This window comes from Triticum urartu, chromosome 4, assembly GCF_003073215.2.
Source record: "Triticum urartu cultivar G1812 chromosome 4, Tu2.1, whole genome shotgun sequence".
Lineage (NCBI taxonomy): Eukaryota > Viridiplantae > Streptophyta > Magnoliopsida > Poales > Poaceae > Triticum > Triticum urartu.
The window spans coordinates 180,805,681-180,877,769 of NC_053025.1; positions in this window are offsets into that span (position 1 = coordinate 180,805,681).

Sequence of the window (72,089 nt, forward strand, 5' to 3'; positions counted from 1 at the left end):
GAGGAATAAAAGATTGTAATACCACCCATTTGTGATGTGGGCCCGTAATCCATAGAACAATGTTAGTAAAAAACTTGTAATGATTAGACTCAACTTCGGCCAAGGAGTTGGAAAGGGGGCTACCTACAGGCAGTCGGCTCTGATACCAACTTGTGACGCCCCCGATTCAATCGTACACTAATCATACACGCAAATGTGTATGATCAAGATCAGGGACTCACGGGAAGATATCACAACACAACTCTAGAAATAAATTAAAAATAATACAAGCTTTATATTACAAGCCAGGGGCTTCGAGGGCTTGAATACATAAGCTCAAATACACAAGTTTCAGCGGAAGCAACAATATCTGAGTATAGACATAAGTTAGACAAGTCTTCATTAAGAAGGCTAGCACAAAAGCAACAATGATCGAAAAGGCAAGGCCTCCTACCTGGGAGCCTCCTAACTACTCCAGGTCGTCAGCGGCCATCACGTAGTAGTAGGCACCCTCGGGGTAGTAGTAGTCATCAGTGGTGTCGCCTGGCTCCTGGGATCCATCATCTGGTCGCATCAATCGGGTATGGGGGAAAAGAGGTAGCAAAGCAACCGTGAGTACTCATCCAAAGTACTCGTAAGACTTACATCAGAGCTAAACTAAATATGCATCTGTATCAAAGGAATAGGCTGTATCTGTGGACTATACTTCAAAATGCCAGAAGAGAAGGGGATAGCCTATCCTATCGAAGACTAGCATCTTCAAGCAGATCCAAGCATCATGCAGCATCAGAAGAGATAAGAGTGCCATATTATAATATTAGTAAGTATGTTGTAACATTGCCCAGAGATCACTTCCTCGACTCCCTGCGAGGAAACAAACCCGGAGCCATCATTTCCATTACATGCATCATCATCCAGTTCTAGTTGTATCGGTCGGGATACAACTCTGAGCTTCCATTACCGTGGAGATGGCTATTCGAATAGATAGAATACTTCCCTGCAGGGGTGCGCCAACTTACCCAACACGCTCGATCAACTCCGGCCGGACACACCATCAGGTCATGACCGCCCTCGGCTGATCAACACACCACAGTCCTACCTAGACTCGTCAGAGAGGCCAGCATGCCAGTCTACATCCAAAGCGCGCAGGGGTCTTGTGTGACGCCCCCGATTCAATCATACACTAATCATACACGCAAACATGTACGATCAAGATCAGAGACTCATGGGAAGATATCACAACACAACTCTAGACACAAATTAAAATAATACAAGCTTTATATTACAAGCCAGGGGCCTCGAGGGCTCGAATATAAAAGCTCGAAAACAAACGAGTCAGTGAAAGCAACAATATCTGAGTACAGACATAAGTTAAACAAGATTGCCTTAAGAAGGCTAGCACAAAAGTAGCAGTGATTGAAAAGGCAAGGCCTCCTGCCTGGGACCTCCTAACTACTCCTCGAAGTCGAACTCCACGTAGAATCATTCTCGGGATCCTCTGGCTCCTGGACTCCATCATATGATCGCAGTAACCAGAAAAGGGGGAAAAAGAAGTAGGAAAGCAACCGTGAGTACTCATCCAAAGTACTCGCAAGCAAGGATCTACACTACATATGCATTGGTATCAATGAAATGGATAGTATTTGTGGACCGAACTACAGAATGCCAGAGTAAGAGGGGGATAGCTAGTCCTATCAAAGACTACGCTTCTGGCAGCCTCCATATTGAAGCAGTAGAAAAAGAGTAGATGGTAAGTTAACCAAGTATCATCGCATAGCATAATCCTACCCGGCGATCCTCTCCTTGTCGCCCTGTTAGAGAGCGATCATCGGGTTGTATCTGGCACTTGAAAGGGTGTGTTTTATTAAGTATCTGGTTCTAGTTGTCATGTCACATCCCAAGTTCTGGTAATGCCTAGTGCTAACATATGGTGTTGCATCATGTCTACTTTACTCAGAAAATTTGAAATGGGGATGACAAGCCCTAGCACCAAATGAAATGCAATTAGGATCAAAATAAAAATATTTTCAATGAACCCAGAATGCCCTTTAGAAAAGTTCATTATTTTTTATAAAGGTGAAAACCTCTGCCAAAAATGATGCACATATTTTTAGGCCATCCTGGATTTTTGAATTAAATCATATGTTATTTGCAATTGGGCATTTAAATGCTATATAATATTTTAAATGCTCAATTAATTCTGAACTTAAGTGAGGGCTGTTGGGAATATTCCAACCAGAGGCCACAATTATTTTCAGGATTTTTGGAAACGTTCGGGTATTTTTAATAAAGCCCAGAAGTTACAGAGAAATAGAAAAACATTAACAAAGGAGAGAGAGAGGTTACCTGTGCAACTTACCTAGCAGCCCACTAGCGGCCCAGTAGACAGCCGGCCTGCTAGGCCCAGCCCAGCCCCTCGTGCGTCGTCTTCCTCACGCCTACTGGCGTTGTGCGTGGCGCGCGCACAGCCGTGCCGCGGCCACCTCCTGCTAGCCATGCAGCTGCTCCCCCTCGCCCTGGACGCTGCCACACGACCCCTCCCCCTCGATCCCCTCTGCCTCTCCCCTCACTCTCTGCTCTCCCCCTCGCCTCTAGCCCTTCCCCGAGCTCACCCGAGAGCAACCGCCGCCGCCGTTCGCTGCCACCATGCCCAGAGCCACCTCCTCGCCCTCCACCCGAGTCCAGAAGCTCTGCCTCGTCTACCTCGTCCTCTCCGTCGACTCACGCGACGCCGGACGCCTCGAAGCGCCGCCATCGATGCCTTCTTCAACCTCAGGACCGCCGGCCATCTCCGTCAAATTCGTCGGCTCCGGACCGTCCCTGACCTCGCCGAGCGTCCCCTCGTCATCGCTGTGAGCCACTGACCTTCTCCCCTAATTCAGCAAGCTCGCCCCCATGCCGTAGCGCCATTCCCCACGAGCACTGGAGCCGCCGTCCGCCATTGCTGCTGCACGCATAGCCTCCGTGCTCCCCTGGCCTCACCGTGCTGCTCTTAGTGCTCCCCGTGTCTAGCCGGTGCTGCCCAGCCTCTCCATTTGCTCACTGATGCACCGTAGCGACGAATCCGTCGAGCCCGTGCTCCGGCCGCCGCTGACCTTGACGCCGTCGTCGCCTCCGGCCATCCCACGGTCTCCTGCGTGTTCCATTGGATGCGCGAGAGCCTGGGCTTCGCACCGGTGGTCTCGGCCGCTAATTTGGTCGCCAGAGGGCAAACTCTGAGCCCCTCCGCCGTCTCGGCCTCGCCGGCGACTCAACGCCGGCAGGGTTTGACCCCTGTTTGACTGGGGTTTGACTCCCCTGAGTCAGTGACATGTGGGCCCAAGCCCCTAATTAGTTAACTCGAGATTAATTAGAGCTAACTAATTTAGTTAACTAAACTAGACACTGACATGCGGGCCCCGCCCTGCTAACAGCTTGGTTAGGGTTAGTTTAACACTAACTAACTCAGTTAGTGGACTGAGTCACTGACCAGTGGGTCCCACTGGTCAGGTTTGACCCGGACCAGCCCCTGTTGACCTGCTGACATCATTCTGACGTCAGGGTGACATAGTAATGCTTTCTGGATTTTAAATAAATTAGAAATGATTTATTTAATTCCAGAAAATGCCCAAAACTTCTAAAAATCATAGAAATTCAACCGTAACTCCAAATGAAATAAATTATATATGAAAAATTATCAGAAAAATTCAAGGAATCCATCTGTGCCATTTTCATGCATGTTAAAACAACTTAAGGCCACTGTTTAGGGCAAATCCAATAAAGGGCATTTAAATAATCATATATGGAGTTGGAATTTGAATCTTGTATTCAAACCAACTTCATTTAATTGTGTTGCTAGTTGCATTAGCTCAATCAACAACATATTTCCATGTCATTATCATGCATCATGTTGTGCATTGCATTGATTGTGTTCCTTCTCTATTGCCGGTGGTTGTCCCCTCTCGATAGACGTTGTACCGACGCTGTGATCGTTGACACTGATGAAGACCCAATGATATCTTCAGAAGTGTCGAGTAAGCACAACCCCCTTGTTCATTCCGATACAATCCCACTCTCTCGCTCCTGCTCTCTTTTACTGCATTAGGACGACAACGATTCATCTGTTACTTGTTGCGGTAGTTGAACCCCTTATCCTCTGCATGACCTGTCATTGCCACAGTAAATAGATGAAACCCACTAGCATGAGTAGGAGTTTTTTGAGCCCTGATGTGCCTACTCATTCATGCTTGTTTGTCATTCCTGCTACTGCTTAGAGTTGAGTCAGGTCTGATTCATCAGGGGTGAATTGGAACAGTGATGAACATGTCCTACTGTGTGTGAGCTAAGTGTGTGAACATGATTTGGTAAAGGTAGCGGTGAGAGGCCATGTAGGAGTACATGGTGGGTTGTCTCATTGCAGCCGTCCTCAAGAACTGAGTTCTGTGTCTGTGATCCATGAACAGCTACTACCACTCATTGGGATCCTTAATTGACCCTCTCGGCTTCTTAATCACCCTAGTACTCTGTCCAGGAGTTGCAACTAGTTTCTGGTGTTTGTAGGTTATGTGTTGGCGGCCGTGCGTAGCGCTGACCCTAGGGGTGGGCTATGTTGCGGTAGATACACCGTGGTACGGTGTACCGGGCGCCCGTTTGGTGTCTTGGGAACCCTGTTCACATCGTTCGGGTCCGTATGTGGAAACCTCGGCCGGACTCCCTGCGGATGGAACCTGGATAGGCGATAAACCTGGACTAGGGACTTAAGTGTTTAGGTAGGCCATGGCCGACACCCTCGCCAGGCTTCCGCTTGAAGGTTGCCGAGATACATGACGTGTATATGGTGGTAAGTGGTGGGAGCGTGTGTGAAGAAGTACACCCCTGCAGGGTTATCATTATCTATTCGAATAGCCGGATTCCTCGGATATGGAAACTTGGACCCCTTGCATAGTTCATAGACAAGTGAAAGTGGATACTCTAAAACTCGCAAGATAAGCGTGAGTGCTATGGATGGCGTTCTCGCAGGGAGACGGGAGCGGATCCATAGTGGTGTATTGGTATGGTGAATTTGTGGACTCGTGTGCGCCACCTCAAAAGAGTTACTTGCAGTCGTAGTTCAGGTTAGCCACTGAGTCAAAGCTGGCTTGCTGCAGTTAAACTCCACCACCCCTTTATTGATACCGATGCATATGTAGATAGTTCTGATGTAAGTCTTGATGGGTACATTTGTACTCACGTTTGCTTATTTTATGTTTTGTAGAGAGACGTCAGTCTCGCTAGTAGTTCCGTGTGGACTTCGACGTTTAGCTTGATACCTTAGCTACGATCTTGTGCCCTCAGCAGGATCTGGTAGATAGTCAGGCTTCTCAGCCTTTTCATTTGTAGATGTCTGTACTCAGACATGTTAAGCTTCCGCATGTGCTTTGACTTGTATGCTCTGAATGTTGGTTCATGAGACCCTTGTTTGTAATATCTCGCTCCTCGGAGCCTAATAAATACTTGAGTCGTAGAGTCTTGTTGTGATGCCATGTTGTATGTACTCATATCGGGCATATTGTGTGTATGATTGAAATGCTTGGTATGAGTGGGATCCGACAATCTAGTTGTTTATCCTTGGCAGCCTATCATATGGGGAAATGTGGTCTAGTGCTTTCTGAGCGATAATAGTCCGCTACAGCCCGGTTCACCGGAGTCCTGCTAGCCCAGCACTACTGCTCGGAACACTTGACTGGCCGGCATGTGTTTCACTTTGTTCCTGTGTCTGTCCCTTCGGGGAAATGTCACGCGGTGACTTCCGGAGTCCTGCCTAGCCTGCTACAGCCCGGGTTACCGGAGTCCTGTTAGCCCAGTGCTACAGCCCGGATTCACATGTTGATGACCGACATGCTCGATGTGATTCATGTATGCCTGTCCCCATAGGTTAGTGCCGCTTTGGGTTCACAACTAGCCATGTCGGCCCGGGTTCTCTGTCATATGGATGCTAGCGACACTATCATATACGTGAGCCAAAAGGCGCATACGGTCCCGGGCCATGGTAAGGCGACACCCATGGGAATACCGTGCGTGAGGCCGCAAAGTGATATGAGGTGTTACCAGCTAGATCGATGTGACTTGGAATCGGGGTCCTGACAGCGTTGGTATCAGAGCCTGACTGCCTGTAGGATTACCAAGCCAAACCGGTCGAAGTCGTGTCTAGAAATGCTTTAGTTATGTAAGGGAATTTATTGTGGAAGGGAACGTAAGGCTCTTTTTACTCCTTATATCTTATGCCCTTCTGATCTGAGTCATCCTCTTCTCTTCTACGGGGATTAAGAACTAGGCCTTCTCATCTATCTATCAGGATGACGTGTTCCTAATCCATAGACTTATAGAATTTATAGTTTTAAGCCTCAGTTCCGTTCCTACTACCTCCGTATGTTGTCAGTTGATCTCGGAACCTTGATATTGTTGTTGAGTGGTTATGCCACCATTTTTGCAGGTTGTCTCAAATCTTTTTGAGCATTTACAGCCGTTATGCTGTCCGAGTCATCCCAGGTTTCTAAGTAGTCTGATGCATTTTCAAACCCCTTCCTCCTGTTCCTGATGTCCTTTTGGGCCAGTTTAATCACACTAATCGGTGAGTTGAGGTACTCTGTTGCCTCGACATATATGTTGGAGCTATTACTATGACCCTAGGTGTTTTAGGGAGTCACCTAGTGATCTAGCCATGTTTTGTATTCCCAGTGTGTGATTCTGGCCATTATTCTCAAAAGCATCCCGTGATGCCATGTAGTGGTAGGTATTCTATTCATGGGTTCTTGAACCCGAGATTCACTCTACTTTACCTCTTGTTGATAGTGTTGCTAGTTCCTTTAGGATATTAGTAACCCTTGCGATAGTCCTCGAGGTCTGTGGTATATCGTTCTTCCAATACCATGAGCCAATATGGCAGTAGTTATTTGAACCAAAAGATCACAATCAGAGTACTCTTGAGGAGTTCTCCATTCATAATTGTGACTCTGCCAGTCCTACCTCTCTGCATGGGTTATCCGGAAGAAAAATGTCGAACTTGGTTCGACATACTAATCTATGCATCCACAACTCAGAAAGTTATATGTTCCTCGAGTTGTTCCTCTTCAGTTGTATCCCGACCATCTTCTATCAATTTATAGTCAAGAGTATGTGTGCATTTGTGCTCATCGATGCCTATTATTCTTGTGGTCCGTCAAGCCATTCTATTCCGGAATGACTAGGAGAAACAAACTCCAGTACCTCATCCATCTCTGGGATTGGGTCAAAGCAGTTGTATTCCGTAGATCAGAATGCCAATCCAGCTTCTGTTCTGTTCTACCTTGGAGTGTTGCCTCCTTATATCAGGAATGTCATGGGAATTGCACCACCTTTTATAAATTATTGACGCAGTAATATTTCTTGCCATCATTGTTCGTTCCTCAACTCCGTGTTATCATAACCGGAATGCCGACAAGTGAACCATGATGTGTGAAAGCAATATTCCTAGCAACTCCGTTGCTTGGTAGTTAATGGACAATACTCTCATTCTTAGCGTGCTGGTAATTAAATCATCATTCTAAGATTGACGTGCTACCTAGTCCATATTTCCAGGTGCACTCATCGACCAATGAGTTAGGACTATGATAATCCCTCGCTCCTTGATCATATCGTCTTGCCCTGAAAAGCAAGATTGTTCTCGAGCTTAATAACATATCGGTGGTTCGTGATTTTCCGAATATCTTCTCGGAGGTATCACCAGGCTGTCACCTGATCGCTATGTTGAGCTCGTGATCAAGTTGGTTTCTTGTAGCCACCCTCTTCTCCAGGAATCTATGTTGGATACCCTGAGCTAGTTGGTTAAGCTAGACAACAACTTGGAGAGTTGGAAGATGAAAACTTGTCCGACTTAGTTCATCACTAAGGGATATCCTTGTGTGTGTGTGTGTGTGTGTTGAAGAAAGATGATATCTTCATCGACTGATCCCCGTGATCAGCTGTTGAATCTATTATCTTGTCCAAACCTTGATTTGAGTGTGGGCTATCGTCAAATCAAATCAGAACCAACGATGTTCGTAATGTTGTCTTACTTGCGGTTGTCCCTCGAGCATACACCATTATATCTTTGGTCTGACCAATACTATCACATTGTTCACATAGTGGTGGAAGTCCGGTGATGTGGAGATTCCGATGAGTTGCTGTTAAGCCCATCAGCAGCATTTTGTCTCCCCCATGATTCACGTTGAACATTACACTAGTGTTGGAAACTTTATAAGCATTGCCCTCATGTCCCGATCATGAAGCATATGTTCGGTTGAAAGATGTGACTTCCTCTAATTCATGTGCATCTGATGTAAGTTGCCGCCGTGAATTCGAGAAAGTTTGTTTTTGCTTCCTCTGGAATCATCCCAAGTCAGTCATGCATGTGTGAAGTATTCTATGGTCTGATAGACTGATCATCTACATTCTATACGTATCCCTAGCACACCAAGCCACTGATTGATTTGTTCAAGGAGAAGAAGTTTCTTCTTAAGAGTTAGACCTACGCAAGGACTTCGATATCCTCGTTGATGGTTCCCCCTGAACTCGGTAGTGTTTCATTTTAAGACTACCAGGTGACCATGCTTGTCTAGGACAACGTGTTCACATGCTTGTAGCAGAACCGGATCATGTTTTGGAGCTTACTACCGTAGTTCATTCCCCCGAGAATCTCGCAACGTCGTCTCGTCGATTTGTGTTGCAAACCTTCATTTTTCTTTCTAGACTCGATGAGTCTGGAATATCCTGACAACAACCAGATCTGAATCTCAGGCAGATATGATGGTTGGAACCTACTCCAAGAACTATAATGTTGGTCTCTCTGTAACCGGTAATGTGGATGTCGTGGCCAACACACCTAGCCGGAAGGCCTATTATTGTAGTATCTTGATTGAGGAAGTTGGTCACCTCCCCATAAGGATTTCATACGATTTACTCCAGAAGTTGTTCCTTATGGATCTATTGTATTCCGAAGTCCGACCACTACTTGGTGGCTATGCCGATGCCTTAAAGCATGACCGTGGTAACCAGTACATCAAGGAGAACATTAGAAGCGGAGAGCTAAATGTCTCTAGGTCGATCATCCGGATTTCATTCCCTTGGCCTCGCCAAGGTGAAATCTGAGAAAGTGTTATCTTCCTTTGCACCCGCATTGTCCATCACTATTCATCATGGTAGTAAGATGTGTTGCCAGGATCCTCGGCACGGATGTTGGTAAGACCTTGATGAGTATGGAAATGCTCAAGTTCTTGAGAGCACGCTCAGGCACTAGGTTCTGATGTTGTCGTTAACTGGAATGTGCCTCCGTTCTCTCAGTTGTTCGATAGCCATCCAATTGGTGGAATCACCTTTGCCGGTGAACCTTCTCCCCAGTTACTAGAATCATTCCCAACATTTGCATTTTGTTCCCAGCTTACACCTCAGTAGTTGTTGTTCAGGATCATCTTGAAAAGTGGACTTACCATGGGTCTCATCCATTTCCGATGATAAGCAAAAAATCATCCATTGTGTTGTCTTCAACAAGATAGTCCACATCATCCATCCTAGTCGAAGTATGCCATTCTTTCGAACCCCTTCCAACGATCGATTGTGATTACCTCAGGCTGGTATAGAGAGTTTCAATGATCTTTGTATCAAAAGTAATTCTTTTTGCCACTTAAGGGAAATGCTCTATGAGTCACTTTTCCCTAATGTGTCCCGTTATGGAATCATGGCAATTACCTCCTCGCTACTTTGAAACCATGCACCATCCTACTCCAGCGGGGAATTGTTGCCTACCAATTTGAACCCTTGTCATCTATTACCTTCCATCTCTCTCGATGTGTGTTTTGTGTCTCAGCTTAAGAGATGTTCCAATGTCTCACTCCATGAGTTGATCCTAAGTTGCTCGATCTTTGAGAAGATCGTTTCCTGTAGAGTTTCCTTCCCTCTTCATCGTGTTGGATGAAGATCTCGAAGACAAAGACGTCAAGAGCAATGTGATGCAATATATCGGTATCTTCGAGAAGGGCAGTTCAATCGAGAAGACCGTGATAGTTTTGTGACCCCTCTGTCTTCTTACTCCACCTCCTGAATCTCAGGACGAGATTCTTGTTTTAGTGGGGGTGAGTTGTCACATCCCAAGTTCTGGTAATGCCTAGTGCTAACATATGGTGTTGCATCATGTCTACTTTACTCAGAAAATTTGAAATGGGGATGACAAGCCCTAGCACCAAATGAAATGCAATTAGGATCAAAATAAAAATATTTTCAATGAACCCAGAATGCCCTTTAGAAAAGTTCATTATTTTTGATAAAGGTGAAAACCTCTGCCAAAAATGATGCACATATTTTTAGGCCATCCTGGATTTTTGAATTAAATCATATGTTATTTGCAATTGGGCATTTAAATGCTATATAATATTTTAAATGCTCAATTAATTCTGAACTTAAGTGAGGGCTGTTGGGAATATTCCAACCAAGAGGCCACAATTATTTTCAGGATTTTTGGAAACGTTCTGGTATTTTTAATAAAGCCCAGAAGTTACAGAGAAATAGAAAAACATTAAAAAGGAGAGAGAGAGGTTACCTGTGCAACTTACCTAGCAGCCCACTAGCGGCCCAGTAGAAAGCCGGCCTGCTAGGCCCAGCCCAGCCCCTCGCGCGTCGTCTTCCTCACGCCTACTGGCGTTGTGCGTGGCGCGCACACAGCCGTGCCGCGGCCACCCCCTGCCACCCATGCAGCTGCTCCCCCTCGCCCTGGACGCTGCCACGCGACCCCCCCTCGATCCCCTCTGCCTCTCCCCTCACTCTCTGCTCTCCCCTGCCTCTAGCCCTTCCCCGAGCTCACCCGAGAGCAACCGCCGCCGCCGTTCGCTGCCACCATGCCCAGAGCCACCTCCTCGCCCTCCACCCGAGTCCAGAAGCTCTGCCTCGTCTACCTCGTCCTCTCCGTCGACTCACGCGACGCCGGACGCCTCGAAGCGCCGCCATCGATGCCTTCTTCAACCTCGGGACCGCCGGCCATCTCCGTCAAATTCGTCGGCTCCGGACCGTCCCTGACCTCGCCGAGCGTCCCCTCGTCATCGCTGTGAGCCACTGACCTTCTCCCCCTAATTCAGCAAGCTCGCCCCCATGCCGTAGCGCCTTTCCCCACGAGCACCGGAGCCGCCGTCCGCCATTGCTGCTGCACGCATAGCCTCCGTGCTCCCCTGGCCTCACCGTGCTGCTCTTAGTGCTCCCCGTGTCTAGCCGGTGCTGCCCAGCCTCTCCATTTGCTCACTGATGCACCGTAGCGACAAATCCGTCGAGCCCGTGCTCCGCCGCCGCTGACCTTGACGCCGTCGTCGCCTCCGGCCATCCCACGGTCTCCTGCGTGTTCCATTGGATGCGCGAGAGCCTGGGCTTCGCACCGGTGGTCTCGGCGCTAATTTGGTCGCGGAGGGCAAAATCCGAGCCCCTCCGCCGTCTCGGCCTCGCCGGCGACTCAACGCCGGCAGGGTTTGACTCCCTGAGTCAGTGACATGTGGGCCCAAGCCCCTAATTTAGTTAACTCGAGATTAATTAGAGCTAACTAATTTAGTTAACTAAACTAGACACTGACATGCGGGCCCCGCCCTGCTAACAGCCTGGTTAGGGTTAGTTTAACACTAACTAACTCAGTTAGTGGACTGAGTCACTGACCAGTGGGTCCCACTGGTCAGGTTTGACCCGGACCAGCCCCTGTTGACCTGCTGACATCATTCTGACGTCAGGCTGACGCAGTAATGCTTTCTGGATTTTAAATAAATTAGAAATGATTTATTTAATTCAGAAAATGTCCAAAACTTCAAAAATCATAGAAATTCAACCGTAACTCCAAATGAAATAAATTATATATGAAAAATTATCAGAAAAATTAAGGAATCCATCTGTGCCATTTTTCATCATGCATGTTAAAACAACTTAAGGCCACTGTTTATGGCACAAAAAATCACAAATAAAATGGGCATTTAAATAATCATATATGGAGTTGATTTGAATCTTGTATTCAACCAACTTCATTTAATTGTGTTGCTAGTTGCATTAGCTCAATCAACAACATATTGCCATGTCATTATCATGCATCATGTTGTGCATTGCATTGATTGTGTTCCTTCTCTATTGCCGGTGGTTGTCCCCTCTCGATAGACGTTGTACCGACGCTGTGATCGTTGACACTGATGAAGACCCAATGATATCTTCAGAAGTGCCAGGCAAGCAAAACCCCCTTGTTCATTCCGATACAATCCCACTCTCTCGCTCCTGCTCTCTTTTACTGCATTAGGACAACAACGATTCATCTGTTACTTGTTGCGGTAGTTGAACCCCTTATCCTCTGCATGACCTGTCATTGCCACAGTAAATAGATGAAACCCACTAGCATGAGTAGGAGTTGTTTGAGCCCTGATGTGCCTACTCGTTCATGCTTGTTTGTCATGCGTACTATTGCATAGAGTTGTATCAGGTCTGATTCATCGGGAATGAATTGGAGGTGTGTGAACATGTCCTACTGTGTGTGAGCTAAGTGTGTGAATACGTTTTTGGTAAAGGTAGCAGTGAGAGGCCATGTAGGAGTACATGATGGGTTGTCTCATTGAAGCCGTCCTCAGGAACTGAGTTCTGTGTCTGTGATCCATGAACAACTACTACCACTCATTGGGATCCTTAATTGACCCTCTCGGCTTCTTAATCACCCTAGTACTCTGTCCAGGAGTTGCAACTAGTTTCTGGTGTTTGTAGGTTATGTGTTGGCGGCCGTGTGTAGCGCTGACCCTAGGGGTGGGCTATGTTGCGGTAGATACACCATGGCACGGTGTACCGGGCGCCCGTTTGGTGACTTGGGAACCCTGTTCACATCGTTCGGGGCCGTATGTGGAAACCTCGGCCGGACTCCCTGCGGATGGAACCTGGATAGGCGATAAACCTGGACTAGAGACTTAAGTGTTTAGGTAGGCTGTGGCCGACACCCTCGCCAGGCTTCCTCTTGAAGGTTGCCGAGATACATGACGTGTATATGGTGGTAAGTGGTGGGAGCGTGTGTGAAGAAGTACACCCCTGCAGGGTTATCATTATCTATTCGAATAGCCGGATTCCTCGGATATGGAAACTTGGACCCCTTGCATAGTTCATAGACAAGTGAAAGTGGATACTCTAAAACTCGCAAGATAAGCGTGAGTGCTATGGATGGCGTTCTCGCAGGGAGACGGGAGCGGATCCATAGTGGTGTATTGGTATGGTGAATTTGTGGACTCGTGTGCGCCACCTCAAAAGAGTTACTTGCAGTCGTAGTTCAGGTTAGCCACTGAGTCAAAGCTGGCTTGCTGCAGTTAAACTCCACCACCCCTTTATTGATACCGATGCATATGTAGATAGTTCTGATGTAAGTCTTGATGGGTACATTTGTACTCACGTTTGCTTATTTTATGTTTTGTAGAGAGACGTCAGTCTCGCTAGTAGTTCCGTGTGGACTTCGACGTTTAGCTTGATACCTCAGCTACGATCTTGTGCCCTCAGCAGGATCTGGTAGATAGTCAGGCTTCTCAGCCTTTTCATTTGTAGATGTCTGTACTCAGACATGTTAAGCTTCTGCATGTGCTTTGACTTGTATGCTCTGAATGTTGGGTCATGAGACCCTTGTTTGTAATATCTCGCTCCTCGGAGCCTAATAAATACTTGAGTCGTAGAGTGTTGTGATGCCATGTTGTATGTACTCATATCGGGCATATTGTGTGTATGATTGAAATGCTTGGTATGAGTGGGATCCGACAATCTAGTTGTTTATCCTTGGCAGCCTATCATATGGGGAAATGTGGTCTAGTGCTTTCTGAGCGATAGTAGTCCGCTATAGCCCGGTTCACCGGAGTCCTGCTAGCCCAGCACTACTGCTCGGAACACTTGACTGGCCGGCATGTGTTTCACTTCGTTCCTGTGTCTGTCCCTTCGGGGAAATGTCACGCGGTGACTTCCGGAGTCCTGCCTGGCCTGCTACAGCCCGGGTTACCGGAGTCCTGTTAGCCCAGTGCTACAACCCGGATTCACACGTTGATGACCGACATACTTGATGTGATTCATGTATGCCTGTCCCCATAGGTTAGTGCCGCTTTGGGTTCACGACTAGCCATGTCGGCCCGGGTTCTCTGTCATATGGATGCTAGCGACACTATCATATACGTGAGCCAAAAGGCGCATACGGTCCCGGGCCATGGTAAGGCGACACCCGTGGGAATACCGTGCGTGAGGCCGCAAAGTGATATGAGGTGTTATCGGCTAGATCGATGTGACTTGGAATCGGGGTCCTGACATGTCATAAGGTTAATGTACAACTCCGGGTCGTCCTTTTACCATGGGCATGGCTATTCGAATAGATAAACTTCCCTACAGGGGTGCACCACATTTCCCAACACGCTCGATCCCCTTTGGCCGAACACACTTTCCTAGGTCATGCCCGGTCTCGGAAGATCAACACGTCGCAGCCCTACATAGGCACAACAGAGAGGTCAGCACACCGGTCTAAATCCTATGGCGCTGGGGTCTGGGCCCATCGCCCATTACAAACCTGCACGTTGCGAATGTGGCCGGCGAGCAGACCTAGCCTCCCTTATACAAGAGCAGGCATTCCAGTCCAACCCGGCGCGCGCCGCCCAGTCGCTGACGTCAAGAAGGCTTCGGCTGATACCACGACGATGAGGGCCCATAACTGCTCCCACGTAGTTGGTTAGTGCGTATAGGCCAGTGGCCAGACTCAGATCAAATACCCAGATCTTGTTAAACGTGTTAATTGAATTAACCGCGGACGCCGACTAGGGCCAGGCCCACCTCTCTCCTAGGTGGTCTCAACGTCACCCGTCGCTTCGCCACAAAGATCCACTCAGAGAACCATCGGGACAAACGTCCTTTCGGTCCCAATCCATGAATCACTCGCGGGTACTCTACGAGCCGACCCAACTTTATTCACCACATATATCATGTATTATGTATATAAGTATATACCCATGATCACCTCCCGAGTGATCACGACCCGATAGTATAGCATGGCAGACGGACAAGAATGTAGGGCCACTGATGGAATACTAGCATCCTATACTAAGCATTTAGGATTGCAGGTAAAGGTAACTACAGTAGTAGCAAGGACAGGCTATGCATCAGGATAGGATTGACAGAAAGCAGTAACATGCTACACTACTCTAATGCAGGCAGTAGAGAGAAGAATAGGAGATATGTAATGATCAAGGGGGGCTTGCCTGGTTGCTCAATCTGGCAAGGAGTGGTCGTCGGTGATGTAGTCGTACTCAGTGGCATCAGCGCAGGTCTACCGGAGAAGAAGAGGGGGAGCGAAACAGTAAATACGGAGCAAACAAAGCATCACAAAAAATAACAAGGCAATACGCGGTGCAGGGGTGATCTAACGCAGGGATAGGTGATACGGCAAAGGCGGGGAAACATCGGGAAAGTATTCCCGGTGTTTCGCGTTTCAGACAGACGGACCGGAAAGGGACTGTTGCTGGTTCGCTATGCTAGGGACATGTGGTGAACGAACGGACTGCGTATTCGGATTCGTCTCATCGTTCTGAGCAACTTTCATGTATAAATTATTTTCATCCGAGCTACGCATTATTTTTTATATTAATTTTTAAAGTTTTAATTCATTTTCTAGAAATCACTGGATCTAATTTAATTCGAAATTATAACAGTAATTACTTTTGTCTCCTAGTGTTACTCTAGCCTATGAGTATGTCAGTGGGGCTAGTGGGGTGGGTTGACCTAGTCAAAGATTGAATAGTCAAAGGATGAATAGTGTAGGATGGTCCCATATGCCATGGTCTCAAATGTTAATAAAACAACTCACTAATTTAATCTAAGGGGGAGTCCCACATGTCATCTACTAGTAGATAACCTAACTACTAATTAATCCTAAACTAATTGGACATGGCCAGAAATTAGTCACGACCAGCCACACACACAGCAAACACACACGCACGCACACATAACACATAGCTAGGGGTTACTTTTGTTCCCTATTAACAGAACAAAGCATTTTGCGATTTTCATAGGATTTAATCCACGCATCGAAAGGATTTGGTCCAGTGGGATAAAATAGAGTTTGTCATGTATATTTTCTACTCATATTATTTTTGCTCATGTTAGTAGTTGGTTAGCCACCGTTTAGGGACTGTTTAGAGGGTTTCTCATTGTAAAACTAGAAAAGCTAGGTAGTAGCTACAAAGTATAGTAAGCAATGGTAGTAGTAGGATGCACCAGCAGCTAGTAGCAGAGGAGAGCGGGATTAGGGCGCAGCATGGTAGCCCGGACGGCCGCAAGCATAGGCAGCAGCAGCTTCGACAAGCAGTGGCAGCAGCAGCACTCGGTGTGGACGAGTGGGCATGGTGCGCGCGTGGACAGTGTTAGAGATTTAGGGTTTGCGGTCTACCTTTTAATTCCTCTGCGCTTATCCATGGTGCCGTTCACAATTCGCATATCTGAGGCTATGGGGTAGGGACCTTCTTATAATGTCTTTCCAAAGAGTCCACCTCTTGTACAAAGTACTACAAAAAAATTGAATATGCGTACCTGGACTTATTTCTCATCTTGTAGATAGAGTAATAGCTTCCTCATTGTGTTTAGCTTCAATATAAATTTCAGAACAGGTGACTGGTTGTGATGCACTTTCTGAAGGAAATATGCCCTAGAGGCAATAATAAAGTTATTATTTATTTCCTTATAATCATGATAAAGGTTTATTATTCATGCTAGAATTGTATTAACCGGAAACATAATACATGTGTGAATACATAGACAAACAAAGTGTCACTAGTATGCCTCTACTTGACTAGCTCGTTAATCAAAGATGGTTATGTTCCCTAACCATGAACAATGAGTTGTTATTTGATTAACGGGATCACATCATTAAGAGAATGATATGATTGACATGACCCATTCCATTAGCTTAGCACCCGATCGTTTAGTATGTTGCTATTGCTTTCTTCATGACTTATACATGTTCCTGTAACTATGAGATTATGCAACTCCCGTTTACCGGAGGAACACTTTGGGTACTACCAAACGTCACAACATAACTGGGTGATTATAAAGGAGTACTACAGGTGTCTCCAAAGGTACATGTTGGGTTCGCGTATTTCGAGATTAGGTTTTGTCACTCCGATTGTCGGAGAGGTATCTCTGGGCCCTCTCGGTAATGCACATCACATAAGCCTTGCAAGCATTGCAACTAATGAGTTAGTTGCGGGATAATGTATTACAGAACGAGTAAAGAGACTTGCCGGTAACGAGATTGAACTATGTATTGGATACCGACGATCGAATCTCGGGCAAGTAACATACCGATGACAAAGGGAACAACGTATGTTGTTATGCGGTCTGACCGATAAAGATCTTCGTAGAATATGTAGGAGCCAATATGGGCATCCAGGTCTCGCTATTGGTTATTGACCGGAGACGTGTCTCGGTCATGTCTACATTGTTCTCGAACCCGTAGGGTCCGCACGCTTAAGGTTACGATGACAGTTATATTATGAGTTTATGCATTTTGATGTACCAAAGGTTGTTCGGAGTCCCGGATGTGATCACGGACATGACGAGGAGTCTCGAAATGGTCGAGATGTAAAGATTGATATATTGGAAGCCTATGTTTGGATATCGGAAGTGTTTCGGGTGAAATCGGGATTTTACCGGAGTACCGGGAAGGTTACCGGAACCCCCCGGGAGCTAAATGGGCCATGATGGGCCTTAGTGGAAAAGAGAAGAGGCAGCCCTACATGGGCTGTGCGCCTCCCCCTTCCCCTAGTCCTATTCGGACTAGGAGAGGTGGCCGGCCCCCTCTCTCTCTTTTCCCCCTCCGCGAATCCTATTCCAACTAGGATTGGGGGGGGGGATCCTACTCCCAGAGGGAGTAGGACTCTCCTGGCGCGCCACACCTTGGCCGGCCAGCCTCCCCCCTCTAGTCCTTTATATACTGAGGCAGAGGCACCCTAGAACACATAATTTGATCCACGTGATCTATTCCTTAGCCGTGTGCGGTGCCCCCAGCCACCATAGTCCTCGATGATACTGTAGCGGAGTTTAGGCGAAGCCCTGCTGCTGTAGTACATCAAGATCGTCACCACGCCGTCGTGCTGACAGAACTCTTCCCCGACACTTTGCTGGATCGGAGTCCGGGGATCGTCATCGAGCTGAACGTGTGCTCGAACTCGGAGGTGCCGTAGTTTCGGTGCTTGATCGGTTGGATCGTGAAGACGTACGACTACTTCCTCTATGTTGTGTCAACGCTTCCGCAGTCGGTCTACGTGGGTACATAGACAACACTCTCCCCTCTCGTTGCTATGCATCACATGATCTTGTGTGTGCGTAGGAAATTTTTTGAAATTACTACGAAACCCAACAGTGGCATCAGAGCCAGGTTATTTATGTTGATGTTATATGCACGAGTAGAACACAAGTGAGTTGTGGGCGATATAAGTCATACTGCCTACCAGCATGTCATACTTTGGTTCGGCGGCATTGTTGGATGAGACGACCCGGACCAATATTACGCGTAGGCTTACGCAAGACCGGTTCTCCCGACGTGCTTTGCACATAGGTGGCTTGCGGGCGACTGTCTCTCCAACTTTAGTTGAACCAAGTATGGCTACGCCCGGTCCTTGTGAAGGTTAAAACGGAGTCTATTTGACAAACTATCGTTGTGGTTTTGATGCGTAGGTGAGATTGGTTCTTGCTTAAGCCCGTAGCAGCCACGTAAAACTTGCAACAACAAAGTAGAGGACGTCTAACTTGTTTTTGCAGGGCATGTTGTGATGTGATATGGTCAAGACATGATGCTGAATTTTATTGTATGAGATGATCATGTTTTGTAACCGAGTTATCGGCAACTGGCAGGATCCATATGGTTGTCGCTTTATTGTATGCAATGCAATCGCGATGTAATGCTTTACTTTATTACTAAGCGGTAGTGATAGTCATAGAAGCATAAGCTTGGCGAGACGACAACGATGCTACGATGGAGATCAAGGTGTCACGCCGGTGACGATGGTGATCACGACGGTGCTTCGAAGATGGAGATCACAAGCACAAGATGATGATGGCCATATCATATCACTTATATTGATTGCATGTGATGTTTATCCTTTTATGCATCTTATCTTGCTTTCATTGACGGTAGCATTATAAGATGATCTCTCACTAAATTATCAAGAAGTGTTCTCCCTGAGTATGCACCGTTGCGAAAGTTCTTCGTGCTGAGACACCACGTGATGATCGGGTGTGATAGGTTCTACGTTCAAATACAACGGGTGCAAAACAGTTGCACACGCGGAATACTCAGGTTATACTTGACGAGCCAAGCATATACAGATATGGCCTCGGAACACGGAGACCGAAAGGTCGAGCGTGAATCATATAGTAGATATGATCAACATAACAATGTTCACCATTGAAAACTACTCCATCTCACGTGATGATCGGTTATGGTTTAGTTGATTTGGATCACGTAATCACTTAGAGGATTAGAGGGATGTCTATCTAAGTGGGAGTTCTTTAATTAATTTGATTAACTGAACTTAAATTTATCATGAAACTTAGTACCTGATTAGTATCTTGCTTGTTTATGTTTGATTGTAGATAGATGGCTCGTGCTGTTGTTCCGTTGAATTTTAATGCGTTCCTTGAGAAAGCAAAGTTGAAAGATGATGGTAGCAATTACACGGACTGGGTCCGTAACTTGAGGATTATCCTCATTGAGGACTGGGTCCGTAATTATTTGGGGCAGTTCCGCTTCCAGTGACCACTTTCCTTGCAATAAAAGCACTCAGTCTCGGGCTTGGGTCCATTCTTTGGCTTCTTCCCGGCAGCTTGTTTGCCGGGCGCGGCAACTCCCTTGCCGTCCTTCTTGAAGGCTTTCTTACCCTTGCCCTTCTTGAACTTAGTGGTTTTATTCACCATCAACACTTGATGTTCCTTTTTGACTTCTACCTCTGCTGATTTCAGCATTGCAAATACTTCAGGAATGGTCTTTTCCATCCCCTGCATATTGAAGTTCATCACAAAGCTCTTGTAGCTCGGTGGAAGTGACTGAAGGATTCTGTCAATGACCGCGTCATCCGGGAGATTAACTCCCAGCTGAGTCAAGCGGTTATGCAACCCAGACATAGTGAGTATGTGCTCACTGACAGAACTGTTTTCCTCCATCTTACAGCTGAAGAATTTGTCGGAGACTTCATATCTCTCGACCCGGGCATGAGCTTGGAAAACCATTTTCAGCTCTTCGAACATCTCATATGCTCTGTGTCTCTCAAAACGCTTTTGGAGCCCCGGCTCTAAGCTGTAAAGCATGCCGCACTGAACGAGGGAGTAGTCATCGGTACGTGCCTGCCAAGCGTTCATAACGTCTTGTTCTGCAGGGAGAACAGGTGCGTCACCCAGTGGTACTTGTAGGACATAATCTTTCTTGGCAGCTATGAGGATGATCCTCAGGTTCCGGACCCAGTCCGTGTAGTTGCTGCCATCGTCTTTCAGCTTGGTTTTCTCTAGGAATGCATTGAAGTTGAGGACTACATTGGCCATTTGATCTACAAGACATATTGTAAAATTTTTAGACTAAGTTCATGATAATTAAGTTCATCTAATCAAATTATTCAATGAACTCCCACTTAGATAGACATCCCTCCTGTAATCTAAGTATAACATGATCCGAGTTAACTAGGCCGTGTCCGATCATCACATGAGACGGACTAGTCAACATCGTGAACATCTTCATGTTGATCGTATCTTCTATACGACTCATGCTCGACCTTTCGGTCTTCTGTGTTCCGAGGCCATGTCTGTACATGCTAGGCTCGTCAAGTCAACCTAAGTGTTTGCATGTGTAAATCTGTCTTACACCCGTTGTATGTGAACGTTGGAATCTATCACACCCGATCATCACGTGGTGCTTCGAAACAACGAACTGTCGCAACAGTGCACAGTTAGGGGGAACACTTTATTTAAATTATTATGAGGGATCATCTTATTTACTACCGTCGTTCTAAGCAAACAAGTTGTACAAAACATGATAAACATCACATGCAATCAAATAATAACAGTGACATGATATGGCCAATATCACATAGCTCCTTTGATCTCCATCTTGGGGCTCCATGATCATCTTGTCACCGTCATGACACCATGATCTCCATCATCATGATCCATGAAGTTGCTCGCCAACTATTACTTCTACTACTACGGCTAACGCGTTTAGCAATAAAGTAAAGTAATTTACATGGCGTTTCTCAATGACACGCAGGTCATACAAAAATAAAGACAACTCCTATGGCTCCTGCCGGTTGTCATACTCATCGACATGCAAGTCGTGATTCCTATTACAATAGCATGAACATCTCATACATCACATATATTTTATTCATCATTCATCACAACTTTGGCCATATCATATCACAAAGCACTTGCTGCAAAAACAAGTTAGACGTCCTCTAATTGTTGTTGCAAGTTTTACGTGGCTGAAAAAGGGCTCTAGCAAGAACGTTTTCTTACCTACGTTAAAGCCACAACGTGATTTGTCAACTTCTATTTACCCTTCATAAGGACCCTTTTCATCGAATCTGCTCCAACTAAAGTGGGAGAGACAGACACCCGCCAGCCACCTTATGCAACTTGTGCATGTTAGTCGGTGGAACCGGTCTCACGTAAGCGTACGTGTAAGGTTGGTCCGGGCCGCTTCATCCCACAATACCGTTGAAGCAAGATAAGACTAGCAGCGGCAAGAAAGTTGACAACATCAACGCCCACAACAAATTGTGTTCTACTCGTGCAAGAGAACTACGCATAGACCTAGCTCATGATGCCACTGTTGGGGAACGTTGCAGAAAACAAAAATTTTCCTACGGTTTCACCAAGATCCATCTAGGAGTTCATCTAGCAACGAGTGATTGGATTGCATCTACATACCTTTGTAGATCACGCGCGGAAGCGTTCAAAGAACGGGGATGAGGAAGTTGTACTCGACGTGATCCAAATCACCGGAGATCCTAGCGCCGAACGGACGGCACCTCCACGTTCAACACACGTACGGTCAGCGTGACGTCTCCTCCTTCTTGATCCAACAAGGGGGAAGGAGAGGTTGAGGAAGATGGCTCCAGCAGCAGCACGACATCGTGGTGGTGATGGAGCTGCAGTACTCCGGCAGGGCTTCGCCAAGCACTATGGAGGAGGAGGATGTGTTGGAGAGGGAGAGGGAGGCACCAAAGGCGTGGGGTGAGAGGCCCTCCTTCCCCCACTATATATAGGGATCCTAGGGGGGGCACCGGCCCTAGGAGATGCAATCTCCTAGGGGGGCGGCGGCCAAGGGAGCAATCCCTCCTCCCCAAGGCACCTAGGAGGTGCCTTCCCCCTTTAGGACTCTTCCTTTCTTGATCTCTTGGCGCATGGGCCTCTTGGGGCTGGTGCCCTTGGCTCATACAGGCCAAGGAGCACACCCCTACAGCCCATGTGCCCCCCAGGGCAGGTGGCCCCACCCGGTGGACCCCAGGGACCCTTCCGGTGGTCCCGGTACAATACCGGTGACCCCGAAACTTGTCCCGATGCCCGAAATAGCACTTCCTATATATAATTCTTTAACTCCGGACCATTCCGGAACTCCTCGTGACGTCTAGGATCTCATCCGGGACTCTGAACAACATTCGGGTTACTGCATATACATATCCCTGCAACCCTAGCATCACCGAACCTTAAGTGTGTAGACCCTACGGGTTCGGGAGACATGTAGACATGACCGAGACGACTCTCCGGCCAATAACCAACAGCAGGATCTGGATACCCATGTTGGCTCCCACATGCTCCTCGATGATCTCATCGGATGAACCACGATGTCGAGGATTCAATCAATCCCGCATATAATTCCCTTGGTCAATAGGTATGTTACTTGCCCGAGATCCGATCGTCGGTATCCCAATACCTCGTTCAATCTCGTTACCGGCAAGTCACTTTACTTGTACCGTAATGCATGATCCCGTGACCAGACACTTGGTCACTTTGAGCTCATTATGATGATGCATTACCGAGTGGGCCCAGTGATACCTCTCCGTCATATGGAGTGACAAATCCCAGTCTTGATCCGTGTCAACCCAACAGTCACTTTCGGAGATACCCGCAGTATACCTTTATAGTCACCCAGTTACGTTGTGACGTTTGGTACACCCAAAGCACTCCTATGGTATCTGGGAGTTACACGATCTCATGGTCTAAGGAAAAGATACTTGACATTGGAAAACTCTAGCAAACGAACTATACGATCTTGTGCTATGTTTAGGATTGGGTCTTGTCCATCACATCATTCTCCTAATGATGTGATCTCGGTATCGATGACATCCAATGTCCATAGTCAGGAAACCATGACTATCTGTTGATCAATGAGCTAGTCACCTAGAGGCTTACTAGGGACATGTTGGTGTCTATTATTCACACATGTATTACGATTTCCGGATAACACAATTATAGCATGAATAAAGACAATTATCATGAACAAGGAAATATAATAATAATGCTTTTATTATTGCCTCTAGGGCATATTTCCAACACAAGTGGCCCCCAAAGAATGTCATCTTAAGGCTGTGAAAAGGATAGTGAGATACCTAATACATACACCAAATTTTGGCATTTGGTATCCTAAGAGGTCTTCTTTTGATCTTGTTGGATACTCCAATTCGGACTATGCCGATGACAAGGTTGATAGAAATTCTACTTCGGGTATTGTCAATTTCTTGGTAGATCTCTTGTATCTTGGTCCTCCAAGAAACAAAACTCGGTATCCTTATCCACCGCCGAAGCGGAATACATTTCCGCCGGTTCATGTTGTGCTCAATTACTTTGGATGACCCAAACTCTTAAAGATTATGGGATCTATGTGAAACATGTTCCATTGCTTTGTGACAATGAAAGTGCTATTAAGATTGCTCATAATCCTGTGCAACATTCTCAAACCAAGCATATTGAAGTTCATCATCATTTCATTCAAGATCACGTTGCCAAAGGGGACATTGATCTTAAGCATGTTCGTACCGATAAGCAATTGGCGGATATATTCACCAAACCGCTTGATGAGAAAGTATTTTGCCGTTTGAGAGGTGAATTGAACATCATTGATGCTTCAAACTTGGAGTAGAAACTCCATTTGGATACATGCATGGCATGAGCCTTTGACTAACCCTTGATGTTTTTCTTACGATGATGATCATATGTCTTGGATAGATTTGCAACCTTGCATGCTATCTAACCCTTGTAGGTACTTGGATGAATCAAAATCTATGAGATTGCAAAGCACTCACATCTTGAACAATCTCTACATCACGAATTCTCTACAATGTGGTGGTTGAAGACAGGGAAGCATGAAATCTCTCAACATATCCTTTGACCATTTCCATGCATTTAATTTGGTATCAAATTCTTGATTGTCAATTTGGATACACAAGTGCTCTTCCTTGCAAGACTAACCCATGTAGGTAGATGAACTCAAACTACAAGTGGTACTCCCAATCCTTGATGAGCTACAACAACCTTGAGCATCCCACGCAAGTTCAACTACATGATTGAGTTCAACACCACCACCCAAGGTATGTTATTCCATCTTAGAGAAGCTTTACCCCAAGTCATGGGTCAAAGCAACTCAACAAGATGTGAATACATCAAATGCTTAAACGAAAAATGGTAACCCCATTTTGAGCTTAAACGATGAGTATGACCTACGATCAAGTTTTATCACTTGACTCCTCAGTCAATATACTCTAACATAGGTGACTTTGTCACTGACCAATTCTAGATGAAGTTCTCTAGTGTTTCTCATATTTGTTTCCCTTCATCTAGATTTTTTTTCCTTTTTCTTTGTTTTGTTCTGCATTCCCTGCATCCAATTCATTGCAAATCTTTGTGAGATCTTATTTCCCTAGTGAGATGAGGTGACAAATGTTCTATCTATGTTGAACTCGGTCACACCGGTCTGTAGCTTTTGGTCAAACCGAACCATTTTGGTGCCACCGAAGAATACAACTCGGTATTACCGATTTCACCACAGAGAAGACAGTTTGCCACTTGTATCTTGCATGTTTTTTTCCAGATCCACTCAATGATTCTTGTCCTCTACCAGCATCACACTCTAAATTCTCCTTTGCTCTGTGACTCAAGGACCAAACCTATTTTGACTCACAATCCAAAAGATCCCTTCTTGGAAATTGATGTCAAAGGGGGAGAGAGAGATCACATCAAAGCTTAATCACTTAAAAAGGGTGAGAGTACTTCAAAGGAGGAGAATGCTTAATCACATCAAACGGAGAGCCAGACCCCAGATGCTTGGTCTTGGTATTCAAGACGAGAGAAGCCACATGTCTTTAAGAGGGGAAAGACATGTCATGTTAGTCTGTCTTATGTTTCTGTGCTCTGATCAGTTTTGCTTTGATTTTCTGTTCCATATATTCTCCCATTATCAAATATAAGATTCAGGGGGAGAAAGACATCTATGGGAAGGAAATCTTGAATTCATTGCATATCTTTATCATTCGGGACATGTCTATATCCAATGGGAGTACCTAGTACTCATTCTCTACATGTCATCCCAGTCTTGGTACTCTTGCGGTTTGCCGTTTGCTATGTTTAGTAGATATATTTGTGTTATCTAACCTTGTTTACTCAGGTCCATCTCTTCCTAAGCTAGCTTAAGACCACAAGGTAAGTATATGCATCTTCATGTGCAAGATGATGTCTTGCTGATGTACATATTGTTTGCAAGAAGGACTCATGAACATGAAGGTACAATTCCTATATCCACATCATTTGCTCTGATGCATATAGCCAAGATACATGTAACTCATTGATTGCTCTGTCATGATTATGCATTCACATGCTCTCATATGCCATAGTTACATGGATGCATACATATAGGGGGAGCCTATGCATGTTACATGTCCTTCCAAAGCTTTACTTGCTATTCCCTATATCTTTATCTAAAGCTTTGATGTATGTTGTCATCAATTACCAAAAAGGGGGAGATTGAAAGCACAAGTGCTCACTGGGTGGTTTTGGTAATTAATGTCAACATATCTCTTGATGCACTAATGTTTTTATCTAGTATATTTCATATAGGTTCAATAGATGGACTGGCATGGACAAGAGGATGTGGAAACCCTTCAAGATGCTAAGGACAAAGTATTGGCTCAAGATCAAGAGCTCAAGGCTCTACATTTTTAGTTTAGTGATCCAAGATCACATTGAGTCCTTTGGAAAGCCAATACTATTAAAAGGGGATGAGGTGTTGCTTAATGGCTTGCTTGCTCAAAGTGCTTAGTAATATGCTCCAAAGCCCTCAACCACTTTCTCCTATCCACATATGTCCCAAACCGAAAGTCAAATTCGGACCCACCAATTTGATCCATCCGGCGCCACCGAGTTCACTTGACATAGCCACTGCCAGAAAGCCTAATCAATTCGGTCTCACCGATGGGATCTCGGTCTCACCAAGATGGGATCGCAAACTCTCTGTTACCTGTTGTAATTATTTTGGTCCCACCGAGATAAGCAATCGGTCTCACCGAGTTTGCCTGAACAACTCTCTGTTTTGCTTATTACCAAAATCGGTCTCACCGAGTTTGTGTAATCGGTCAAACCGAGATGAGGTTTTACCCTAACCCTAGCACATCGGTCCCACCGAAATACCTAACAGTCACATTATGAACTGAATCGGTCTGACCGAGTTTTCTGATTCTGTCCCACTGAGTTTGGTGAATTGTGTGTAACAGTAGATTTTGTGTGGCGGCTCTATATACCCCTCCACCCTTCATTCATTATGGGGGGGAGCCATCAGAACGTGTCTAAACTTCTAGCACTCATTTTCTGAGAGAGAACCACCTACTCATGTGTTGAGACCAAGATATTCCATTCCAAACATTCAAATCTTGATCTCTAGCCCTCCCTAAGTTGCTTTCCACTCAAATCATCTTTCCACCAAATCCAAATCAGTGAGAGAGAGTTGAGTGTTGGGGAAACTATCATTTGAAGCACAAGAGCAAGGAGTTCATCATCAACACACCATCTATTACCTCTTGGAGAGTGGTGTCTCCTAGATTGGTTAGGTGTCACTTGGAGCCTCTGTCAAGATTGTGGAGTTGAATGAAGGAGTTTGTACGGGCAAGGAGATCGCCTACTTTGTGAAGATCTACCCTAGTGAGGCAAGTCCTTCGTGCGCGATGGCCATGGTGGGATAGACAAGGTTGCTTCTTCGTGGACCCTTCATGGGTGGAGCCCTCCGTGGACTCGTGCAACTGTTACCCTTCGTGGGTTGAAGTCTCCATCAACGTGGTTGTACGATAGCACCACCTATCGGAACCACGCCAAAAATCTCCGAGTCTCCAATTGCGTTTGTACATTCCAATCCCATCCCTTTACTTTCTTGCAAGTTGCATGCTTTACTTTCCGCTGCTCATATACTCTTGCCATGCTTTCTTGAATGTATTGTGAATGGTTAAACTTGTGCTAAAACTCCACCTTAACTTAAAGAAATTAAAAACTGCCACTTTTCGTTACAAAGAGTCTATTCACCCCCCTCTAGACACCTCTTCTTGATCCTTTCACCGGATCCCTTGAGCACGCCGGTGGCCAGCTCAACGGAAACGGAGGCCTGTCGTGCCGGCAAGCCGCCATCGCCACCACCCCTGCCTCTACTCTGTTTGAGTGGGAGGTTGGGGATGAACCCGACAGGTGGGCCCCGCGTGTCAGTGACCCTGACGGCCGGGCCTGCGGGTTAAGTGGACACGACTTCTTCGGGAGTCGTCTCCCTGTGGCCAAGGCATATTCTTGGTGGGTGCCTTCAACGTCACCTCCTCTGCCCGCGCAGCCGAACCGCTGGGTCGGCCCACTTGCTATTCCGCGCTCAGTGCACACTGTCGCCACCCAGATCCAGCCCCTTTTGTTAAATTCTTTTATTTTTTATTTTTCTGTAGATTTGTAAAATCTCCTAGATATTCAAATGAACTGCAAATCTTGTAATTCAAGTTTCTAGTGGCTTCCAAATTCTTTATCTACCTCATGATGCATCATGCACATTTTTTCCAGAAAAGTTTCCTTCACACATAATTATATAAACCCCATTTTTCATTTCTAAGCAAAATTTTAGAAAATCACAGAGGGCTCAAATTTGATCCAAATGCCATGTTTCAAATTTCCAGATACATCTGAGTTCATAACTTAGGTTATGAACATTTTTCTTAATACTTTCCGTGCCACACAAAATAATGAACCATTTCTTCATGTTTCTCAACTTTGCAAATCCCTAGGAAAATCATTTGAACTCCAAATTCAGTGAAACCAAATCCTAGACGTTTCTAAATTCACGCCTAGGGAAATGAGTGCATTTTCTTTTTTTTCAAAATAGTGTTTCTGTACACTTCTTGCAAATCCATTAATCCCTTGATTCCATCGGATTGAAATGTTCAGAAATATCCACTAATCCAATTCCAATGAAACCACTCTGGTTATTTTTCATATAACCAGAGATGTCCTAGAAAAGTCAAATTCATATTTTTAGAGCAATTTATTCTTGCCTTTTTGTGTTGCTTATTGTGATTGCATTCAGAGATAGTTGACGAAGTAAACGGAATACTCGGAGATGGACCAGAAGGATTGAAGACCTTGCAGAGCCAGGCAAGCAGTACCTTGACCATGTCTATGAAACCCTTTTTATGCATTTCATATAGAACCTTATTATTTTTTGCATCTAAATCATGATGAGATGGTAACCACTTTAGTGGGTTGCCCTGTTACTCCCTTGTTGATACTTGTATTGTGCATGACCCTACCTTCCTATGAGGGTTATGCGGGTGGGAGTAGATAGGATGCTAAAGTAGTTGCTACGCAAATGGGACGAGTATGCATGGTGATGGAGACAAAAGTATTCTCAAAGACTTTTCGAAAACCCCGTCGGGTGCCACTAATGCCCAAGGGAGATGTTGAGCTAGCTAACCACTTGATAAAGAAGTGGTGTCCGAGGCAAGTGAGTGTGTTGTTTTCGAAAACAGATTGGTTTAAGTTGCGACCGTTACTCCAATCTTACATGAGCAACCGCTCTACCCTTATATGGGAAAGGGCATTATTGATTACCTAGTTCGTGCTAACATGGATGCCCGCATTACTAGTGACAGGAGTGGCGTGTTCACACTCAGGACGGGGTTGTGCCAGGTAGGGTGGCCATGACTATTTTTACAGGGCAGCGGACACACCGTTGGTACCCCATGCTTGTGATACGTGATGAATATGGGAGCGTGGCTCAACAAAAAAAATATTATGCGACAATGTTTGGCAGGGGGGCTGCTACCAATCGATTGGACTCCTTGTTAGTCATGGCCAAGGAAAGGTAGTGATCGGGTGCTTCCCCCGAGTACTTGAGGTACTACAAGATCGTCGATGACACGAAAGCTTCCCGGATCTTGTGGGTAAAGTGTGCAACCTCTGTAGAGTGTCAAACTATTCGAATAGCCGTGTCCACGGTCAAGGATAGTTGGGTAACTACTCTTGGGCTATGTCCAAATGTTTGTGAAACCTGATGTGTGTGTGTATGGATGAGTGGAAAGAACTACTTGGGTCAAGTAAAAAGACCTGACATGTTGATTAAGCTGGAGTTGATCCAAACTCTGTTTATGTTGATATCTGTAACCTATCGACATGGTTACTTAAATTCTTATGATGCATTCTTTACAAATTGTTGAACGTGTCATAGCACTCAAAACTAGCTTTCTGCAAAATATATATTATCCATATGATGCATTGTTGTACCTTGTTCCACAACATGGGTTGCTTGCGAGTACATTCAAAGTACTCATTGGCTTGCCACTGGTTATTTTATTGGCCAGGCATGAAAGAACATATATAATGATGAGTACCTTGGTGACGAACAAGCGAGCTAGGACGCCTCCCAGTCAGAATGCCTATAGGGTTAAGTCAGATGGCATGGGTCCAAGTCATCGACAAAGATTTTCGCTGCGATGTTGTACTCAAGACTTGACCCTAATGCTCATAGTTTATGTAAGATGGTATGTATGGATGCAAGACTCTTGCTATTCAGCTTATGTTTGTTCACTGAGTATTGATCTCTGGGATCACTGTACACATGCATTCGATGATCACAACTTATAAGTTGGGGTCCCCACATGCTTGCACCTACGGGATAAACTGCATCCATGGCAAAGGCAAGGAGATAATCCCAGAGCTGGTACTATGTCTGCTGCGGTATGAGGAGAAGGGGGAACCAAACGGCAGCCTCGGAGTTAGAAAGGGAAGTGGGATCCCTGCCCTACCCATAGACAAATATAATTCAGCCACGCACTAGGTGCGCCCGGGTCAAGGTTCTATTAAAATTACATCCGATGCTACTTTTCTACCAAATACTGGTCAGTGTTGAGCAAGAGCAGTGGCCAGGAATTATATGGGTCAAGTGTTTCTTGTGGATTGGTAGAAACTCCTCACACTCGAGAAGCATAGAGGAAGCTGAATCACGAGCCGCCCTGACTGGCCTGCATGTTTTGGCAGCTGAGTACAAAGGCCTTATAGAATTGGAGATGGATTGCATGGCAATCGTCAGAGAGCGAAGAAACTGGGGTTGGCCGAGAAAAGAAAAGTCAAGTGGCTAGGTGTTTAAAAAAGAAAAAAGAGATTAGTCAAATACGACCTAGAGGAAGACGTGGGATGTGGGAATGAATGCCCCGCTGGTACGTTCCGAGCCATCCATATCCAACTCCGCTGTGGTCACGCTTCAACCCGCCACATCCGCTGGCCACCGCCGCTGCGACCTTGTTCCGAGCCGCCGCGTTTCCGCTTGTGGTGGTTGATCCCCTTTTGCAAGAAAAGGAGAGAGTGTCTAAATCACCGTTGACATTACTAGGGGATATTCACGGACGCTATATACGGATCATCTGTTGTTCGGATGAGTCAGGTGATATCCGTCCAGTCTATTTTTATAGCATGTGTTAATTTCTTTAAAGAGCAATTACTCTGGTCTTGCGATATTTTATGCAGGACAATTATTCACTGCAAGGACAATCATCACGCCACGGATGCAGAGCTCGCGATAACGTTATCACGCGCCAGCATCCGATTGTCATACTGCTCGATGAACATGGTTGCAAGTCGCTACCCTTGCGGACCAGTCTACATCAGCACATCAGGGCCACGCCCGCTTACACAAGCTGCCCAATGGACATGCACAAGCTACCACCTCGCGGTCCGGTTGGCTTCAGCATATTGAGGAAACAACAGAGTGGGCCACAGATAAATTGTCCAGGCCACTGCTTGAGCCGGCGATTCAAAAACCATCAAAATAAACAAGAGAAGAAAACGGCCTGGAAGAGCCATATGAGCCGGACTAAGAAGGAATAACAAGCAATGGGAGGACATACGATGCACATAACAAAGATCATCAACTCACCACCTCGCCTCCAACTTCGACAAATTCCAGCGTTCCGTTGTCAACTATATGGTGATTTATGCCACAGACAAGTATGAAGAATCTCAAGCCGACTCCTCGAGTCGTCTTAAGACTCGGGGGCTACACAAACATGACTTAGCAGAATTGGCCGGTTATCACAAATTCAAGAACCCCAGGTTATTTCAAGGAAGACAACCTGGTCCTGGAGACAGCTGCCACATTGGTGAAAATTTAAAAGGTCATCAGAAAATTTCTGTATCAAAAAGTGCCAGGCAATTAGAAAGGTCCGGCTCAAAGGAAAGATTCCAGATTATCACAAAAATTCCTGTTCAGAATCCATCTCAAGGGAAATCTGTCTCTCACAAAGTTTTGAGCTCTCAATATCCGACTCAACATCCGGTTCAAGAGGAATCCATCTCTCGCTAGTTCGAGTTCTTAGAAAAGTTAAACGTTGCCAAAGAGAACTTGTTGCCATGATGCACAGTTCAAACATGGGTATCCTGCCTTATTGTCTTATCATATTATGATCAATGTAATAGAGCCGACATCCCCACAATTTGAGGCCTCTATGTTTCATCCCATATTTACTGGGTATGAGTCTTTATTAATTGATCATAAGGTCACTTGGGGGCTTCCAACTCACTGAGTTTAACTTTAATACACTCTTGATTGGCAAATAAACGCCATTATGTGGGTTAAACCTGCCTGTTTGCAACTTGCTACTCCAACAGGTGACCTGCCATAATCTTGACAGTCAATCTTTTATGACCCTAAACTTGTCAAGGTTAAAATGGCGATTTTTGTCATGTGAGAGCCGGCCTACAGAGAGTGAGGATAAACTCACCTCGTTTTCTTGTTGCTACTCCACCATGTGATTTGCCGTATTATTGACAATCAATCTATATGACCCTAAACAAGTCAACGTTAAAACGTCGATATATATCACATGGGAGCCGGCTTATGGGAGGAACGACAATCATGCCAGCTTCATTGAAGCAAGATTCGAGCCTTAAAAGTCGATCTTATGTCGATCCTTGAAAGCCGACATTTTTATACTCTGTTATCATACACATACACCATCATACATTGCATCATCATAACATGCATCATATATGCATGGATATACTGGTTTATATTATAGGAACCAGTTTTCAAACCGGGTTACGTATTCCAATCTTTAATAGCCAACACTGCTGGATTTTCATTATGGTTATCATAACCAGTATTAAATGATTGAGGTTTTCAAACCGGGTTATATTATTCAAATCTATAATGGCCAACATGGCTAGATTCTCATTATGGTTATCATAACCAGTATTGGATGATTATGATTTTCAATGCCGCTACAGAGAAATGGCTATTATATCCTCATTCAAAAATACCAGCTTACAACAAGGAGCATGTTTCAATATTGATATGCAAAGCATTCAGCAACATCATTCAGACGGTGGATATGATTTTATTTTACAATGGAAGGAATAGTCCCGAGTCGCTGCAGGCACACGACCCGGTACTTGGGGTATACATTACTCAAATCAAGATTACATCAAGTATGCAAGTCCCATGTCACTGCAAGCATGCACCATGGCACTTGGGGGCTAATGCAAGTTGCTTTTCAAATTATCACATTGTCAACAAACCTGGTTATATCAAGGAGATGAGCCGGCGCTTCTATCATTTTCTAAGTCCCATCCCATCACATACTGATGACCTGGCCTTTGGGGGCTACACATTGCTCCTCAAGTCTATATAATCAGATCTGCAAAAGTCCCTGCTCATTATTGCATAACGACCTAACCCTTGGGGGCTACACTGGTTGAATTTTTATGAGCATAAGGCAATTACAAGTCCTAGGTTGCTGCAGGCAAGACAACCCAGTACTTGGGGCTTCATATGTCGAACATTCAACTTATGACTGGTGACTCAGACGAACAACCCGGATTTCTCCAAGGTTGCAGCATTTATATTGAAGCAAGTCTTAAGCTATCACTGCATTCCACTCTTAAGACTTGGGGGCTACAAGTGATATGGATATAAGGAAGGTATACCTTCAAATTTTTAGTTATAAGTGAACCAGGTCTCCGGGCTATTCAGACAAGTTAACTTAACATCATACTGATTTTTCATCAAAGACTGAAGTGTTGAAAGTTGGCACAACATCAGACGGATTTTCTTTTTATCAAGCCAAGGCATAGCTCAAAAATATCATAAGGTTTATTTTTTCTACAAGGAGCCAACATCAGTTTATTGATATGACAGAGATTCAGACTTTCCAGGAGCTAGTCAACTGGTCTTTTTTGAGTGAGCCGGTCTCTTTACATATTCTTATTTCAAGAGTTTAGCATGAATAAATTCAAAGCTAACCTGGGGGCTAATATTAGGGATATTCCCCACGACCAAGACCCGGCTCATAAGGGTAAGCCGCCCTGAGGCTTAAAGTCATCTCTAGGCTTAAGTCGCCCTGGCGTTAAGTCATCTCTGGGCTTAAATTGTCCTAATGTTAAGTCCTTTTTTGGCTTAAGCATCCATGTTAACCTGCCATGATGAGTCCCAGAGATGAGTCCCGGAAGATGAGACACCTGAAGATAAACCCTGAAGGTAAGCCGCTCGGATGTAAGCCGCCCGATGTAAGCCGTCCGGACTTAAGTCGCCCAACAGACAGTTGTAACCTGGCAGACAGATCCTAACCCGACAGACATATCCTACCCGGCCAATACTTAGCCACGAAAATGAGCTGCCTGGAGATAAGAAGCCCACGAAGAGAAGCCCGGGGTTAAGAAGCCCACGAGAAGAAGCCAGAAATAGGCTAAGTCCTAATCCTACTAGGACTCTACATGTAACCCGCCCCTTCGACTTATATAAGGAGGGGTAGGGCACCCCAAGAGGGTCAGGTTTTACAAGTCAAAATAGACAGGACTTAGATAGACAAGTTTTAATCAAGATCAAAGTAGATGCTCTCGAGATAGAGGTAGCGAAACACTGCCCTTGTAACTGAGATCATCATCAATATCAATCAAGCAGGATCTAGGCTTTTACCTCCACCGTGAGGTGCCGAACCTAGGTAAAATATCGCGTATCTCGTCCCGCTCAACCCTGTTCAATCTACCACTTAGATGTGTTGGCCTCACGACTAAGTCCTCACACCAGGACATCTTGCCATGACAAAACCACGACAATACACATAATAATTTTTTTAACCTTTGCCAGATAAGATAATTTCCATATCTTACACCAAATCGTATTAACTATGGTTCATCCCACGCAGTTGGTATGCCAAAGTTTGCTTCCATGTTGATGGTCCCATTCCAGAAAATAGGCTGACCAAACCAAAAACATACATTTTCGTATAACTCCAAGTGATGAAATATGGCATATCATATTTTTCTGCTTTTAGACCGTTTGTTACCACTAGTAGTGGAATTCCCTCTTTAATTAAGCAGTAACGTACAAGAAGTCCATGGGTACTGAGTGTCGAAGCTACGATGGTGGAAGGGTATTGCCTTCTTGGCAGGGATGTGTTCAAGTTAAATACTCAGAAGATTACATCATGTGCAGGTTGTTGCTAAGCTTTGCCCCTACTCCAAGCTATACAAGATAAGGCTCAACTTATACTAACAACCTGTGCCATTTACACAAGATACACACGCATACAATATACATGACATCTACGCCACATTACACACCTGAACAACCTATCATCTAACATCCTGCCCCAATCTAAACATGTCAAGGTTGAGATTGTTCCTGAAGGCTTGAAGTTGTCGAGCTTGTAAAGGCTTCGTGAAGCCATCAGCAACTTGATCTCCTGTTGGGATAAACCTGATGTCCAAGAGTTTCTTTGCAACTCTTTCACGAACAAAGTGAAAATCAATTTCTATATGCTTTGTTCTTGCATGAAATACTGGATTTGCAGAGAGATAAGTTGCCCCCAAATTATCACACCATAAACAATAAACACGTGGTCTTGCAATTCTCAATTCATCTAATAGAGTTTCTACCCACATTACCTCAGCTGTTGCATTTGCCAAAGACTTATATTCTGCTTCAGTGCTGGAACGTGAGACTGTAGCTTGTTTCTTTGCATTCCAAGACACACGATTAGAACCAAAGAAAACAACAAACCCACAAGTAGACCTTCTGTCATCAGGGCATCCTGCCCAATCTGCATCAGAGAAGGCACTTACTGTTGTTGAAGTTGACCTGCAAATTTTCAGACAAATTCCAGCACTTCCTTGGATATACCTTAATATCCTTTTAACAGTTGTTCAATGCAAACATGTAGGAGAATGCAAAAATTGACAGACCTTGTTGACAGAGAAAGCTATATCAGGTCTTGTCAAAGTTAAGTATTGTAGTGCGCCAACTACACTTCTGTATTTTGTCCCTTCCTCTGGACTAAGTAATTCTCCTCCATGCAATGACATGTGTTCAGTAGTAGACAGAGGTGTACTAGAGGGTTTACAGTCCTTCATGCCTACACGTTTAAGTATCTCTGTTGCATACTTTTCTTGAGTTAGCAGAATACCATCATGTATTTTCTTTACTTCAATGCCTAGGAAATAGTGCAACTCTCCAAGATCTTTTAAAGCAAAGTCATTTTTCAAGTTATTAAGCAGAGCTGAGGTGGCCTCTTGAGAAGAACTAGCAACAATTATGTCATCTGCATAATGAGCATAAAAATGGTCACATTTCCTCTCTTGAAATAAAACAAGGAGGTGTCTCCCTTGGAGGGCCGAAAGTCAAGTTGTTGTAGCTTTCAATTTAACCTTGAATACCAGGCCCTAGGTGCCTGTTTTAACCCATATAGTGCTTTGTCTGACCTACACAAATGTTGTGGTTTAGTATTATCCACAAACCCAGGTGGTTGTCTCATATAAACCTCTTCCTCGAGAACACCATGTAGAAACGCATTCTGTACATCCAATTGACAAAGACTCAATCCCATGGATACATCAGTAGATAAAACCAGTCTGATAGTAGCAGCTTTAACAACTGGACTAAACGTGTCCTCATAATCAATGCCATAGCGTTGCTTAAAGCCTTTAGCCACTAGTCTAGCCGTGTACCTATCTATTGTCCCATCAGATTTTCTTTTGATTTTTATACACCCATTTACAATCTATAATATTTCTACCTAGTCTAGGTGGAACTAGATGCCAGGTTTTATTTTTCATGGGTGCATCATATTCTACTTCCATAGCATTTTTCCAGTTTTTATCTTGCAAAGCCTCTACTGGATCACGAGGTTCTTGAGTGGCATCAAAGTTTACAACCTTAAATTTTTTATCATACCTGACAGTTCCATCCTTAGGAACCAAGGGTTTGAAGATACCTCGTTTAGCACGTGTATTGGGGCGTTCAGCAACTGTAGCCACAGAGGATCCGACAGTTGCCGCAGAAGATCCGCCACCTCATACCGCCAGAAGATCTGCCTCGGCTGTCGCTCGGTCCGGCGTCGGATCCCGCGTCCGGTCCGGGGCCACTAAATCTGGTGCAGGCGAATCAGCACCAGGAGACAGCGACGCAGGATCCCACGTCGGCGACCCAGACCCACCCGATCACTGCCAGCTGTCGGTGGAGGGCCCGCCTGTATCGATGTCACCGCCCCACACGGGCGACCCGTGTCGCGTGTCACACGTTGACGGGATGCCTGGTGACCCTGCGCCTGGCGGTGTAGGAAGCGCTCCCGTGTCAGGCTCTACGCTGCCGCCGGATCTCTCGGGATCAGAAGCGCCTGGAGAATCCGCCTCGTGTATTGTGTCGGTCCAGTTTGGCCTTATACGCTGCATAAAATGATGATCGGAAGTGTTGTTTTTTTCACTGTTTTGCTCAGCGCAGCCTCCATTAGTGGCAGATTAGGATTATTAAACACATGATCATCAGCAGAACATGCACCCCCATGATCAGAAGGATTTAATAACTCCGGAGAAAGTAATAAAATTTCAGCATGAAGCCGAGCACCGGCGTTTGGATGGAGACCGGCGAAGGGGAAAAATGTTTTCATCAAAGATGACGTCTCTGGATATGTAGACACGGCCAGTAGATATATCAAGACATTTAAACCCTTTATGTAGATTGCTATACCCAAGAAAGGCACATTGTTTGACCGGAATTGAAGCTTGTGATTATTATAGGGTTGAAGGTTGGGCCAGCAGGCACACCCAAAAATTCGAAGGATAGAGTAGTTGGGTTTTTCATGAAATAGTTTTTCAAAGGGTGTCTCAAACTTGATAACCTTGCTAGGAATTTGGTTTATCAAATAGGTGGCAGCAATGAAGGCCTCATCCCAAAATTTAAGGGCGCGGAGGCTTGAGCAAGAAGGGATAGACTGATGTCTACTACACAACCTTCTTCTTATAGACATTGCTGGGCCTCCAAGTGCAGAGGTTTGTAGGACAGTAGCAAATTTCCCTCAAGTGGATGACCTAAGGTTTATCAAACTGTGGGAGGCGTAGGATGAAGATGGTCTCTCTCAAACAACCCTGCAACCAAATAGCAAAGAGTCTCTTGTGTCCCCAACACACCCAATACAATGGTAAATTGTATAGGTGCACTAGTTCGGCGAAGAGATGGTGATACAAGTGCAATATGGATGGTAGATAAAGGTTTTTGTAATCTGAAAATATAAAAACAGCAAGGTAACTAATGATAAAAGTGAGCAAAAACGGTATTGCAATGCGTTGAAACAAGGCCTAGGGTTCATACTTTCACTAGTGCAAGTTCTCTCAACAATAATAAGATAATTGGATGATATAACTATCCCTCAACATGCAACAAAGAGTCACTCCAAAGTCACTAATAGCGGAGAACAAACAAAGAGATTATTGTAGGGCATGAAACCACCTCAAAGTTATCCTTTCTGATCGATCTATTCAAGAGTCCGTAGTAAAATAACATGAAGCTATTCTTTCTGTTTGATCTATCCTAGAGTTCATACTAGAATAACACCTTCAGACACAGACCAACCAAAACCCTAATGTCACCTAGATACTCCAATGTCACCTCAAGTATCCATGGGTATGATTATACGATATGCATCACACAATCCCATATTCATCAATTCAACCAACACAAAGAACTTCAAAAAGTGCCCCAAAGTTTCTACCGGAGAGTCAAGACAAAAACGTGTGCCCACCCCTATGCATAAGTTCACGAGGTCACGGAACTCGCAAATTGATCACCAAAACATACATCAAGTGGATCACGTGAATACCCTGTTGTCACCATAGATAAGCACATGCAAGACATACATCAAATGTTCTCAAATCCTTAAAGACTCAATCTGATAAGATAACTTCAAAGGGAAAATTCAATCCATTAAAAGAGAGTAGAGGGGGAGAAACATCATAAGATCCAACTATAATAGAAAAGCTCGCGGTACATCAAGATCGTGCCATATCAAGAACACAAGAGAGAGAGAGAGATCAGACACATAGCTACTGGTACATACCCTCAGCCCCGAGGGTGAACTACTCCCTCCCCGTCATGGAGAGCGCCGAGATGATGAAGATGGCCACCGGAGAGGGATTCCCCCCTCCAGCAGGGTGCCGAAACAGGTCTAGATTTGTTTTCGGTGGCTACAGAGGCTTGCGGCGGTGGAACTCCCGATCTAGGTTATTTTCTGGAGGTTTCTGTATTTATAGGAATTTTTGGCGCCGGGAACAAGTCAAGGAGGTGCCCGAGTCGTCCACGAGATAGGGTGGCGCGCCCCACCCTCGTGGACGGCCTAGGACTCTTCTGGCCCAACTCTTTTACTTCGGGGGCTTCTTTTGGTCCATAAAAAATCATCAAAAATTGGCACGTCAATTGGACTCCATTTGGTATTCCTTTTCTGTAAAACTCAAAAACAAGGAAAAAACAGAAACTGGCATTGGGCTCTAGGTTAATAGGTTAGTCCCAAAAATCATATAAAATATCATATAAATGCATATAAAACATCGTAGATGGATAATATAATAACATGGAACAATCAAAATGTATAGATACGTTGGAGACGTATCATAGACCTACTTCGACAATGTGTCGATGTTTTCTCTCAGCTGACCCATTTTGTTTGTGAGCGTGAGGGCATGAGACATGGTGAGATATCCCTATCATGTTGAAGATGGAGTTCAATTTTTTTTACTTCCCTCCCCAATCTGTTTGTAAGGCAAGGATTTTACGATCAAATTGACGTTCTACTAGATGTTGAAAGTCATGAAACTTTTGGCAAACTTCAGACTTGTGTTTGATCAAATATATCCATGTGAATTTACTGAAATCGTCAATGAAACTCACATGGTATTTCTTTCTTCCTACTATTTCAACAGCAGGACCCCAAACATCATAGAACACAAGTTCTAAAGGAAACTTTGATTCACTTATTGACTTAAGATAAGGCAACTGGTGACTTTTGCCTTTTTGGCATGCATCACATATAGAATCTTTATTGAAAGAGTTTGCACACGGGAGATTATTCTTGCTAATGATTTTTCTAACAATAAGAGGAGATGGATGGCCTAGACGTCAGTGCCACCTATCCGGAGATAGCTTGGTGGCACTGAGCATGTGCTTCTTGGTGTCGGATCCCGTGTGCCTAACCCTGTAGAGTCCTGGTCTACCCCTGCCTCGAAGGAGCACCTTCTTCGTTCCCCGTTCCTTACAAGAAAAGAATAAGTATGAATTTCAACAAAGGAATTGTTGTCAACAGCAAGGCGGCTTGCAGAAATTAGACTTTTGTTGGCTTGAGGTACATGAAGAATATTGTTTAGAAGAAGATCACGATCAGGAATGTGAATAGCCGAATGACCGATGTGTTTGATAACCATACCCGATCCACTGGCAGTATGAATCTGCTCTTTCCCAGTGTAGCGGTCACGTACGGTCAGCTTCTCCAAATCTCCTGTGATGTGATCGGTGGCACCACTGTCCAAGTACTAGTTGGTGTCCACCCCGTACTGCGGTGCAGCGAGGTTGGCCGACTTCTCCTCCATGCCTTGGTAGGACTCGTCATAGCGCTTCCAGCACTTCCAGGCTGGATGGCCCATCTTGCCGCAGATCTGGCACTGGACCCTAGGGGCAGAGGCATGGTTGTTGTAGTTGCCCCCGCCGCCGCCGTTGTTGCCGTTGTATCCGCCACCGTGACCTCCTGGCATGGAGTAGCCACCGTCGCACCCGCCGTGATCACCACCATTGCCGCCTTGGCGGCTACCGCGATCAGCACCGACAGTGTTGTTTCTACGGCCTCGAGTAGCGGCATTAGCAGAGGATTGTGACCCTCCGCCCCGAAGTTTGAGCCTCGTTTCGAAGCCCAACAGCTGTGAGAACAGCTCGGCCACGGTCACAGGTTCCACTCGGGAACACATGGCGGACACCACCGGGTCGAAGTCTTCATCTAGCCCTGCCAGGATGTGGGAGACGATGTCGTCGTCATACACCCTCTTCCCTACAACGATCAGTTCGTCGCAGAGAGACTTGATCTTCCCGACGTAGTCGGTGATGGAGGAGTTTCCCTTCTGCAAGTTGGCGAGGGTGATCCGGACGTTGGTGGTCTGGGAATGGGTGTGAGATGCAAGCATCCATTCCACCATGTTCCAGGGCTCAGCAGAGGTGTGGCATGAATCAACCTGGATGGCTATCTCACGAGGAAGTGTCGTAAGGAGATAGGAGAAGACTTGTTGGTCTTGCTCATACCAGGTTTGGAAATCAGGGTTTAGCGCTTTCACCGTCGTCTTGCCCTCAGACGAGGCCACATCAATCTGCATGGGCGGTGGCGGTTGCTCGACATCGAGGTACTTGGCCATCTGTGCTCCTCGGATGGCCGAGAGCACCGTCGCCCACCATAGAGCCTGGTTGCCCTTCGTGAGCTTCTCGGTGGCGGCGTGTGCGAATGACGAGGATGGGAAGGAACTTGAAGACGCCATGTATGTGCTCGAGGATGGCTCTGGTTACCATGTAAAAGCTACGATGGTGGAAGCGTATTGCCTTCCCGGCAGGGACGCGTTCATGTTAAATACTCAAAAGATTACATCATGCGCAGGTTGTTGCTAAGCTTTGCCCCTACTCCAGTCTATACAAGATAAGGCTCAACTTATACTAACAACCTGCGCCATTTACACAAGATACACATGCATAAAATATACGTGACATCTATGTCACGTTACACACCTGAACAGCCTATCATCTAACAGTGAGCTCTATATAAGCACCCCTTGGCCCCTAGTTACCGGTTTGGAACCATATGTAAGAACAAAATATATGCAAAGAATAGTCTCTCCGGAGAACACGATTAGGGCTTTTACCTCCATGCAGAGGGGCGTGAAGTAATATACGCATTGTGTCACCCTCCTGCACTTCACTGAGTCAAGCCTTGTTACCTCCCCTCTCTTATTGTCAGACTTCACACCACGATAGTGGGCACCCACTGCGGGGTTGCGCTTCTTGCAATCCATGTCGTAGGTGGTTTCTTCTTCTTCTTCTTCTTCTTCTTCTTCTTCTTTAGTTTTCCAGCGTTGAGATGATCCCGGGGAGTGTCATACTTTTTGGTTTGATTATTTTCATTGCTGTAGATTCGGCGTGGTATCCTAATGCCCCGTTGAACTCTGACGCGTTGCATGCTCACGGTTGTATGCACTACCCCGCCAACGACTCCGGCACACTGATCCTCCAAGAGTCGGTTCCGTATAGCGATGATGGAGTTCTTGCCACACAACGTCGCCCAAAGAAGCACTCCGGCAAAGTCCCGTCCTCATTATCAGTCTACATGTTGGGCAGCTACGCAACAGGTAGCTATGTTCCAGCCTTCAGAATCTCTCCATGATTTATTTGCATCTTCTTTTGATGATGAAGAGAATTGTGGGAGCCTCGCTTTTGTAGCTGAGGTATTCGTGCCCAATCCTCCAGCTAGAGACGCGGTTGATCCATTTGCTGCGGGAGATGGTGATAGATAGAACAACCACAACACCAACGATGGGTGTGATGTTGGCCACGGTGACGGTGAAGCCCGTGTCGGTATTGGAGCTCGTGATGGTGCCGCAGATCTCACTCGGGAGCAGATAGCTGGAATGGATCTGGAAGTAGAGCAGACCCTGCATACCCCAATTGACACGTCAACTCCATAAGGTTTACGGCTTGAGGGTTCCTATTTGGCCACATCTAGCGCTATGAGCGCTAAATAGCACGTGCCCTAGCCGATCGCTGACCCGCTAAATATTTGACCATTGACTTGTGAAACAATGTTCAGTGAAATGAAAAAAGTTCATGGAATTTTAGAAACTTTAGAAGTTTAAAAAAATCAAGATTTTGAAGAAAAAAACATGATTTTAAAATCAGTTGTGATCTTGAAAAAACTGTATAGGTTTGAAAAATGTTCATGAAATTGAATAATGTTGACAGATTTTTACAAATGTCATGATTTTGGAAAAGGTTACCAAAATTATAAAAAAATCATGTATTTTGGAAAAGAATTTATGAATTTTAAAAAGGTTTGTGAATTTTTAAAGATGTGTTCACGAATATGAAAAAACTCATGAATTTGAAAAAACTTTGTGTGTTTGAATAAAAAGGGAAAAAGTTTACAAATGAAAAAATTGTTCAGGATTTTCGAAAAGTTCATGAAATTTCAAAAATGTTCATGAAATTCAGAATCAAATAATGAAAAGGAAAGAATTAAAATAAATGAGAAATAAAAAATAAAAAATGAAACATAGAGAAAAAGAAAAAGAAAAAGAAGGAAATAAACAATCCAAAAAATCCAAAAGAAACCAGCCAAAAAACTAAGGGAACCTTCTAGAAGGTTCCCAAAATCGATGATGAGATAAGCGAACTATGGGTCGTCCCGCTTAGAACGTAGAAAGGACTAAATCTCTACCTAATAATAAAGGGACTATTGCTTCTGGCGGCACGTCACCAAAATTGCATTCGAAGTTACTATAAATTACCAAATATGTGATACGTCTCCAACGTATCTATAATTTTTGCTTGTTCCATGAAGTTATATTGTCCATCCTGGATGTTTTACAATCATTTTATAGCAACTTCATATCATTTTTTGGGACTAAACTATTGACATAGTGCCCAGTGCCAGTTGTTGTTTTTTGTTTGTTTTTTACTTCGCAGAATATCCCTGCCAAACGGAGTCCAAACGCAGTGAAACTTTTTGTAGATTTTTTTGGACCATAAGACAACTTGGGAGCCAAGGAAGCACCTGGGGGGAGGCCTGTGGGGCCCACAAGACACCAGGGCGCGCCAGAGGCCTCTAGCGCACCCTGATGGGTTGTGGGGCCCATGAGGGTCTCCTCCACCGCCTCTCAACTCTATAAATACCTAAATATTCCAGAAACCCTAGGGGAGTCGACAAAATACAATTCCAGCAGTCACATGTTCTAGAACCACGAGATCCAATCTAGAGCCCTATTCCGGCACTCCGCCGGAGGGGAACACGATCATGAAGGTGTTCGTCATGCTCATTGGTGCCTCTTCAATGATGGAGTAGTTCACCATAGACCTACGGGTCCGTAGGCAGTAGCTAGATGTCTTCTTTTCTCTTTTTGATTCTCAATACAATGGTCTCTTAGAGATCTATTTGATGTAATGACTTTTTGCAGTGTGTTTGTTGGGATCCGATGAAGTTCGAGTTTATGATGACATCTATATCCATGAATATTATTTGAGTATTCTTTGATCTCTTATATGCATGATTATTTATAGCCTCGTATTTCTTCTCTGAATCTTTGGTTAATTAGGCCAACTAGATTGATTTTACTTGCAATGGGAAGAGATGCTCTGTGATGTTCGATCTTACGGTGTCCTCACCCAATGACAGAAGGGGTAGCGATGCACACATGTATCGTTGCTATTAAAGATAAAAAGATGGGGTTTATTCCTACATGAATAGATCTTGTCTACATCATCTCATCGTTCTTATTGCATTACTCCATTTCTCCATGAACTTGATACACGAGATGCATGCTAGATAGCGGTTGATGTGTGGACTAATAGTAGTAGATGCAGGCGGGAGTCGGTCTACTAATCTCGGACGTGGTGCCTATATTCATGATCATTGCCTTGGATATCATCATAATTATTTGTTCTTGTATCAATTGCCTGATAGTAATTTGTTTACCCACCATGAATCCACTAGTGAAATTTACAGCCCCCGAGTCTATCTTTTATCATATTTTCTTTCCAATCTATTTTTTGTCATATTTGTTTTCAGATCTATGTTTCCAAAAACCCAAAATACCTTTCTGCACTTTTTCTTTACTTATTTTATTTCGCGTTTTATCAAGATCTAGTTATCCAATCTAATACAAAAACAATTTATCTTTTCACCATGGAGGGATTGACAACCCCTCTTACGCTTCGGGTTGGAAGTATTTGTTCCTTGTGTGCAGGTACCATTTACATAATCTTTCTTGGTTCTCCTACTGGATTGATACCTTGGTTTCACAACTGGGGAAAATACCTACCGTAACTGTACTGCATCATCCCTTCCTCTTTGGGGAAATACCGACGTAGTTTCATGCCGCATCAAAAGGAATTTCTGGCACCGTTGCCGAGGAGACATCATCAACATCTATCAGGTTCCTAATCACAAATCTCATCTCCTTGCAATTTACATTATTTTCCATTTACCTCTCATTTTCATCTCCCCCACTTCACACAGAAATTCCTTTTTATTCGCATTCTTTTTCGTTTGGCTTTTTCTCATTAGATCTATCTTTTTGCTTGCAATCTTGTTTGCGTAGTCATGATGTCTCAAGAAAATACCAAATTGCGTAATTTTTCCAATACCAATAATAATGATTTTATTAGCACTTTGATTGCTCCTCCTGCCACTAGTGCGGAGTCTTATGATATTACTGTCGCTTTGTTGAATCTTGCCATGAAAGAGAAATTTTCTGGTACTGCTAAAAAGATGTGGACAATGATATCGTGAAGTTGAAATTGTTTCCTTTCTCTTTGAGGGATCATGCAAAATTTTGGTTTTCTTCTTTGCCTCACAATAGTATCAATTATTGGGATAAGTGCAAAGATGCTTTTATTACTAAGTATTTTCTGTCCATGAAAATTATTTCCCTTAGAATCCAGATCATAAATTTTAAGGAACCTAAGCATGAACATGTTGCGCAATCTTGGGAAAGAATGAAATGGATGCTAAGAAATTTTCCTACTCATGGTTTAAATCTTTGGATGGTTATACAAATTTTTTATGCGGGATTGAATTTTGTCTCTAGAAATCTTTTAGGTTCCGCCGTGGGTGGTACTTTTATGGAGATTACTTTGGGCAAAGCTACTAAATTGCTTGATAATATTAAGAAAAATTATTCACAATGGCATACCGAAAGAGCACCTCTAGTAAAAAAGTTAATTTTGTTGAAGAAATTAGTACTTTGAGTGAAAAAGTTGATGCTCTTATGAAATTAGTTGCTATTAAAAGTGCTCCTATTGATCTTAATGATGTGCCTTTGTCTACCTTGATTGAGCAAAATAGTGATCCCGTAGATGTGAATTTTATCTCGCGAAACAATTTTAATAATAATTCTTACAAAGGTAATTTTAATACTAGGCCTTTTCCTGGAAATTCCTCTAATAATTATGGCAATTCCTATGGTAATTCTTCTTACAATAATAATAGGAACCCCTCTGATCTTGAGAGTAATATTAAAGAATTTATCAATTCTCAAAAAGTTTTCAACACTACAATAGAAGAAAATTTGAATAAGATTAATGATATGTCTAGAAGCATTGATAGAATTTCCCAGGATGTAAAAATCTCAAGATTAAAATTTTTCCACCTAACCTCGATATCAATGAATCAATTAAAGCTTTATATGTTTCCATAGATGAAAGTAAGAAAAGAACTGCTATGCTTAGAGCTAAAAGAGAATTTTTAGAAAGAGTGTTTTCTACCGATTGCTCTCATGAAAATGATGAAGATCTTGAAATGCTTGTTATTTCTTCTATTTATTCATTGTTTATTAAGATTAAAATTGATGATAAGGGGACCGAAGAAGAGTCAATTTTAGCTAGAAGGCGTCCTGATGATTCGGAGGGTGAAAATCTTGTTGGAAAAATTGATAAAAGTGGGTTTGGAGAGGTCAAAACTTTAAATAGTGATGTGCCCACTCTTTTGGATTACAAAGACTTTAATCATCATAATTGATCTTTTATTGAATGTATTTCTTTGTTGCAACCCATGATAAATACACCTCATGCTTATGAACAAAATAAAGCTTTTACTAAACATATTGTGGATGCCATGATGAAAGCTTTAGAAGAAAAGTTGGAATTAGAGATTTCAATTCCTAGAAAATTACGTGATGAATGGGAACCTACTATTAAAGTCAAGATTAAAAATTATGAGTGATTTGCTTTATGTGATTTGGGTTCTAGTGTTTCCATAATTCTGCAATCTCTTTCTGATGTGCTTGGTCTCACCAATATTGAAGAATGTTCTCTTAATTTGCACTTGGCGGATTCTACTATTAAAAAGCCTTTGGGAAGAATTAATGATGTTCTTATTCTTGCAAATAGAAATTGTGTGCCCATAGATTTTATTGTTCTTGATATTGATTGTAATCCATCTTGTCCCATTATACTTGCTAGACCGTTACGAACTATAGGTGCCGTGATTGATATGAAATAAGGGAATATTAAATTTCAGTTTCAACTAAGAAAGGGTATGGAACACTTCCCTAGAATAAGAATTAAGCCACCATATGAATCTATCATGAGGGCATCCTATGGGACGAAAAGTAAAGATGACAATACTTGAATCTATGCATTATGCCTAGCTAGGGGAATAAAATGTTAGCGCTTGTTGGGAGGCTAGCCAATGAATAAAATTTATTTTTGCCTTTTTCTTTCTATTTTTGTGTGTTTGCACAATTATTCTACTATTATGATTTTGTTTTTATGTTTTAATTAGTGTTTATGCCAAGTAAAGCCTTTGGGATTATGTTTGGTGATAGTTGATTTGATCTTGTTGGAAAACAAAAACTTTTGCGTCCACTAAAACAATTATCAAAAATCATAGAAGTGACGAAAGTTTCTGAATTTGTTTACACAAGATTGATATACAATTTTTCTACATCATTTTTAATTTTTCAGATTTTTTGATGTTACATAAGTATGGACAAAGTCCAGATTAGTATAGACTATTCTATTTTTGGCAAATTCTGTTTTTTGTTGCATTGTGTGCTTATTTTGATGATTCTATGGATTGTATCGGGGGGTATAAGCCATGGTAAAGTTGGAATACAATAGGTATAATGCAATAATAAAATATGAATGGGTTTGCAACACTACTTAGAGTAGTAATTTGCTTTATTATACTAATGGAACTCATGAAGGTTTTGTTAAGTTTTGTGTGATTGAAGTTTTCAAGTTTTGGGTGAGATCACGATGGATGAAGGAATAAGGAGTGAAAAGAGCCTAAGCCTGGGGATGCCCATGGCACCCCAAGTTAACATTCAAGGAGAACCAATAAAATAAGCTTCGGGGTGCCCCGGAAGGCATCACCTCTTTCTTCTAACGACCGTCGGTAATTTTACTTGGAGCTATATTTTTTATTCATCACATATCACGAGTTTTGCTTGGAGAATCTTGTATTATACGAGTCTTTGCTTGTTTTGATTTTTAGTTTGTCTCATCTATCCTTGCTAGACAAACCTATTTGAGAAATTCAAAATTATGCTATGATTTGTTAGAATTGCTCTATTTGCTTCACTTAAATTTTTTGAGCTATGGAATTGCTCTAGTACTTCACTTATATCTTCTGAGCATGGTGTACTTTAATATGTTTTGAGAAATACTCTCATGCTTCACATAGATTTATTTGAGAGTTAGCAAATTTTTGAAGAAATTCTCTCATGCTTCACTTATATTATTTTGAGAGATGAAAACTGTTATGCTCATGTTCTTCACTTAAATTTTTTTGAGCTTACCAAAAACAATTGCAACATATGCAATTAGTCCCAAATTGATAGATATTCAAGAGGGATATAATAAAAAAATTCACGACGATCAATGGACAAAATAAACTTGATTCCTTGTAACAGTTTTGAGATATGATGATAGTAATACATGAGTCAAGTTGGGGAGTAATTATACTTTATTAAAAATATCGGTGTTAAGGTTTGTGATTCCCTATGCAAGCACGAAAGTCAATAGTTATGCAATGAAATTACATCCTACTTGTGGTGCATTATTCACTGTTAGTTATGATTAATGCTCGTTTATGTGAATTTTTGTTTCTTGGTTGGATACTACTTGCTAGCCTTCATTTGTACTAAGTAGAAATACTACTTGTGCATCCAAAATCCTTAAACACAGTTTTGCCATATGAGTCCACCATAGCTACATATATGCGGTAAATCCGTGTCGTTCTAAGTAAATTTGTATGTGCCATCTATAATTTTCAAAATGTAATTCCTTTTTGTGTGCTCGTACCGCTCATGAAGCGGCAGGGGGTGGCCAATATTTTCCATGATAGATGTGTTATTCTCAAGTTGAGTTTTTATTCACTTGTCACTGCATGAGAGTACAGCGGTAATAGGGATGCCCAGTCCTGAAATGAAAAAGAAATTTACTTTATATTGTCAAATAATAAATTCCTTGGAAAGTGTTGTCATGGATGGTACATATGGATGTGGCTAGCCGTGGAGTGTGAAAGTATGGTGGAAAAGGAATAAACTTTATTTTATGTTTGGGAACCGCCTATGATATATCTAGCATGGAAAGTTGTGAAAGCGCGAGACCGACGCTCCAGACGCCTTCCAGTTATTTCATTATTGCCGTGTGTTTCATTTGTTTGTTGCATTCATCATCGCGTCATTCGCATTGCATCCACTCATAGTTGCCGCTTCTTTCTTTTCTCTGTTGGCCTTCTCTCAGATCAACCGGACCACTCTCTTCTCTCTCTTTTCTGATCCCATCAAACCCCTCTTGTCTCCATGGCCTTTCGTCAAACCCCTCACACACGACTGCCTACCCTCTCTGCACAACCCATGATCTTTTGCAACCTAATCCGAAAACCTTTCCCGAACCCGAACCGCACGGTCATGACCGATGGGTCTGGATCATCCCCAAACATCCCTAAAACATCTTTGGTTTCTCTTTTGGACTCCCATAGCATTTTATTCTCGACCGTTCGATTACGACCGGAGGGATCCGATAGCCCCTACCCAATCCCTACTTGTTATATATAAAGTAGATGAAACCCTAGCCCTAGCTGTCCCTTCCATCCAATCATCCTTGCAGCCGCCGCTATCATCTCCCACATTGGGATCCACTCAATCTCCATCCCACCAACCACGAGTGCTCCACTGCTCCTCCTCAATCTAGATGCCTGTGCCCCCGATCCAAAAATCATCTTGTCCTCCAACCCGTAGCCCTCCACCTCTCGATCTCTCCCTGCCAACTAGCGCCTCCCCTGGATCCCCTCGTCCACCTACTGCAGCCGAGCCGACCATCGACCGATGCTCCTATGACCCACACTCATACTCGTCTTCCACGCACTGATGGGAAAGGAGCTCCCGATCCCTGTGGCTAAGGCAACCTCGTCGTCGTTGCTTCACCCTCCTCCGGAAGTTGTCGCCGGCAACCACCCGTAGGACCACCCCTGCCCCTACCTTCCTTTCTCTTCTCCTTCCTTCTTCTCCTGCCTTACTATCTCTATCCATGAAATCCCTCTCTTGTCTCCCTGAAATAGGAGCTCGCGTTGCCTCTGCCGTCCAGCGTTGCCCCCACCCGGATCTGCCGAGCCCTCATCACCGGCCTCCCATGCTTCTGCATGCGGGAACAATGACAACCAGTGCCAAGTCCCGCTCGATCCCCTGCTTCGTTGACCACGCACCTCCTCTGCCCCGGCCCGGCTGCTCTGCTGATCGGCCTGTCAGCCTTGCCTACCACTGACTGGGCCTTGGCCCATGGTGAGAGCCCCAGCCCAACACCCATCAGATTCATCCCGCCTATGTTTTTTCCGTGCTCTGCGAATTTGTCTAATTATTCAGAGATGCCGGTTTTACAAAAAAACCTTAGACTTTATGCATTTAATATCTCACAAACCATGCATCAGAATTAAATAACTTCTATACGTAAAATGCTTAGAATTTCATGTAGGTTAATAATTAGCAACTTTCATCCATGTTAAAAATGTTTACAATGATGTTTGCATTTAATTTGCTAAATGCCATGCTAAAATGATTTATTTAATAACTAATTAACCATAGCTCTAAATTAAATAAACTATATATGTAACTTGTCTAGACAAATGTATATATTAACATGGTGCATTTATTTTGCATGTTGAGCAACTTAAAAATAAGGTTTAGACCGAACAATACCAAATTGGAAATATGCACATGGGGATTGTCCAGAATTGTTGTTTGCTATTTACGGCCTCATTTAAATTGCCTAGATAGGTAGTTTTATTATGCTTCACCTATTGCCATGTTAAGAACATTTAAACTTGTTGGGTTCATAACCAGAGTGAACTAAATACTTGAATGTGGTGTTTCGTCAATATGCAACTCGTTGCATATTGAGCTCCACTTAATTTGAAGTATTGTTTGTTGCACTTTGTCATGCCATGCCTCATTAAACGGGACATGCATCATACTTGTTTGTGCATCATGCCATGTTATGCTTGTTTGTTTACCCTGTTGTTTGCTTCTTTCTGGTGTTGCTTCTGCTCGGTAGTTTCAGTAATGTTGCGATTGTGATGATTCGTTCGACTACGTCCGTTCGTCTACTTCATGGATCCGGTCTTCTTCTGAGCGGGATTTCAAGCAAGATGACCATTACCCTGGATATCACTACTATCTTTGCTTTTCTAGTTGTCTCGATGCTATCACTATGTCGTGCTACCTACCACTTGTTTATCAAGCCTCCAAAATTGCCATGGTAAGACTCTAACTGTTTCCACCATCCCAGCAAACCATTGTTTGGCGATGTTACCGCTTTGCTCAGCCCCTCTTATAGTGTTGCTAGTTGCAGGTGCAATTGCAGGTTGTTCCATGTTGGGATATGGATATCATGGCATATCACCATATCTCTTATTTAATTAATGCATCTATATACTTGGTAAAGGGTGGAAGGCTTGGCCTTTTGTTTGGTGTTTTGTTCCACTCTTGCCGCCTTAGTTTCTGTCATACCGGTGTTATGTTCCTTGATTTTGCATTCCTAACACGGTCGGGGTTTATGCTCCCCTTGATTCTTCGCCTAAAGTAAAGCTTTCCTGAGGAGATCCAATATTGGTTTTACCATTTGCCTAATAACAGCTAAAACTTGCATAGGGACATACCGGTACCCGAGGATTCTTAATCAACAACCCTGGGTTGGTGCTCCACATGAGTGTTGGTCCACCTACCCAGCGGTCGGTAGTGTTGCCTCGGGGCAACTCGAGGTATTTGGCTACTGTCCAATTAGCATAGATGGATGAGTCCGTAGATAGAGAGCACGCGGCTCTGGACACGGATCTGACTCACCGGGAGATCTCCTTGGGATAGTTTTCCTTTCTTCGAAGAACTTGTGCACCAGGATTCCGAGAACACTTGGGTTGTCCCTAGATGGAGGTTTTACCTTCGCGGATTGTGAGAGTTTGTGATGGACTAAGTTGGGACACCCCGTGGTTATGTGGAAAATTGGAAATTTATAATATCCGGTTGTAGAGAACTTGACACCAGATCCGAAATAAAATACACCAACCTTGTGCGTATCCGTGACGGTCTCTTTTCGAGTGAGTTCGAGAAGAGAACTGATACGTCTCCAACGTATCTATAATTTTTGGTTGTTCCATGCTATTATATTATCTGTTTTGGATGTTTAATGGGCTTTAATATGCACTTTTCTATTATTTTCGGGACTAACCTATTATCCGGAGGCCCAGTGCCAGTTTCTGTTTTTGCCTATTTCAGCGTTTCGCAGAAAAGGAATATCAAACGGAATCCAAACGGAACGAAACCTTCGCGAGGATCTTTCTTGGAACAAACGCCATCCAGGAGACTTGGAGTGGAAGTCAGAGACGCAATGAGGCGGTCACGAGGTAGGAGGGTGCGCTCAGGGGGGCTAGGCGTCCCCCAACCTCGTGGGCCCCTCGTAGCTCCACCGACGTACTTCTTTTGCCTATATATACTCTTATACCCTAAAAACATCCAGGAGAGCCACAAAACCACTTTTCCACCGCCGCAACCTTCTGTACCCGTGAGATCCCATCTGGGGACCTTTTGCAGCGATCTGCTGGAGGGGGAATCGATCACGGAGGGCATCTACATCAACACCATAGCCTCTTCTATGATGTGTGAGTAGTTTACCACAGACCTTCGGGCCCATAGTTATTAGCTCCATGGCTTCTTTTCTCTCGTGGGTTCTCAATACAAAGTTCTCCTCGATGTTCTTGGAGATCTATTCGATGTAATATTCGTTTGCGGTGTGTTTGTCGAGATCCGGTGAATTGTGGATTTATGATCAAGTTTATCTATGAACACTATTTGGTTCTTCTCTGAATTCTTATATGCATGACTTGATAATCTTTGCAAGTCTATTCGAATTATTGCTTTAGTTTGGCCTACTAGATTGATCTTTATTGCAACGGGAGAAGTGCTTAGCTTTGGGTTCAATCTTGCGATGTCCTTTCCAAGTGACAGTAGGGGCAGCAAGGCACGTATTGTATTGTTGCCATCGAGGATAAAAAGATGGGGTTTATATCATATTGCTTGAGTTTATCCCTCTACATCATGTCATCTTGCCTAAAACATTACTCTGTTCTTGTGAACTTAATACTCTAGATACATGCTGGATAGTGGTCGATGTGTGGAGTAATAGTAGTAGATGCAGAATCGTTTCGGTCTACTTAACACGGACGTGATGCCTATGTTTATAATCATTGCCTAGATATTCTCATAATTATGCGCTTTTCTATCAATTGCTCGGCAGTAATTTGTTCACCCTCCGTAATACATGCTATCATGAGAGAAGCCACTAGTGAAACCTATGGCCCCCGGGTCTATTTTATATCATATAAGTTTCCGATCTACAATTCTATTTTACTATTTATTTTATTTTGCAATCTTTACTTTTCAATCTATACAACAAAAATACCAAAAATATTTATCTTATTATCTTTATCAGATCTCACTTTTGCAAGTGGTCGTGAAGGGATTGACAACCCCTTTATCGTGTTGGTTGCAAGGTTCTTAATTGTTTGTGCAGGTACTAGGCGATTTGCGTGTAATCTCCTACTAGATTGATACGTTGGTTCTCAAAAACTGAGGGAAATACTTACGCTACTTTGCTGCATCACCCTTTCCTCTTCAAGGGAAAACCAACGCATTCTCAAGAGGTAGCAAGAAGGATTTCTGGCGCCGTTGCCGGGGAGATCTACGCTCAAGTCAAGGCATACCAAGTACCCATCACAAACTCTTCTCCCTCGCATTACATTATTTGCCATTGCCTCTCGTTTTCCTCTCCCCACTTCACCTTTGCCGTTTTATTCGCCCCTTTTTCCATTCGCCCCTTTTTCGCTCGCTTCTTGTGTGCTTGTGTGTTAGATAGTTGTTTCGTCTTCATGGCGGGCCCTTCATCTCTTCATTTGTCTCCCGATTTTGAAGTTCTTCACTTCAAACAAAGACAAGGAGAAAAATTAAAAGATGCTTGGTACAGGATGATAGAGTCCTATCGTAATTGCACTATAGAGGGAGATTTCAAGATTTTACTTCGCAATTTTTATGTTGGGCTAACCATGTCCCATAGACAACTCTTGGATTTTGCCGCTAAAGGGAGTTTTATTGATGTTGATCCCAGTATTGCATATCAGATTATAGAGGGAATAGTAGGAGTACTACCCCCACAATAGGGACTCCATCATACTCAAGAAGGAACCCAAGTTTTTGAGAAAATATGCGAAGTAACTAAAATTTTGCAAAAATCTCTTGAACCTCTTAAAAATGTTAGTGGGAACCTTCACCGCATGAGTATGTTGATCACTCTTTGCAATAAGCAGTTCGATGCTCTAGATCTAAAGATCTCCAAGTATGAAGGGAAACGTAAGGAACCTCCTGGATCCGAGAGTAACCTTATTAAAAAGATAAATACCAAAGATGGCAACACCTAGATCTATTCTTGCTTTTATGCCTAGCTAGGGGCGTTAAACGATAGCGCTTGTTGGGAGGCAACCCAATTTTATTTTTTTCCTTGCTTTTTATTCCTGTTTAGTAATAAATAAATCATCTATCCTCTGTTAAGATTGTGTTTTTTATGTTTTAATTAGTGTTTGTCCCAAGTAAAGCCTTTAGGATCTTCTTGGGTGATTGTTGTTTGATCTTGCTGAAAAAACAGAAAGTATGCGCTCACGAGAATAATTTTCATTTTTTACCAAAGAGCGATAAAATACCAATTCTAACTGCAGTAGATCAAAATACAAATTTTTTAGGTCGACCTAATTTTTCAGAAGTTTTGGAGTTACAAAAGTATTCGAAACCTCCAGATTGCTACACACGGTTCTGTTTTTGACAGATTCTGTTTTTCGTGTGTTGTTTGATTATTTTGATGAATCTATGGCTAGTATTGGGGGTATGAACCATAGAGAAGTTGGAATACATTAGGTTTAACAAAAATATAAATAAATAATGAGTTCATTATAGTACCTTAAAGTGGTGGTTTGTTTTCTTATACTAACAGAGCTCATAAGATTTTCTGTTGAGTTTTGTGTTGTGAAGTTTTCAAGATTTTGGGTAAAGATTTGATGGATTTTGGAACAAGGAGTGGCAAGAGACTAATCTTGGGGATTCCCAAGGCACCCAAAGGTAAAATTCAAGGCAACCAAAAGCCTAAGCTTGGGGATGCCCCGGAAGGCATCCCCTCTTTCGTCTTCATCTATCAGTAACTTTACTTAAGGTTATATTTTTATTCACCACATGATATGTGTTTTGCTTGGAGAGTCTTGTATGATTTGAGTCTTTGCTTTTTAATTTACCACAATCATCCTTGCTGTACACACCTTTTGGGAGAGACACACATGAATCGGAATTTATTAGAATACTCTATGTGCTTCACTTATATCTTTTGAGCTAGATAATTTTGCTCTAGTGCTTCACTTATATCTTTTTAGAGCACGGTGGTGGTTTTATTTTATAGAAATTATTGATCTCTCATGCTTCACTTATATTATTTTGAGAGTCCTTTAGAACAGCATGGTAATTTGCTTTTGTTATGAAATTAGTCCTAATATGATAGGCATCCAAGATGGGTATAATAGAAACTTTCATATAGAGTGCATTGAATACTATGAGAAGTTTGATACTTGATGATTGTTTTGAGATATGAAGATAGTGATATTAGAGTCATGCTAGTTGAGTATTTGTGAATTTGAGAAATACTTGTGTTGAGGTTTGCAAGTCCCGTAGCATGTACATATGGTAACCGCTGTGTAACAAATTTGAAGCATGAGGTGTTTCTTTGATTGTCCTCCTTATGAGTGGCGGTTGGGGGCGAGCGATGGTGGTTTCCTACCAATCTAATCCCCTAGGAGCATGCGCGCAGTGCTCGGTTTTTGATGACTTGTAGATTTTTTCAATAAGTATGTGAGTTCTTTATGACTAATTTTGAGTCCATGGATTATACACACTCTCATCCTTCCATCATTGCTAGCCTCTTCGGTACCGTGCATTTCCATTTCTCACCTCGAGATTTGATGCAAAGTTCATTGGTGCATCCAAACCCCGTGATATGATACGCTCTATCACACATCAGCCTCATTATATCTTCCTCAAAACAGCCACCATACCTACCTATTATGCATTTCCATAGCCATTCCGAGATACATTGCCATGCAACTTTCCACTGTTCCATTTATTATGACACGCTTCATCATTGTCATATTGCCTTGCATGATCATGTTGTGGAAATCGTATTTGTGGAAAACCCACCGCTCATAATTTTTATACATGGCACTCTTGAATCATTGCACATCCCGATACACCGCCGGAGGCATTCATATAGATTCATATTTTGTTATAGTATCGAGTTGTAATTTTTGAGTTTTAAATAAATATAAGTGTGATGATCATCATTATTAGAGCATTGTCCCATGTGAGGAAATAAAAAAGAGGGAGAGAAAGGCCAAATAGAAAAAGAAGGCCCAAAAAATGAGAGAAAAAGAGAGAATGGACAATGTTACTATCCTTTTTCCACACTTGTGCTTCAAAGTAGCACCATGATCTTCATGATAGAGAGTCTCTTATTTTGTCACTTTCATACACTAGTGGGAATTTTCATTATAGAACTTGGCTTGTATATTCCAACAATGGGCTTCCTCAAAATGCCCTAGGTCTTCATGAGCAAGCAAGTTGGATGCACACCCACTTAGATTCTTTTGTTGAGCTTTCATACATTTATAGCTCTAGTGCATCTGTTGTATGGAAATCCCTACTCCTCGCATTGACATCAATTTATGGGCATCTCCATAGCCCATTCATTAGCCGCATCGATGTGAGACTTTCTCCCTTTTTTGTCTTCTCCACTCAACCTCCATCATCATATTCTATTCCACCTATAGTGCTATGTCCATGGCTCGCGCTCATGTATTGCGTGAAATTTGAAAAGGTTTGAGAATACTAAAGTATGAAACAATTGCTTGGCTTGTCATCGGGGTTGTGCATGATGGGAGCATTTTGTGTGACGAAAATGAAGCATGGCCAAACTATATGATTTTGTAGGGATGAGCTTTCTTTGGCTATGTTATTTTGAGAAGACCTAATTGCTTGGTTAGTATGCTTGAAGTATTATTATTATTTTTATGTCAATATTAAAAAAAAATCTTGAATCTTTCGGATCTAAATATTCATGCCACAATAAAGAAAATTACATTGAAAATTATGTTAGGAATCATTCCACATCAAAAATTCTGTTTTTATCATTTATCTACTCGAGGACGAGCATGAATTAAGCTTGGGGATGTTGATACGTCTCCAACATATCTATAATTTTTCATTGTTCCATGCTATTATATTATCTGTTTTGGTTGCTTAATGGGCTTTAATATGAACTTTTATATTATTTTTGGGACTAACCTAATAACCGGAGGCCCAGTGCCAGTTTCTGTTTTTTTGCCTATTTCAGTGTTTCGCAGAAAAGGAATATCAAACGGAATCCAAGCGGAATGAAACCTTCGCGAGGATCTTTCTTGGAACAAACTCCATCCAGGAGACTTGGAGTGAAAGTCAGAGACGGAACGAGGCGGCCACGAGGTAGGAGGGCGCGCCCCCACCCACGTGGGCCCCTCATAGCTCCACCAACGTACTTCTTTCGCCTATATATACTCTTATACCCTAAAAACATCCATGAGATCCATGAAACCACTTTTCCACCACCGCAACCTTCTGTACCTGTGAGAGCCCATCTGGGGACCTTTTCTGGTGATCTGCCGGAGGGGGAATCGATCACGGAGGGCTTCTACATCAACACCATAGCCTCTCCGATGATGTGTGAGTAGTTTACCACAGACCTTCGGGCCCATAGTTATTAGGTAGATGGCTTCTTCTCTCTCTTTGGTTCTCAATACAAAGTTCTCCTCGATGTTCTTGGAGATCTATTCGATGTAATATTCTTTTGTGGTGTGTTTGCCGAGATCCGATGAATTGTGGATTTATGATCAAGTTTATCTATGAACAGTATTTGGTTCTTCTCTGAATTCTTATATGCATGATTTGATAATCTTTGCAAGTATCTTCGAATTATCGGTTTAGTTTGGCCTACTAGATTGAACTTTCTTATAATGGGAGAAGTGCTTAGCTTTGGGTTCAATCTTGCGGTGTCCTTTCCCAGTCACAGTAGGGGCAGCAAGGCACGTATTGTATTGTTGCCATCGAGGATAAAAAGATGGGGTTTATATCATATTGCTTGAGTTCATCCCTCTACATCATGTCATCTTGCCTAAAGCATTACTTTGTTCTTATGAACTTAATACTCTAGATGCATGCCAGATAGCAGTCGATGTGTGGAGTAATAGTAGTAGATGCATAATCGTTTCGGTCTACTTAACATAGATGTGATGCTTATGTTCATAATCATTGTTTAGATATTCTCATAATTATGCGCTTTTCTATCAATTGCTCGACAGTAATTTGTTCACTCACCGTAATACATGCTATCATTAGAGAAGCCACTAGTGAAACCTATGGCCCCCGGGTCTATTTTATATCGTATAAGTTTCCGATCTACAATTCTAGTTTACTATTTATTTTATTTTTCAATCTTTACTTTTCAATCTATACAACAAAAATACCAAAAATATTTATCTTATTATCTTTATCAGATCTCACTTTTGCAAGTGGCCGTGAAGGGATTGACAACCCATTTATCGTGCTGGTTGCAAGGTTCTTGATTGTTTGTGCAGGTACTAGGAGACTTCTGTGTAATCACCCTTTCCTCTTCAAGGGAAAACCAACGCATGCTCAAGAGGTAGCAAGGACACGGTGGGGTTATGTTTGACTCGTAAGTAGTTCAGGATCACTTATTGATCATTACTAGTTTGCGACAGTTATGAGTCTCTCATCTTATTCTTGTACTCGTGATACGTCTCCAACGTATCTATAATTTTTGATTGTTTCATGCTGTTTTATTATCAATCTTGGATGTTTTATAATCATTTTATGTCATTTTTGGTACTAACCTATTGACATAATGCCAAGTGCCAGTTCCTGTTTTTTTCCATGTTTTTACATCACAGAAAATCAATATCAAACGGAGTCCAAATGCCACGAAACTTTACGGAGATTTTTTATGGACCAGAAGGAACATGTTGGGCCTTGGTTGCACCTGGGGGGAGTCATGTCGTGGAATTGTCACACCAGATGTCCTAGTGAAATGACTTAGTCGTGGAGCCATCGCAACTATGTCAGCTTAAAGGGGTTAAACGGGACCAAGGACACAGGAATTTATACTGGTTCGGCCCCTTGCTATGAAGGTAGAAACCTATTCCAGTTGAGATGGTATTTCTTGGGTTTCAATTACCAGGGAGCGAATACGCTTGACCTAGTTTTCGATCTCTCTCTTCTTTCTTGCCCTAAGCCACTGCCGGGTCGTCCCATTATATACACAGGTTGACGCCCCACGGCTCACGGAGTCCCGGCCGGCTCATACAGAACGTGTCCGGCTCGGTGACTAACTAGACTTGCCTTACAATACAAGTCATACATATATGGCGGTTTATAGCGATGGCCTTAAGCCGCCTTTGGGCTTTGGGTCCTTAGTAAGCCTGCTAGCTGAACCGCCATCCTCAACATCCTCACGGGCCTTGTCTTGATGAACCGCCATCAGTATAACCCGGCCCCTCCTGGGCGGGTCATACCCAATAGTCATATCCCCAACATTTGGCCCCAGGTTGATTTGAACTTGTTCATGTCAATCTTGAACACTTAGAAAAAAAAATCCTTTTTCATTTACTCTTCGTGAGATCTTGTAACCTGCTATGATGTCATCTCCTGGGATTGTGGTAACCCGCCATGACGTCACCTGTCATTAATATTGCACAAGGCGCAAATCTTAATAAATCTTATCTTTTAACGAACCCCCGAAAATCAAGGCGTTTGCGTCGTCACATATCCATTTTTTGGTCTCCTTGATTCCCGTGCATGCCACTTATCCTTCCAGCCTTATAAATAGGACCAGGGGTCCCTTTTCACTCTCCCCCTCCGCCTTCTCGTCTTCAACCTTTCTCTTTCTCACAACGCATCTGCGCATCTGAACACCGCCGCCGCCGGCCTCGTCGTCTTCCTCGACCCCGGCCGCTGCATCGACCTGAAAGAGACCAGAGAAACTGTGGCGCCTCTCCATTGCTCAGTGGATCCAGTAAGCACCTCTCCTTTCTCCATTGTAGATCTCCATTAGGGTTTTCTGAAGTTCTTAGGAGTTCATCGTCGTTCTTCATCATACCTCTATTTGATCCTTTCTTTGATCCAAAAATAACTTTTAAAATATGCGGAATCTGTTTCTGTACCTTCTCTTAATCACTGAATATGCTTCCTAGATATAGAAATCTTGCCAGTATACTAGTTCCTCCGCTGCTGTGATATTAGGTTTTAATTTTACTTTCTTTTCCGAGCAGCGGCAGATCAAAAATTAACTGCACCATCTGTAAAACCTGTTTATCCAACACTTAGCAGAATTCACTCTTGATAGATCTTAAATACCATTACTGTTATGGCGGCTTATATCACCATTTATAAGTAGTCATATGTCATTAGGCCCCATTTAAGACGCCAATGTGAATATATGCTGCAGCGTTCATTTCCGGCTTAACCAATCAACTTAAACTGGCAATTTTTCTTTCTTTTAGGCTTCTTCCCTTACGATGCCGAAGACAATTACCTCGTGTAATTGGGTTCCTTCCACTATCACCGAAAACACACTCAAGGACTTTGTCAAAGTCAGCTTTTTACCAGCAAAAAACATCCTGCACTGGCGTGCTCCCACACTAGGTGAAGAAAGACCTCAACCACAAGATTGTGAGGTCATTGTTTTTACTGATCACATGAACCGGGGCTTGTCACCACCTGGATCCAAATTTTTCCGAGACATTCTGCACTTCTTTCAACTTCATCCTCAAGACACCGGACCCAATTCCGTGTCAAACATCTCCAATTTTCAAGTTTTCTGTGAAGTATACCTTCAAGAAGAACCCAATGTTGAACTCTTCAGGGAATATTTTTATTTGAACCGACAGAATGAGTTTACAGATGGACCCAGCTTAGAACTTGGCGAGGTCTCGATTCAACGGAGAAGAGATGCTATCTTCCCTTATGCTCGCCTGCCGAGTCACCCCAAGGATTGGAAGCAAATATGGTTCTATTGTAAAGATACTTCTCTGGCTGATCAAAATAAACTGCCGGGTTATCATGCCGAGCGGCTCAACCCCAAGCATCATCTTCCCGAGCGGATTACTACTGCTAAACGGTCAAAGCTTGCACTTACCATTTCAAAGGTCAAGGCCCTACTAGGAAATGGGTTAACCAATATTGTCGGTGCGAATGACACCTACGGGATCACGGGGAATCCCTTCTACAATAGGTGGGCGCGGGGCTGTGGATAGAGTGGGTTTAGAAGATCAACACGGGGGAGTTTATCCAGGTTCGGGCTGCAAGTGATGCGTAATACCCTACTCCTGCTGGTTTGTGTTTATCTGGTGTTCTTGGACTAGCTAAAAAGCATGCAGGGTCCAAAAAGTCTGAATCCTCTCACAGTGCGCCGCGGGCCTCCTTTTGTAGTCAAAGGGGCTGCCACAGTGGCACACAGGAGGTGGAAAGTTGTACAGTAGTCAAGTTTATCACCTGACATCACGGGACAAAACGCATTGAATGCGCTACTTAGGTGTCCTCTTGCTTTATCGGGAATGGCAGCGAAGCCCGTCACGTCCGTCGCCGCTTCGCCTTGCTCCGACACATGTCCAGGTCAATGAGGCATGCAGCGCCATGTAGGATGGCAGGCTGCTGAGCTGGTGTGGTGGCAGGGTCTTCACGAAGATCTGCATGCCACCACGTAGGTGCTTGACTAGTTGGCTTAGGAGCCATGTACTGCCATGCGGGTACCTTCTTGGTTGGTTGGTCGGCCGTGAGCTGGGGTGGCGACGAGGCGGCAAGGCCTTGCCGCGGTCTTGCTGATCTTCCCGGCAAGGGTCTTGCCGGGGCCTTCTGAGCGCCCTTAGTAAGAGTCTTGCCGGGGCCTCGCGGGTATCTTTGGCAAGAGCCTTGTCAGGGCCTTGTGGGCATCCTCGGCATGGATCCTTGATGTTGTCTTGTTTCTTAGTTCCTATCTAGGCCTTGTAAGCCCTTTGTCTTCACAAAGGTCTGCATGCCACCATGGATGCACCTCCCGATCGTTGGTTCCGATGTGGTTGATGGCGTCGGGACTCTTAGACTCGAGGGTGGCAGCCTTGTTGGTGAGGGGCAAGTTGCACCGGCAAGACTCTTGCCGGGGCCATGAAGGCCACCCCGGCAAGGGCCTTGCCGGGGGAGTTTCACCTCGTCCCTCTGCTTCTCGTGCCTTTGGCTTGGCACTGCTCTGGTAGTCTTGTGTCTTTGCTCCCTCCGCTCCGCCAAGCGTGGCTGCGACTACCCGGGCACAAGTAAAGGGATACAAAAAGGACCCCTACTTTTGGACACCGATAGGAGCCCCCGGGCCTGGGTCACATATGAGCGCCGAGTGTTATTGGGCCAGGCCCAGAACGGTGCATGGGCGCGTGTGTGGCAGAGTTTTACAGTAGTAACTCCCTCGCCAGTTGCGCTTCCCCACGACCCGCGTTGAATGCATAACATGGGGGTCGTGCGTGGGGTGGTTGCTACATGCCTGCGTCACATCCTGGTAAATGGTAAAGAGGCGACCCGCGCCTTCCCCATAAAAGAGGAAAACACAGGGGCACGACTCATTTACTAAGTGGACTCGGGTCGTGGCCTTCAAGGCACCCGCACCCCGAGATCATAGGGTGGAAACCGATTGCCTCACTTGTCTTCTCGATTCTGGCTTGCTCGCCACATGTCCCCCATGCGCCAAGGAGGGTAGGCGGTGGACGCGGAGGGCACAACCCTTAATGGCGAGGCGGGAAATCGGGTCGCCGCTGATTGAAGCAGCGGGTCGGTCCCGATTCCCTGCGTCCCTGGCGGCCGGATTGGTCAAGTGGGGCGGCCGAGCCCCAGCCCCGTCCCTTTATAAGAAGGGGAGGGGGATGGCACCCTTTAATCCTCCAACATCCATCTCCTTCCATCTTGACTCCTTCCTTCCCATCGCTATGGCGAGAGGGCGCGCCGGTGCTCCGATGGCGGCGACGAGAGTCTCTCCTCGACAGCGTGCTTCCCCTCCCCAAGAGCTCGTGACGGTGGAGCCGGCCACAAGAGGAAGAGGGAAGGAGCGAGGCTGAGGCCGTCGTGGCACTCAAGGGAGAGGAGCACGAGGCGGCACACCGGCCGCACCTCCGCCAGCGGCTCTTCCTCCAATGGAGGGCCGTGTCGGAGACCAGCCTCGTGAATTCTTCATCAGGCTACACAAGCCAGTGCACGGTCGTCTTCGTCTCCCCACTCCATTCGCTCGGGATATGGAGATCGACCCGCCACAAGCCTTGAGGCTGGACATGAGGGGCTGCGGGAATGGCGGCATGCGGGTCGATGTCGACTTCCCCGCCCCTCATGTCATGTATCTCTGCCGCGGGTGGAAAGCCTTCGCCCGTGCCCATAGCCTATCGGAGGGGCTCGTCCTCCACTTCAAGTTGATGGAGAACGGCTTTCTTTCCGTCAAGGTTTTTGGGCACTTGGGAACTCGCCTAAGGTGCTGAGTGGAGAGCTCCATTGATGACGAAACCTCCTCCTCGAGCGGGAGTGACGAGGAGGACAGTGACAACGGCGACGAGGGCGTCAGGCGGGAGGACGCCGACTCTGACTCCGACTGACCGCATCGCCCCCCTCCCTCGGCCATGCGTCCTGCCGAGGGTCTTCCTCGTCAAGCTCTCCATCGGTGCGTTCCCTGTCCCTTCCTTTTTCCCTTCACCTACGGCACCTGGGAGGAAAGGGGCAAGAACAGAGATTATGGGGCACTTATCTTCTTTTTTCTTAAGCTTGCAGGCATTTGTCAGATTTAAACCTTGTAATCCCCTTGCTCATGTTTACATTCTGTATGAGTTGTACTTGTTCGCAATGTATTAATGAAAAAGGGGGCTTGCTGTGTTCTTTTGTGCGTGGGCAAGGCTCACACCAAGGGACGAGTCCTTGTTATCTTAAGATAAGCACTATTGCCCGGCAGCAGACCTTGTCATCCTCCCACTTCATAGCTCAACCATACTCACGCTCTTGGTGGAGGCATGGTGAAGTAGGATTAGGTCCTTCGTTTGTTTCTTTCTCACAGTAACTACAACCAAGTTCTGGCCCAAAGAAGAGTTCTTGGGCATAGGAAAGGGGGAGAATGGTGGTCCGGGAACAAACGAAGTCTCATACATCCAAATCCCATACGGAAATGCCTAACGGGGGATAAAAGACTTATCTGAATCTGCAGCCCGCGGCAACCTTAACTTGCCGTGGTCGGATACTTGAATCTGCAGCCCCCCCGGTAATGGCTTGCCGGGGTCAAGGATGTCGGTCCGTCTCCCTGCTCCTAAATGGTTTGGCAGAAATGCCTGTGCAGCCCGCGAACCAAAGAAAAGACTGGAAAGGACAGAAAGACACACACTCGACCTCTATTCTAGGGGTTAGTTGCCACTGAGCACTATCAACCCTAACAAAGAGAGAGACTCAACCTAAGCATGCATGCTAAAACTTAGGGTGCCAGCGTTTCATTTATTTGTGCTCTGGGTCTGCGCCTGGCTCTGTACAAAGGGTTACATGCCCTGCCAGCAAGGCTTGTGCAAAAGGTGGTTTGCCAGGAGGCCCGGCAACCGTGCTTCATGGGTAAAACTTACAAAGATGTTCGATGTTCCAGGAGTTGCTCACTGGAATACCATCTTCGGTCTCCAGGCGGACTGCGCCAGGCCTGGTGACTTGCGTTACCCGATAAGGGCCTTCCCACTTCAGCGTCAACTTGTTGGAATTCTTGGCCGACTGAACGCGCCAAAGAACAAGGTCGCCTTCCTCAAAACTTCGGGCATGAACCTTGCGGCTATGGTAGCGGCGCAAGGCTTGCTGGTAGCATGTAGCTCGCACAGCCGCCCGAAGACGATCTTCCTCAAGGAGCATCACGTCATCCTGCCGTAACTGCTCTTGCTCGAGCTCATCATAAGCGAGCACTCAAGGTGACCCGTACGTGAGTTCTATGGGAAGAACTGCTTCTACCTCGTATACTAGGGCAAAGGGTGTCTGGTCGGTGGTTCGATTTGGCATCGTTTCTGGTTGACCAAAGAACTGCCGGCAACTCATCAATCCAGCATCTTCCACACTTGTGTAGCCTGTCAAAAGTCTTTGTCCTCAGGCCCCACAGCACTTTAGCATTTCCCCACTCTGCCTGGCCGTTGCACCATGGGTGCGCCACTGAAGCGAAACAGACCTTGCTGCCGAGGTACTGGATGTACTGCATGAAGGTGAGCCTTGTGAACTGTGTGCCGTTGTCGGTGATGACCCTGTTTGGCACACCAAAATGGAAAACTAGCCCCTTGAAGAACTTGACGGATGACTGTGCTGTCACCTTCCTCACTACTTCCACTTCGGGCCACTTTGTGAACTTGTGGATTGCGACATACAAGTACTCAAAGCCCCTGACAACGCGGGGGAAGGGGCCCAGTATGTCGAGCCCCTAGACCAAAAATTGCTAGGAGAGAGGGATTGTTTGAAGGGCTTAGGCTGGTTGATGAAGCTTCCTTGAATGGAACTCGCACGCTTCATACTTTGTTACTAGTGCAGCTTCATCCTGGAGGGCTGTGCGCCAAAAGAAACCTTGTCGGAATGCCTTGTAGGCAAGGGCTCTCGACCCTATGTGGGAGCCACATACGCCTCCATGTATCTCTGCTAACAGCTCCAGTCCGTCCTATTGAGGAATGCACTTCATCTTCACGTTGTTTGGCCTCCTTCTTTATAGGGTATTATCCACAAACTGGTACATGTTGGACCGACGGGCTACTCTTTATGCTTCTTATCGCGGCCCCGAGAGGGCCTCTCTTGTTGATTATCTTTGCCGCGGCGACCTCCTTGGCCGCTACGCTTCTTGCCGGACCCCTCAGGACCATCTCGACCCTTCTCCTTGTCCCGCCTTCCATATTCAGCCTTCTATTTTTCTGCAAGCAGCTCAACCTGTCGGCAGTTCTGGAGGTCATGGCCCTTGGTGAGGTGGATCTTGCAGTACTGCTTGTCGGAGCCTCCTGGCTTGTCGGTGGCCGCCAAGGCCCGGCAAGCGGTGCACCCGGCAACCTCCTTGCTGGGGTCGTCAGCCTTGGCCTTCTTGGCAGTGCCGGGGTCGCCGGATCCCTCAACGGCAAGCATAGTCTTGTCCTTACGCTTCCTGTTGTGGCGCCGGCCCTTCTTCGTCGGGGTGGCACCGTCTTCGTCCGTGGAGTCGGTTTCCACACCGGCGTTCTCGCCAGGGTACTTCCTTCCTTCTTCAGCCCGAGCACATCTATCTGCCAAAACATAAAGTTCGGCTACATCCTTGACCTTGCTCATTGCCAGCTCTTCAGGCATCTTACGGTTGCGTACATTCTGATGGAACGCACTGATGACAACGGCAGGATGAATATCTGGGATGGTGTACTGCACACGGCTGAATCTTTGTATGTACTTACACAGGGACTCACCATCCTTCTGGGGGATGACATGCAAGTCACTTGCCTGGCCAGGAGCTTGGTGGCCTCCGATAAAGGCGCCAACAAACTCGTGGCACAAATTCGACCAGGAAGAGATGAAATCCACTGGCAGGTGCATCAACCACGACATCATGTTGGGCTTAAGCGCCAACGGAAAGTTGTTGGCGAGCACCTTGTCATCGCGAGCCTTGGCGGCTTGCATCGCAATGGTGTAGATGCCGAGGAACTCCGATGGGTGAGTCTTTCCGTTGTGCTTTTCCCCAACATCAGTCTTGAGAGTGTGGTGGGAGGTCCACTGGAACTGTCGCAGTTCTCGGGTAAAGGCCGGACAACCCACCTCGTAAGGCAGGTCGCCAGAGCCCCCGGCGCTGGGTGGTCCATAGCAGGCCTTGCACGCCGATCCAATTGATGGCGCTCCTCCCGCCGTTGCTCAATGGTAGTCCGAGCGTCTTCTTGAGCTCGCTCTCGAAGAACTCGATGTTTGTCATAGCGGGTTCATGGGTCGGACGATGCTGTGGAAACGTTGTCACAGGCATCGGCCCGACGAGCCGGTGGCTGCTGTCGCGGCCGTGGGGGAGGAGAGTGCACCGTGGTCACAGCATCTCCAGTCCTCCCACCACTGGCATGCACTGGCTCGATAGAACACCGACATGAGGGTCCCGCTGGGAGCGGCTCGTCTTTATTGGCGAAGCTGATGAGGCTTCGGGTGGTGGCTCTCCACTCGTCGAGCTTCTCCGCAGCAAGGGGGAAGTCGAGGAGCAGTTGCATGCGCGCCAACCCTTCTGCTGGTGTGGGCGGTGGCGAAAGCCGTGTGGACCACGACGCGCTCCGACTTCTAACCAGGTTAGAAGGAGCTCTGTCATGGTCTCGCGGTCGCACACTACTTTCACGGGTATCCGGGCACGTACGCTGGCCTGGTGCATCCGGAGAGTGGTGCACATGGCTCTTCCCGCAGTGGTGCCTGGGAGCGCCGATGTCGCGGTGTTGCTCATTTCGTGGCGCTTGGGAAGGCCGCGACGCGGGTGCTAGCTGGGGCGCCGTAGAGGTTGCCGCACCGCCCGTGGGCAGCACGGCCCTGCTCCCGGACCCAGCGGCGCGCGGCTCGTCATTTCGGATCCGAACGACGCTGCTTGCCTGGCTCTGATTGCCAGAATGTCGTGGATGCTCGCGGGCCACGTCTTCGGCACCATTCGTGGCCACCCATTCGCCTGCTCGTGCTGGCGCGAACGGGCTGGCTCCGGATGACCTGATTGCTGTGATCCCCTTCTTCATGGGGGCCATGGTGATGATGAAGTCGATGCACTAGCTTCCAAATCGTATTTTCACAGCTTGCTCCCCTACCTGGCGCGCCAAAGATGTCGGTGCGAACGACACCTATGGTGTCGGGACCCCGATCCTAAGTCACACCGATGTAGCATGTAACACTTCATATCACTTTGTGGCCTCACACACGGTATTCCCACGGGTGCCACCTTACCTGGCCCGGGACCGTTTGCGCCTTTTGGCTCACGCATATGATAGTGTCGCTAGCATCCATATGACAGAGAACCCGGGCCGACATGACTAGTCGTGAACCCAAAGTAGCACTAACTTATAGGGACAGGCATACATGAATCAACCTCGAGCATGTCGGTCAACAGCGTATGAATCCGGGCTATAGCACTGGGCTAACAGGACTCCGGATGTCACCGCGTGACATTTCCCCGAAGGGACAGACATAGGAACGAAGTGAATCACATGCCGGCCAGTCAAGTGTTCCGGAGCAGTAGTGCTGGGCTAGCAGGACTCTGGTGAACTGGGCTGTAGCGGACTACTATGGTTCAAGGAAGCACTAGACTACATTTCCCCATAAGAGAGACTGCCAAGGATAAACAACTAGATTGCCGGATCCCACACATAGCAATACATGTTACACGTACGCATAACATGCAAGTATGTGTTGTACATCATGGCATCACAACATAACTCAAACTCATATAGATAAAGGCCCAGAAGAGCCACATAGCATTCAATACAAACAGGGGTCTCATGACCCATCATTCAGAGCATACAAGCAATGGAAGCATTACATGTCTGTGTACTGACAACTACAAAGGAAAAGACTAAGAAGCCTGACTAAACACGACCCTCCCAAGGGTACAAGATCGTAGCTGGGATACAAGCTACTCGTCGAAGTCACTAGTGTAACCAACTGCAAAACATAAATAAGCAAACGTGACTACAAAGGTACTCAGCAAGTCTTACATCAGAACTATCTACATATGCAACATTATGAACAAAAGGGGGGGTGGAGTTTTAACAGCAGCAAGCCAGCTTTGACTCAGTGGCTAACCTATACTACGAGTATCAGAAACTTCTTTGAGGTGAGAAGACGCACACGAGTCCACATATTCACCATATCAATACTCCACTATGGATCCGTTTCTGTCTCCCTATGAGAAGGCCATCAATAGCACTCACGCTTATCTTGCGGATTTTAGAGTATCCAATTCAAGTTTTCTATGTACTACATAAGTCCTCCAAGTTCCCATATCCGAGGAAAACGGCTATTCGAATATATAATGTTGACCCTGCAGGGGAGTACTTCTTCACACACGCTCTCGCCACTTATAGCCCTGTACATGTCATGTACCTCGGCAACCTTCAAGCGGAAGACGGGCGAGGGAGTCGTCCACGACCTGACTAACCACACAAGTCTCTCGTCCAGGTTTATCGCCTATTCGGGTTCCATCCGCAAGGAGATTCGGCCGGGGTGTCGCTCACAGCCCCAAACGATGTGTGCAGGGTTCCCAAGCCCACCATCCGGGTGCCACTTGGTACACCGTGCCACGGTGCCTAGTCTGTCCCAAGCCCGTCCCGTCGGACACCACCTGGTAGACAAGTAGCACTACCTACAAACGCCAGAAACTAGTTGCAACTCCTGGACAGAGATCAAGTGGATTAATAAGCCGAGAGGGGCCGGATGACCGGAACCCAATGTGTGGTAGTAACTGGACTTGGATAACATACACAGAACTCAGTGCTTAGGGACGGTTCCAATGAGACAACCCACCATGTACTCCTACATGGCCTCTCATCGCTACCTTTACCAAAACGTGTTCACACACTTAGCGTTTATCGGTAGGACATGTTCACCACTCCGATTCATTCCCGATGAATCAGACCTGACACAACTCTAAGCATAGCTGGCATAAAGAAAAACAAGCATGGATGAGCAGGCACATCAAGGCTCAAGCAACTCCTACTCATGCTAGTGGGTTTCAACTATTTACTGTGGCAATGACAGGTCATGCAGAGGAATGGGTTCAGCTACCGCGGCATAAAGTAGCAGTTTGAATCGTTGTTGTCCTAATGCAGTAAAAGGAGCAGGAGCGAGAGAGTGGGATTTATCGAATTGCTCAAAGGGGGGGTTTCTTGCCTGATAGATCCACGAAGAAGCACTGCTCCTCAGACAGGTACTCGGGACACCTTCCGGAGTAGAACCTATCGAGAGGGAACGGTGCCGGTAATCAATAAACAACCATACGCAACAATATGATGCATGAAGATGACATTTCAAAGATGCTATGATTTTCCCTAATGCATCTAGCATCAATTTGGTTAAAGTCCATATGAACCAAGGGTTCATATGCAAACCCCAAATTAAATATATAACATGCCATTATTACGTTTTCACTTATACAGCAAGTATAAGTTGGTTTTTCATGCATGAAACTGGCATAAATGGATTCCTTGCATTTTTCTGATAATTTTTCATATATAATTTATTTGATTTGGAGTTACGGTTGAATTACTATGAATTTTAGAAGTTTTAACTATTTTCTGGAATTTCTAAATCATTTCCGAATAAGAAAAACCAGAAAAGAATTTACTATGTCAGCATGACGTCAGTGTGACGTCAGCAAGTCAACAGGGCGCGGTCCAGGTCAAACCTGACCAGTGGGACCCACTGGTCAGTGACCCTGACACGTAGTGCCACAGACAGGTGGGTCCTGTCAATTACCACATCAGCGAGGTCAACTCTGGCTTTGTGGGGCCACTGTGATTAGTTAAAACTAACATGAATTTAAACTGTGGTTAACTAAGGATGTGGGGCACGTGTGTCAGTGGGTAATTAAGTTGGTAATTAGTCCCTAATGACGGTGCCACGTCATCACCACCGGCGTGTGAACGCCGGCGACCAAATCCGCTGCGGGTGTGCACCGGAGTGGCTCGGGTTTCACCTACAGGAGGCTGCTTGGGCCGCGGGCAGTCCCGTTGGAAAGCTGGCACTCAGCCGCATCCAACGGAGGTGGAGGGAGGCCCTGGGGTTGCCGGAGTTGGGCTCGGCGATGAGGTCAAGCGGCGGCGGGGCTCAGGTTCCATGGGCGCAGGGCTACAGCTCGAGGGCGAGCAAACGGAGGTGCTAGACAGCACCTAAAGGGCAACAGGAGCCCGCCAGAGCAGCTAGAAGGAGCGGAGGGGCTTAGGGGCACGGAGCTCGCCGGCCATGGCGGACGGTGGCTTCGGGTGCTCGCGGGGCAGCGGCTACGGGGCGTGCGTGAAGAAAAAGGCGGAGGGGAGCGATTCAGTGGCTCACGGCGATTCTTCCGGTGCAGACGGCGGGGCCGGGGAGGTGTCGAAGCGAGCGGGGCGGCGAGGCGAATCTCCGGCGGCCGGCGATGGAAACGAAGACGGTAGCGTCGATGCAGAGCTTCCCGGGTCGCCTGGCTCGTTGAGGACGTAGCAGGCGGCGAGGCGGAGCTCTAGGGCACGTCGGAGAGGCGAGGGAAAGGCAGTGGCCGCGGTGGTGTTTGTCGGCAGCGACGGCAGCGCTCGGGACAGAGGGGGGAGAGCGAGACAAAGGGTGGGGAGGAGCAAGAGGGAGTGAGAGGGGGTCGAGGCTTGCATGGCGTCTCCGTAGAAGGCCAGGGCGTCGACGGGGAGCGGCAAGCAGGAGCTGGCGAGGCGCGTGGCCAGCGCGCGGCGAGCACGTGCTCGTCCTTCTGTCCGGGGAGGAAGACGACAACGAGGTGCGGTGGTGGGTTGGGCCTAGCTGGGCCGGTCCTGTTGGGCCACCAGGTAAGCGCCAGGTAAATGTTTTCTTATCTCTTGTTTTCTTTTTCTATTTCTGACATTTGTTTTGTATCTAAAAGAAATGTTAAAACATTTCCATAAATGCTGAAAATATTTGTGGCATATAGATATAATATTCCAGAGGCCCTCACCAATTCCCAACATTTTTGGAGCCATTAAAATATTTATATAATTTAAACAGCTCCAAATCAAATATTTATGCATTGATTCAAAAATCCAAAATGTGTAGCAAAAATGTGCATCACCTCTGGTTGTTGTTCCCAACATTATCCAAAGAGCATGAACATTTTTGAAGAGCATTTTGGGTTCATTGAAAATCCATTT